Below are 72,089 nucleotides of genomic sequence, written 5' to 3'. Positions count from 1 at the left end.
TCACTGCCTGCCTCCAGGCTGAATGCTCATATGTCAAGGTTTCCCATCTGTTGAGGTCCATTCCTAAGGCCTTCAAATCCCGCTTGCAGATAACCTTGGACCACCGTTGTGGTCTCCCTCTGGGGCACTTTCCCTGCACTAATTCTCCATACAGGAGATTTTTTGGAATCCGACCGTCAGCCATTCTCATAACATGCCCGAGCCAACATAGGTGTCATTGTTTCAGTAATGAATACATGCTAAAAATTCCAGCTTGATCTAGGACTACTCTGTTTGGAACTTTGTCCTGCCACGTGAGGCCTATTGTACCTGGTAAGTACAACAAACTAATTTTCATATTTTATTCCTGGGTGTTCTTTAGCTGTTCTTTTAATTATTGCAATTCAGACTTTTTCCATTTATTGGAAGTGACTTACGAATCTAAACAGCCTTTTCCCTTTTGTAATGTGGCTTTTCTTTTCCTATTCTTAAATAAGACCAAAATTCTCCACTTTGGTGTTTGGTTGGGAGATGGTGTGATCTTAGATTCAATGCTTAACTGCTTGGATTTGGGTACCATCAGCTGAGTCTTGGTCTTCCTTGCAAAGCAGGTGTGAGTTTGGAAAGGGTTGCTAGACTTGTTGACCCCTGGCTGGGACAGCGACTGCTCATCAACTCAGGCTTCCAGTGCTTACCCAAGGCTGGCTAGGCATCTGTGGAGCTTTGGAAGAACCTGATGTGACCTTGTGTGTGTGTCACACACAGGGAAACCTACTGGTGGCAATTGCAGTTATTTTGGGCTACCACCACAGCTAGAAACAGCTGTACCTACTGAATTTGGACAGTACAGATGTCTGAAAACGTCATCTCAGTTCATTTTGGAAAACCAACATGTTTGGAATGAAAACAAACCTGAGGTTTTAAAAAATTTAGATGCTGGAGAAGTGAAACTGATTATCTCCCTACCAGTTAAAATTGATGCATGAAAGCTCTAGAGAACAGACATTAAGTGTGGATCTCTGCTGTGCTGTGGGGCTGACAATGCCCCCCCCCCCCCAGTAAGCCACTCAGTAATTAAGAGTTATTTAGATGTACATCATCAGGGCTTCTGGATTTTTTTGTTTGTTTGTTTGTTTTACTTATCCCATATCTTCTTGCCGTATTACAGATACGTCAGATGTGGTTGGATAATGCCTGTCCCCCTGAGGTCAGAGTGTCAGGATTGCTTCTAAGCAGAAGTGTCTGAAGAGTCGCTCTTTATATGCCCGAAGGGAAATCTGAGAGCCGAGAAACAAATTAACAGAGGAATGACTATTAGCACAAGTTCAGGAAATCAATTATTTAAGAACTTGTTGCCACAAGTGCAAAAATAAGGTACCAGCTTAGACTGCACAGCTGCAAGGTCATTTCTTGGCAGTGGCAAGGGATTTGAGCACTTCCTACGCCTGCATAACCCAAACAAAACTGACTAGAAAACACACACATTGCTTAATGAGCAAACCCCATTTCATCTGAAAAGCCCACCCTAAATGGCTTCTTTAATTATACATTACATAAATTCTCTTTATGCCCTGTCAACAGGATTCCTCTGCAGAACAGGGAAAAGGGAATATATGGGGAATAGCCATCGCACAGAAGGAATTGTTTCGGGATTTGAACTGTCGGAAGTAAACATTTCTTGTTAGGAAATTATCTTAAGGGCAATGCAGACCTTTATTCCTTCATAGGTCTGGAAAAACTGTCGTCTGCCAAAGATGGCATCGGGTGAAAATATTAAAATACTAACAACAGGGGCAGTAGCAATATCATAACATCCACTGTGAAGCTTCGCAAATGAGAAATGAGTAATACAAAAGATCAGTTGTCAAAGTAGAATTAAATCTGTATCTCGTTCCTAATATTTTAATCCAACTACAGCCTCAGGGGCTGAAAGGTGAGCTTATGCAGCCTGGTGCCACGTCACCATCAATTGATCCACACAGAGCATGGGGTGGGCAAAGTGCTCCCAGTCTCCTCAGAATCCTCTGCCCTCTGCTGCCACACGTATTTTCCCTTAGTGAAGGAAGGAAGGAAGGAAGGAAGGAAGGAAGGAAGGAAGGAAGGAAGGAAGGAAGGAAGGAAGGAAGAAAGAAAGAAAGAAAGAAAGAAAGAAAGAAAGAAAGAAAGAAAGAAAGAAAGAAAGAAAGAAAGAAAGAAAGAAAGAAAGAAGGGTGAGGGAACTGACAACCTCAGAAGACTCCAGAGGCAGTAATAAACCTTCCAAATAGGCCTCAGCACACCCATAATATTTTAAGCCAAAAGTACGAAGTTTTCAAAACTGGAACTTCTGTCCATGGTCTGAGTTCTTTGCTCTTCCCCATTCCATCCTCCTCTTGCCCTTCATTTTCTCCTCTGGAGGATCTCAGAGTGGGGAAATGGTCCTTGGACCTCCTGACGTTGCCCACTTGGATACAGAGGACATTTCTTTAACATTACTATCCTAAATGTGTCCACCTAGACTTCCAGGTAAGTGGGTTCAGGGTTGTATCTTGTACTGCAATCCTATACAACATGATTTAGAAGTTTTCTTTTTAAGTTTGAAATTCTAGGTATTGCCCAAGGTTGTGGTTCCCAGCCTTGAGTCGCCCAAGTGTTCTTGGACTGCAGTTCCCAGAAACCCTGGCCAGCACAGCTAGTGGTGAAGGCTCCTGGGAACTGCAGTCCAAAGCTGGGCTTGGAAGTGGCTGAGATGCTCCACATTACCCAAAGTTGGGAACCACTGCCCTAAGGTATGTGCACAGAAGATGACAGTGTTAATGGCTTTGGCATGTGTTCGTCAACTATGCTTTGCTTAAGGGAGCCATGCCTATTATTCTACTTCTGAGTAAGCTTTCTCAGCTACAGAGCCCTCTTTGAAAGTCTCTGTGTGAGGTCAATATATCTGGGAATGCCTGGCCTGTGCATCACCTTGCTTTATGGCTAGGGAAAGATCTGTTTCACTTCCTGTTTGATCAGAGTGTGCTCCTTTACCAGTGTTTTGTTCTGAAAACACACACACATCGAATCAGATAGGGCTCTCAGCCAAAAAATGGCTTCAGCAGCCGCCTCTGGCATGCTTATCGATCAAAATTTTAAAATCACTCTTCTTAATTTAGAAAAAAGAATGTCAGAGCACAAAGTAGCTAAGACTGCCAGATCAAAATTGTAAAAATATACACAATATATTATTTGTCTCAATGGCCCGTAATGGGAGTAGCGGACAGACCATGACTTGTGTCCTGCCTCAGTGGCTTAGAAATGATGAACTACACTGATGTATACATCAATTATCTTGTTATAGTTTGAAAGATTTTTTTCAAGGCAATAAAAAAAACACCAAAGAGCTTAGTGTAAGCAACAAATCCAGTATGGAGTAGATGATAAGGTTTGGATGAAGGTTTGCTAAAGCTCAACCAGCTCCCACAGCTGAACATCAGGGTGATGATCAGGGATTAGATTAAAGATAAACCAACTTCCTGAATAATTCCTGTAGGTCATAAAACACCTTATGCTCCATCTTTCCTGCTTTTGGAAGATAAGCAAGATCAGACCTGGTCAGAACTTCGATGAGAGACCACTTGTATACTGTCAAACAATCCCGCCTGAAATCACCACAGAATCAATACCATTTGCTATTTGGACTAATAGGCCGATCCCTATATGTGTAAGTTGGTCTTTAAACCAAGGTATGCATCTCCTAAAAAAAGATTAGCATCTCCTAAAAAAGAGGAATTAGACCTAAAATAAAATAAAATCAAAGAGGATGGAAGGGCACAGACACCATTGAATATGGCAATGTATACACATAGCTGTACATTTAGAAATAATAATAATTGCTTGTCATCATATGGTGACCTTTTCCTGGGTACATCATCAGAGCTTCTGGATTTTTTTTGTTTTCTAGGTACAGAATACTCAGAAGTGGTTCACCGTTCCCTTCCTCCTGGGGGAACCCTGGTACTTTGCCCACGGTTATTCAGTCGGGCTCTTTTCCTCAGGAGGCATAATTTGGGATTGAACTCCTAACCTATGGCTCAATAACCAGATACTTAAGCCACTGAACTATCCTGCCAGCTGCATTTAGAGATGGCTCCTGTGGTAATATGTACATTTATATAGAAACAGAACCCATTACTGTATACTGAGGAAGACTACGATGTGGTGATCTGTGTGCTTCCTGACTAGGCTGTCCAGATGCTAACGGTAGAAGGGTAGCTCCAAAGTCCCTCTTCTCTCTTATTAACTATTCTCTATTTTTATTTCAGTCTTAGACTTGCTTATCTTTACGCAGCCTTTCAAGCAGAGAAACTCCATATCTACACGAGGGCACTCAGCAACGCTAATTAGAAACAGGGCAACTTCAGTTGGGAGTTGTGAGATCTGGATTCAATTTCTTAGCTGTTAAACAGGTGACTTTGTAAGAGACGGGATGTGTTTTCTTCTTCCTTCATTTTCGAAGAAGGCAATTTCTATCAGAGTTAACATTTAGGAAAAAAGAGAGGAGCAGTTAAGGTTGAACAGAACCATGGCGAGGAACCCACAGGTGACGAGCCCAAAAAGAGCCAGGAAGATATGGGAACAATGGGGGCTGGTTAGCTCATCCTGAGCCCATTGGGCTGTTACATCCTTGCTTTTTAATGTTGCTCTTCTATTGTGAACCCTTGATTCTTTTTATTTCAAAATGTTCAGCCCCTGTCCTTTTTTGACAGCCATTCACCAGGCATTCCAGCCTTGAATGAGAGCTTCCCAACTGAACTGGTCAATATTAAATCCTTCCAATGTTGTCTTCAGCGTATCTTCAAATCATTTCTTTTGTTCATTGTGCAATCAGGTATCTGCAATAAGCTCTCCATAAAAAAAATACATTTTGGGAGATAGTAATTCGACATTCTGCCGACATGAGCAGCTCACTGAAGTTGCCATTGTTTCAGGATTGTAAAAACTCTGGTCCTCTGTGTTTGTTCCAAGGCCTCTGTGTCAGGGACTTTGGAGAGGGGCTTAGCAGCAACAGAGTACATGCCTGGCATGGTAAAGGGCTGGTGTTCAACCCCATCCCTTTGTTTAATCCATGGTATCTCCAAGTAGTGCTAAGAAAGATTTTTCTCTGAAACTCTGGCGAGCCCAGCTAGTCAGTCTTGGCTTCATTGTTTATGAGGCAGCTTCCTGTGTTTTCCTATCATAACAAAACTGACACAGACCAGGGGAAGGCAGGAGGTAAAATGGGGCCTAGTGGTGTATCCCTAAATGATATGCAGCATTGAAAACATTTCTGATTCCCAGTTTTTTCTAAAAAAGAATAAGAAAATCACTTCTACCACCCCCCCGCCACAAAAAAAAAAGGTACTGCTGAAATGAAGAAACCTAGGACTTGATCATAAATGACAACATGCAGACAATATCCGGCTCTATCTTCTTTTTCATCTGATGCCAAGGCGTCTGTGGAAGTCATTAATTAGTATATGGATGCTGTAAGATACAGGATGTGAGTAAACAAAGTCATACAGACAATACAGATGTCCTCCTAATCAGCAGAAAAACCAAAGTGAGATTGGATTACCATCTCCTCTGGATGAACTACACTTCCCTTGAAGGACCAGGCTTATAAGTGGAGTTCTGTTGGGACTAGCACTGTTGTTGGGTGATCACGCCAATGGTCAACATGTAGCCAAGATTTGGCTGGTGCATTCACCGCTCTCCTTTGTAGAGAAGGATTGTTCACAGGGATCATGCCCCCCTCCACTTCCCCTCAACGCTTTGTTTTGCTTTAGCAAAATGGGATCCCTGCCCCTGCCCCATCGCCTCCCAACCTTGTCTTGAAACCCTTGCCTGCTCCTACAACACACACACACACGCACACACCGAGAGACAACAGGCCCAGATCCTTTTATGGAAGCCAGACCTGCTGCCGGTGCGCATGCACCCATCTGTCAACGGAGCAGTGGGCACATGCGCATAGGCAGCAGACCTGGCCTACTGCCTCTCAGGATGACAGCACCAAAGGAAGTGGCAGGGGCAGTGGCAATGGGAGCGGGGAGGGCAGGGGGTTGTCTCTCCCAGCATGAACCCAAAAAACAAACCACAAACCAGTTCATCTGGGGGAGGGCTGTGATAGTTTGTGGTTTGTGGTTCATGGGTAGCCACAAACCATGAACCATCATGAACCACCATTTTAATGGTTCATGCCCATCTCCAGTTCTGATGCTCAAAACAAAATCTTGGGTCCAAGATACTTTAATTTTAAGAGTACAGTGCTGTCTCGCAAGACGAACGCCTCGATGGACGAAAAACCCACAAGACGAAAGCATTTTGCGATCATGTTGGTGACTCACAAGACAGTTTCTTCTATGGTTGTGCTTCGCAGGATGCTTTTTCCCCCCACAAGACTGATGCCTCAGAAGATGAAAATCTGTGAGGTTTCCCATAGGAATGCATTGCAATGCATTTTTATGGGAAACCGCTTCTCACGAGACGAACATTTCTCAAGACAGTGCTACTCACTGAACAAATTACTTTCGTCTTGCAAGGCACCACTGTATTTCTTTTGCAACACATTCTGACTGGTGTGGGTTATATAAAACAAAACAAAAACAAAACCCATATTTTCTCTGTTCTTGGCCTAGACTACCTCTCAGTCTTATTATCAAAGTAAATAGAGAAAATGACATCTTATACATACTACCCTGGTTCCTTAGTTGCTCTTCTCTGAAGAGTTAGACTCTTCCCATTCACAGATTGGTCTCTGATCCAGCACAGCCCACCTTATAAGAATAAGAAGAGGTAGGTGGAATGGCCCAGTAATAATTATTCCTTCAGTTCACAGAAGTAAATCTTTTGCTCCAATAACTGTACTGTCTGGGTGAAGACACTGATGATCATCCTGTTTATTAAGAGAATAACGCTTTCTAAATAGAGTGGGTGAAAAATAATGCTTCACAATCAATAGGTGCTGGAGAAAGGACAGTGACATCTACTGAAGTTTCTGTGCAGCACTTCTGTGCAGACCTGTGTGCCCTTTAAATTCATCCTTGTTAAAGTCTGTGCAGGATTCTGACCCGAAATCACTATTGGAATCTCTAACCTGTAGACTGCTGGGTTAATGAAGTGAAAACCCTATATGAGGGGCATTGGCTTGAGTGTAAATTGAATTCTACCCTGCTGTTCTCTCCTGGAATGTTGAGACAGCTCCAAATCTATTTGCTCCAGCATTGTAAAAATGGGAATGATAATGAAATACAGCCCAGGGTAATCTTGAAGATGAGTGCATGAGATAAGAATTGTAAAGTACTTTGCATAACAATGCAGTTGCCTTGGAGAAGCATGCCAGCCGACTCTTGCGCTGTTTATTTATTTTTTTAAAACAAAGAAATATCCCAGTGGTGTACAATTTTTTTATCTGCAGGGCAAAAGCAAATTTCATCAGGATCTGGTTACTCATGATCAGCATTGCATTTTTCACCTGCAGGCTGTGATAAGCTCAATAAAACAGAGAAAAGAAGAGAGGGTTTATCTATAGTTACTGTTCTTATGGCTCACTTGTTTTCATTTTCATTGATACTATAATCCCACGGTTTATATTATTTTTCAATCAGGCCAGTCACCAGGACCTGCCAAGCCTATCATGGTTTATGAAACTTTGTATGAGATCCATTTCATATGGGTAAAGCGACTGAAGAGTGTCAGTCAGGAACCTTGAAAGCATGGAAGATTATTGCAGCAAAATGTGCCTCATGAGGGCATTCTCTGTGTGTGTGTGTGTGTGTGTGTGTGTGTGTGTGTACCTGCATCACACACACACACACACACACACACGTGTACATATATTCAAAGGCAGTTGGTTTCAGGGGAAAGCCACTTCTCCCAGGCCACCCTACTCTATTTCCTGCCCCCTAGGCTTCAAAAAAAGTAGCAGTACTACATATTACAGAGCTGTGCAGAAATGCTGCCTAGGGAATTCCAGGAGCTGTACTTAAAAAAAAACAACAACCACACAATTCTGCATAACTCTAATGATTAGAGATTAAATCAGGCATGTAGAAGAACTTTTGCTGAGACCAGGATAAGTGAGTGTCTGAGGAATAGTGGAGTCCACTGCTTTGCTACCCTCATGAAACGACAACCAAGAAAGTGCCAGAACTGGTAGGCATCTGCAGTGGGGGTGGGAGAATTTATTTATTTTTTATTTATTTGATTTATACCCCACCCATCTGGTCTAAAAGAAGAACATGGTAGCTGTAGGCCAAGGCTGTGATTCCAAGTCCTGCAAAAGGGTGAATGATGGTGTGTGTGCCCAGTGGGGACTTGAAAACCATTGCCAGCACCTTCATTGCGTGGTGCAGGGGGTTAGCTAGGTTAGGCATCCTTCAGTCTCGAAAGACTATGGTAACGTTCTCTGTATGGAGGACTTGGAGCAGCGTCTAGTGTGGCTGAGGAGGCCAATTTGAGAGTGACAATCCCTTCCGTACGGAAGACAAATACAATCTGTCCCCTGTCCACCTCCCTGATTTTGCTGCTTTTGTGACTTCCTCTTTGCCTCGGCCTGCTGGATAAGGGTCTCTTCAAATTGGGAGAGGCCATGATGCACCGCCTGCCTCCAGGCTGAACGCTCAGATGTGAAGGTTTTCAATCTGTTGAGGTCCATTCCTAAGGTCTTCAGATCCTGCTTGCAGATATCCTTGTATCGCAGCAGTGGTCTCCCTCTGGGGCGATTTCCCTGCACTAATTCTCCATACAGGAGATCTTTTGGAATCCGACCATCAGCCATTCTCACGATGTGCCTGAGCCAACATAGAGGGTAATTCTCAAGCTGACACCCTACAGCATTGCTATGATGTGGTTCAGGGGGATAGCTCTATTTCATTCCTGCAGACTGACTGAAGTCAATTTCAATGTCTGCCATCTAATTCAAAAGTCTACGAGGCATGTGTTGAGTGATGTGCCCAGAGAATAGTGTGGAGAACTGTGAGGCAGTAATTTAACGCCTTTCCTTATACATTTTTCTTCATTCTCGGGCCAGCCTTTGAGAGAGCTAGAACAGCTTAAATATGGTTATGGTGGCTTGGGAAACGTTAATGACAGCAAAAGAACTGGGTCATGGCCCTTATGACTAACCTCAAGACCCTTTCCCTGACTGTGAAAGAAATTTGGAAATCCTTCTTTACTATTTAAAAAATATACAGAGTGGTGAATGGGGTCATAGTAAACCATAGAAGAAGGAAGGAAAGAAAGATGCTGGATAACAACCTCAGGTGATACTGCCTCCTTATCAGTTTTGGGATACTGTCCTATGACTTTGCGGTTATAGCAAATCAATCCATCAATCCTCAGCTCGGAAATCAAAAGCCAGAGTGCCTCAGTGCTATTAAGGTTGTGTAATCCAGTACCTTCAGTGAGATGGGCAACACTTCAAAAGGCCAACAATGGTTTGTGGCCTCCTAGTGAAACTTTTGTTTATTGACTGGCTCTATTTATATTTTAGGCCTGTCATTTACTGGTTTGTTACATTTTGCCCAATGAGATCAGGATCACACACAGATCAATCCCCCCCCCCCCCCGTGCTTGCAATTCTGCAAGGTGGATAATGCTGAAAGGGAGTGATCAACCTAAGATCATCCATTGATATCAGGGCTCAGTGGAGAATCTCTCGAGATGCAATCCAACACCATCTAAGCTCTACAGCAGACCTGGGCAAAGTGCGGCCCGAGGGCCACATACGGCCCACGAGCCACTCCTGTCCGGCCTACGGACAGTTTTGGACATCAAAACCATTTATAGCTTTTTGTCTAAAGTTGATCAGTTGCTTATCTTTAGCATACTGCAAAAACCTCTTTAGTATTTGTGAAGATTAACAAGTTTAAAGTAAAAACAATCATAACATCACTGTTTCATTTTATTTTTAAGTAAAGTTGGTTCGGCCCCCAAACACAGTTCAGATTTTTCATGTGCCCCCCCATAGAAATTAATTGCCCACCCCTGCTCTACAGTATGCTGGTTCTCTCTCTCTCTCTCTCTCTCTCTCTCAATCCCTCCCTCCCTCTCACCCTCCTCAAACACAAAAAATCACTGGCAACAATACCCCTTTTCTTCCAAAAATTAAAGAAGTGTAGCCTACTTCGGTGATGTGACTCAATGACTACTACCATGGAATTAAGGAGTGGGGCAACAACCTGTGAATCATCACCTAGTGCTATTGCTGTGCGATAGCCGGAAGTGGCTTGAGATTTAAGCAAAGAGGGACCTGGCACGCAGCTAGAGTTGTCTTCCTCCTTCTCGCACTTACTTAGAACATCCGCAGTAGAGGCTTCACAACCCCTACAATATTAAAATTCATAGCTGTCACCTCCTCTGAAGCCCACACACATCACATGAAAGAGTCTGGGTTTAGCCCTGGAGTTTTAAACAAGCTTGGGAAGATAAGCAGAATTCAGTGGATTGACTGGAGCAGGGCTTAAGGGTAGAGAAGGTGAATTAATGCATATTACCATCTGAAGAGCCCTCTGTCCTATAAAGCCCGTGCAGTCTCGGGATGAAAATTATCTAAGTGCACCACTGCTACTCTTTGAACTATCGACAGAGACTGGTACAAGCGCAGTGCAGCTTCTGGGTGTCAAATGGGCTGAATAAGCATGTTGATCATAGCTTCACCCTGCCCCCGCCAATCCTCTCTCTGAAAATCTGCTAAGTTGAGAAGCACCTCCAGAACCAAGTGACTCACTCTGTGATACTTCTGAAATTTCATATGCCAAGCATGAGGGAAATGCTTTTGAATGACAAGCAAATTATGAAACATGATAATTATACATCATCTGCATGTCATCATGCATACAATTGCAAGTTCAGCTTAAATTTCAAGATAAACCTCAGAAGAGATGTCAGAAAAATGCTTTGATACATGGAGATGGATGCGAGCTGGAATTGTTTAAAATTCATACCTCCTTGCTCAAGGATAAAAGAATAAAATATAAGATATTGTTAAGGATCATTGTGCAACAATATACTACAAAAATATTTACATAACCAGTTGAAAATAATGGTTTTTCCTTGGTGCTTAGGACCAATTTAGAATTCCATAAGACAACTCAAAAGCTAGGTGTGCCCCAAACAAAAGAGTTATAACTTTGAAACTGGACTTTAGATCAGCACCAAATTTGGCACAGGTGTAGCAGTTTGCTTTTGTTCTCTGCCAATTTTGGGGACATCAAGGCAAACAGGTTTTGAGTTATGATTTTTTTTAAAACAGTAACACTGTTTTACCCAGTGCAGACATCAATGACTTTCTCTGTCTGCAGATTTAAAACAGTTCAAATACATTGAAAAGACCAAACTTGCTTGCCTTGAAAGAGAAGGGTTTCTTCGAGCCCTGTTCTTTTTCATTTGGAAATAATTCAGGCATCCATGGCTCTAATACAGACTTTTAAAATAGCCATTTTAAAGGGAGAAAAGGTCTGAGTTTCTGAATGTTCTTATAAACTGCCAACATTCTAAATAAAACATAAAACTTAAAAGCCCAAGAAGAACTGAAATTTTTACCTTGCCAATCAGGACCACATTCAATGACTGCGGAGGAAATCATTTAATTCCTTCTTGACCAAACATTTAACTCCTTACTGTACAGATATTTTAAAAAGTATTTTTTTAAAAAAATAGAGAATAAATATTCAGAAACTCACTTGTTTAACCTCTGAAATTACTGTTTTTTTTTTAATATTGTGGCTGGGGATGATCTCAAAGCAAGTTTTACCCATGTACTCACAAGTAAGGAGGCAGCAGCAACAGTAGCAGAGGACAACTGCAGCATAAGGGGGGGCATTGGGGTGAATCTCTCCCCCACCTTTCTCTCTTGTTGGGGCTCTACTGGGGCTGCACAGCTTTGTGTGGGCAGAGCCCATGGAGTCAACATAGCCCTCTTCCCTGCCTTTGTCCCAGACCTCGTTTAGGAGGCTGGGGGTGACTTTCCTTTTTTTTGTTGTTAAAAGAGTAAGTGGCATGGTTTTAGAATTTCACTGCATCAGCTAGGGAAATATTAAAAATAAAAGAAGATTAAATATAGGAGGCAATTTCTCTACCTTCCCTTTCAATGCTACAATCTACCTAACCCATCATGGGTTGTTAACTGAGTTAACGCTGCCCCCCCCCGTGTCACTTTGGTGAAAGTGTCCATCCACAAAGGCTAAATAAAGAGGTATTCTGCATCTTAAGGAATTGTGCCAAATAGATTGCACGCCCTAGTCCTGTGCCAGTTTGTTACGGGACCGCTTTTAAAGGAAGAAAGATGGGTTGTTCTAAGTAGAAACACAGCTGGATGAGGTTTTTTTCTTTGCGCCAAAGCCGGCCTGCCATCAGGGTTTCCATGTATCATAACTATATGCCACTGTGGACAGATTCTATATGAGTTACTGACTTTCAAAATGCCCTATCATTAGCAGCTCTGCTCAGATCTTGCAAGCCAACAGCATCTCATATTAGGTTGTTCTGTCTCCCTACTGCCCCCCCCCTTCCTGGCAATATTGTCTTTTCCAATACGTTCTCTCCTCAGATCTTGCAAACTCATGGCTGTTGCTTTCTCTATGGAGTCAATCCATGTCATGTATGTTCTTACTCTTTTCCTACTGCTCAACGGCACTTTCCCCAGAAGTATAGTCTATTCTTGACACTTCTGTGTTTCCACTTTCCTGCCTGACTGTGGTATCTGCGCAGTACTAACAAAAGTTAGCTTGGGTGTCACTGCCATTGCCTCCTCTGCCAGTGTCACCCTCAGCTACCGCTGTGATTGAAATGGTATTGATACAAAAAGAGGAGAAAAGAACCTGAAATATATTATTATGGAGCTGACAAAAAAGAGAAAATAAATACCTGAGCTATGAACAAATAAAATATTGAGTACAGAATGAAATTGAAAGGTGAGGGTTTTTTTTTTAAAAAAAGAGAAGATAAACTATTGAACTTCATAGTTTATGAGGTTTTCCAAAGAAAAAACCAACAGAGGGATTCATGCAAGATGTAACGGGGCATATTTAATGGGGCTTCATGTTAGAAGACAATGCTGAAATATCTTTATATAAACTTTTCCCCCCTGCATATTATCATTGCTGCTGCTATTACTATTACTATTTTTATTTACATTTATACTCCACTTTTTCTTTACTAAGCACTGCTCAACGTGGCTTATAATCAAAGAACAGTGGTGCCTCGCATTACGATGTTAATTTGTTCCAGCGAAATCACTGTAGAACAAAAACGTCGTAAAGCAAAATTAAAAAGCCCATTGAAATGCATTGAAACCCCTTCAATGCGTTCCAATGGGCTGGAAACTCATCGTCCAGCGAAGATCCTCCATAGGGCGGCCATTTTCGGTGCCTGTCTTGCGAGGAATCCGCCCCAGAAAACAGCGGGGAGCCATTTTAATTACCCGGTGGCCATTTTGGAACCACCGATCAGTTGCTTGAAAATGTTGTTTTGCGAAGAATCGGTTCCCGAAGCAGGGAACCGATCATCGCAAAGCGAAACAAGCCCATTTAGATCATCGCTTTGCGATCACAAAAGCGATCGCAAAAACATCATTGTGAAGCGGATTCATCATAATGCGGGGCAATCGTAAAGCAGGGCATGACTGAACACTGAAAAACACATAGTAAAATAGTATGAGATCAAATTATGGAGTCACAAGTAAAAATATAAGGGTATCTTCCTTCAGAGAAAGAGGTAAAATATGTTATTATTTAAAAGATTCTAGATTATCTTTCTTTGTCCAATTTCACTTCCATCACAATGAGTGAATCTGCTCACATACACTACACATCTAGGATACTACCTAACCAATCTTCCTTTATGGCTGCATTTAAGGGAATGACAGGCGTTTATACTTGTTGTATTTCCACACTTGGTCACCTCACTAGCTACACCTTCCTAACCATACATGTATCGTAACATGAGGCAATGCTCTGATGCATGTGGGCTGCTGTCAGTCGAGGAAAGTTTAGGACAAATTGAACTTGTCGAGAGAGACAGATCCAATTCAGTGTCAATCCAATGTTGCGGGAGTGTCCCCATTCCTAACAATACCCTGTCATGTTGAGATTCTACTTTTTCTGAGTATACTGTAAATCCTTTCCAAACCCAGACAGTACCTGTCTTCCTCCATTTCAAGACCAATCTATCAGCCCACAGCCTGAGCAGGGGGGAAGTTTACTCATCGTGCCCCTCGCCTGCTGAAACTACAGACTGCCAAGGCCCCAAAGTCAGCTTTCCAAGTATTTTTGTGCATCTCATTCTGTACAGTAAGGTAACCCGCAGCAGCAAATGTATCTGGTTTCCATTGGGAGAAAAACTTATTTTATGCTTTTCTTTTAGGTACCATGGTTTATTTTGTCAGGAGCCAGATGTGAAGGCAGGTTGACTATGAAACAACTGTATGTATATTTCCATAAAATACAAGTGATCAACGTAACAAGACACCTTAATCAGGATGGCCTGAACTCTCCGCAGAATGTTCAGGTATGTGGTCTGAGCCTCTTTACTGCAAGTTATTGGGGAGTTGGCTTCAGCATGACGACACCATTATGTTTAAAGAACCGACTACTCTAGGCTTCCCCATTTTTATATAGAACAGTTCTGAATTTATAGGTGATGCTTCCCTTTTCATATCCTACGATACCATGGAGGCATACGTCATTCTGGGCAGGACAGAATTTAGCTCCTGCTATTTTTCTACCACCAATTCTGTCTTCAGATAAGAAATGTCATCCTTGTGTGTGTGTGTGTGTGTGTGTGTGTGTGTGTGTGTGTGTAAAGCAATATTGATGGAAATCTTCGTCTATATTTACAAAACTAAAAACAAAACTTAATCTGAATGCAAATAAAAACAGAGTATTCTGAGTGTAAATAGAAACAGTATTTTTCTATGATGATTAAGATGAGACTAACCACAGGATACTTTAATAGAGCTAAGAGGCATTTTGAAAAAGAATTGAAAATATGAGAATTCTGTTAGGGTGTGCCTTGCTAGGAAAGCATCTTCCTATTATAAGGAGAGACTTAAAATATACCGTATTTTTCTTTGTATAAAACAACACTTTTTCCTAAAAACATTAGAGGAAAAATTGAGGGTCATTTTGTACATGGAATGAGGCGGAGGGGGAGGCAGGGAGCAGCCGTGCTCGGCCACCTCTCACAGCTGCTCATTGATTGCTTCTACTGCCATCCGATCGCCTCCTCCAGTGCAACTGCCAGGGCTCACCTCCAGCTTATGTCGCCACCTTGTCCCCTGCCCGAAGGGAGCCTGTGAATGGCACTGGAGGAGGTGATCTGGCAGCAGCAGTCAATGGGCAGCAGCAAGAGGCGGCCGACTACGGCTCCCCCTTTGCCAGAGCCCCTTGCAGGCTCCCTTCAGGCAGGGGACAAGATGGCGATGTGAGCTAGAAGTGAGCCCCGGCAGTCGCACTGGAGCAAGCGATCGGGCAGCGGAGGCAGCAGCAGCAGCAGCAGACGGAGGTAGAGGAGCAACTGTGCTGGGCCACCCCTCACGGCAGCTCATTGACTGCTCCTCCACCTCCGGCAAGGGACAAAATTAGGGGGTAATTGTATACATTGGGGGTCATATACACGGAAAAATATGGTACATCCTGCCCTTCTTCTTGCTGCCATCCGCCGCCCCCCCACATGTGGCATCAATTCTGTTGCTGTTGTGATTGTGTGTCCCTTGGCTTTTCCTCATCACCCTCATGGAGACCCTGAATGCTCCCCATTAAGGCAGGAAGAAGGACCAGGGCCTGTCAGGTTCTTGGCCAGAACTGACAGACTGCTTCCCTCCAGCCCTAGCTGTATGTTTCACCAAATCAGTCTCTGAAGCACTAGCTCTGAGGTCTTACCTCTTCTATTCTATCTCCCATTCTGAAGATAACTGTCATTTCTCAGTCAGTCCTAATTCTGGTTCCCCATGCAGCCACCTACTGAGCTATGCCACTGTAACTTCTTAATGAAGAATCTTCCACATTCTTTCTGTCCATGGTGGCTCTTGGCTTCTCCGGAGTATAAGATGGCTTCTCATCTCAACTTTGCTTACACACATGAGCCCCACTGGGTCATTATCAAAGCATGTGGATAGCACACACACTAACAAGGACGACACCCACCTCCATAGTTTTTCCTCACAGAAAGTGATTGCCTCAAGAACGGGAGACCGCCCTATCTGTGTAGGCTCTCACTCCTCACAAAGTTACTTTCATGATGAAATTGGCAATGGAGGGAGTGCAGAGTCTGCTTGTATCTTGGTAGGCCCTGTGTTATTGTGTGTTATTGAACTTTAGAATTACTGTAATAGGCTTTATCTGGAGCTCCTGCGGAAAATGCTTGGGCACTTTAACTGCTCACAGATGCTGAAGACTGGCTATTGGCAGATGGCCTGTTATCTGTAGCGTGTGAAAACATTTTATTACAAGAGCTTCACTGGCTCCCAGTCATTGGCTGAAGTCTAGTAGTATGTAGCAACCGGAGTAGGTCAATTGAATCAGTGGTAACTTGATGAGTCAACTCTTTTGGAAGTTCTTTTGATTCAATGGGCCTATTCTAGTGGCAACTGATTTCTGGATTTCAGCAATTGTATGCCAACAAGTCAACTCCACCTTATGGCAACCCTTCCCAGGATTTTCTAGGGAGAGAGCACTCAAAACTGGTTCTTTTGCGGGCACATTGGGACTGTGCAACTTGCCCAAGACTGTCTTCTCTTCTGGGAAGACTTTGTGGTTTCTTCCTGAACTAAAAATGCATATTTATTTGAGCATTTATGCATTTTACCTAATTTATGCAACTTTTTCAATGTGTGCATTGTTTTGTGCATACTTTGTGTCTGCAAAGTACCCTGTCAACCTTGCACTTAAGTGAATTCTTAAGGGGAAACTCTGGGCTTCAAAAACATATTGCCATATTGCCTACCCCTGACCCAGTGTCTTCAGATGCAGCAGATGTCCTTATGCTGATGCTCATCTCTCTACCACTCCTCAAGGCTCAGTGCAATGTTCCCTTGACCTGAAGTCTTGGTGGAAAGGTGGTAGATCCTGTAGTTTTTATAACCTTGCATGCAGTCTGTAGGAGATGTAACTGGGAAGGCCCTGGAGTGATTTTCATTCTATCCAGCACTAACCAAGTGTTCCTTCTTGCCTCTGAATTCAAAGAGAGCCTCCTCCTCTCTACTGAATACTTCCTTTCTCTCTCTTTAGTCTGTTGAAAGCAGTGTGATTGTTTGTATGCTGTTCATCTGTTTACAACTGTAAGTAATGAAACGTTTTTATTCTTTCTACTACTAATATCTCAGACTGAGTTATTGAAACTGCAAGTGTCACTTAATAAGAAAGGGGTGAATCCTCTGGTGAACTTGTAGCTATTCTCCTCTGTGAGTCTCTGTACTTCTATTTATTAGCAAAGGGTATTTTAACTAGGAATTCAGAATTCTCCAACTGTGCAGCAACACTTCATTTTTATCTCCCCGGTCCCCTTCCCATGACTCTAAATGTGTTCTGATTACTTTTTGCTTTGTGCTTTTATATTTTTAAGCTGCTTTGAGAAGCTTGGTTTTTTGGGAAGGAAAGAAAATGTGAGGTATTACTTTTAAAAATAAACAATACATATCGCTCAGAAAAAAATTGCAATGTGGGAGAAGATAAGCTTCATTGTGATACCATTTTTTCATCATTGGGAAAAATGTAGACAGTAGTCTTATCATCTGCCATTCTTGCTGTTTTGGGAGGCTGGTAGGCTTACTTAATTGGAAAAAGAATGCAGTCAGTTGAAAGTCTAGCCAAACAAATAAATGAACAAAAATCCTGGTACCCAAAAATTTCCAGAAATTCTGAATTATTAAAAAAGAAAAAAAAAAGGTAGCAACAACCCAGACACAAGTACAGTATGCAATTTTTAAAATGGATCTGGTTTTTCTTTTTTCTTCTTCTTTTTTTAAAAGGTAGTAAAAGAAGAGATCACAAATAACTTACATAAAGATTACTCTTTTGCCACTAAAAAAAAATTTGGGTACGAAATCTAAAGCAAAGTCTTTAACTGCACATAATTCATTTAATTTTATTTTGCTCCAAACAGTTCTACTTGCTCAGATTAAAATGTGGTTCAATATTTTTTTCATATGGCTACCAACTGATCAGAAAAAAAAACCTTAGGCTGCAATTTTTTTTTCTTAGACAACCAGTTGACTTGCATAAACAAATAATGATAGCAAATAGATAAAATAATTATTCTGCCAATAGATAGACAGAATTCCATTGAATGCAAAGCAACGGAAGTTGGTGGAAGGATGCAAACCATGTTAGCAACATTAAGTAAATTCTGGACCAATAAACCAGAATTTTAACTTTCTGGTTTATTAATTTGCAACATGCTAACTTTTAACATATTTCATGTTAAATCTGTGTCTCAGAAATGGCACCACAGTTAACAGCAATGTTCCAGATATTAGTAAGTAAGAAATACTTCTGGCTAGCCTAAAATCATACTTAGGTTGCAAAACTACATATATTTTAGTTTTACTTGTCTAAGGAGCATGGTTGAAAAACCAATCTTAAGGTTGACAAACACTTGATTGAAGGCCAGTTGTTTGTTGGCTTTTATACCACTCAACTTAGTGCAAACTCACTTATCTGGGCAGTGTACAAAGAATATAAATCCATAACAACATTGTCACCCTGGACAGCAAGATAAAGTGACAAAATAATACAAAAAAGAACATAAAAGAGCAAGAAATTTCAACAAAATAGAAGAGTTAACAAAATCAAGTAAAGTCAAAGGGTGACAGAAAATTATGTTTATATTTATCCAAAATATGCAGCTGGAAAGGGACATTTAAGTGAACTGGCCACATTTAGAACTGCTGGATGATGATGATGATGATGATGATGATGATGATGATGATGATGATGATGTAAGTTCCATGTTGTAACAAATTTACAGTATGATCCTGGGTATAGTTAAGCAATCTCAGAAATAGTGTGTCTTGTTTAAAAACGTTAACATTTTATTTAAAATATTTTTATCCCACCTTTCTCCTTAAAAAGGATCTTTTAAGGGTGTGGATCTTTGCAAGGTAAAGAAAGGCTTAGGGGGTGTGTCAAACGCCTGTTGACAAAACGTGTAAGGGCAGCAACGTTCTTTTATTACTAATATGTTAAAGATGACCAGAGAGAGCAGGTATATTAGAAATGGTTTCCTGTCTCATTTTCAATGTGGATTTCTCTTCCACAGCATTCATGATGATCTCCAGCTTTGTGTCAAACACATGTGGAATTATCCACAGAAGAGAGTTGCACATACAGTTCTGCATGCACCAGATGTCTTCCACATTTCCATAACCTTTCTTCCATTCCTTTTTTAGCTCTTATCAACGAGTTAGTAGGTTTGTTTTAAACGGTTAAAATTATTTCCTAGATCACATCTGGAAGCTTTTCTAAGACATAGAACCCTCCTGTGTAACTGTACACTACATACTCTTTCAAATGGCATAGGGATGTTGGGGGCCACATGAGCAGCTATGTATATTTCTCAGTGTGTTGTGGGTGCTGTGACATTGCCAGGGATTAAGGATCACACAGTCCTCTACAGACACACTTAAAATCTTTTATCAGTCCAAGCAGTTTCATGAATTTGATCACACAGGGATGATTCCATTAAAATTGTGTAGTAAAGCATAACTGCTAAGACAAACCATGCCTTTGTTTAATGCAACAAAGCAGGGTTCTCTTTGTTTTTGCCACATGCTCAGTGGTCTGTTACCTGTGCAGTCATTCTTGCCTCCTTTGCCCTAGGGGGTAGTCACTATGGCACAGCAAAAGCCCTGTTCCTTTCAACAGGACAATCTCCAGCTTATGCAACTGAAAGCTGGAAATCACAAGGAACCCTGCACTGATGGCGTGTTATAGTCTGCATGTTCTCAGCAGGCTTCAGCCTTGCATGTGTCGGCTAGAAGAATCCCATTTCTGAGAAAAGGGTGAGGAAAAAGGGACTGTTTAAAAAGAAAAGCAAGTACCATTCCTAACGAAAGCAACTTCACGGAACCATAGGGATGCACAGAGTGAGATTGAACCAGCTGAACTGGGAAAGGTTTTCAGGGATTTATGTATCTCTGAAAGTCTCTGAGGCCTATTAAAGGCCTCATAGGCCTATTGAAATAATGCACTAGCCTGATGTCTGGGCTTGACTCCTTTGGATAGTTGACCTCCCCTTACAGTGACAGCCTCTGGGCTCTGCCAGCTCCGCCTGGTTCAGTGGGCATCCTTCCTGCATCCTCTGCTCCATAACTTCTAGACAAGAAGATCTCTGATTTTATTATATCTGATCTGGTGGGTTTATTAGAGCAGCGAGAGGGTGATCAAGCAAAGGACTCAAACAGTGCTATGAGTCCTCAGAACCCATCGAAGGCTCTGGCTGGCTAATTGGTTCTATGGTCCTTTGTCCCCCATTTTCTTTCACCGAGAGATCTATATTTCCCTCAGTTCTCATCAATGGGGAAGTGGGAGGTCAAATACAGTAGTTCGCATCCCAGTCCTGAGGCTTTGTTGATACTGACCTGCTTTTAGCCATGAGGGTCGGAATGCCTGTCATGAAGGCCTTAACATGGAGAGTCTCTCTCTAGATGTCCCTGGCTCTCCCAGTTCAATAGCCCAGTTCCTTCCTTCTCCCAGTACTAGTGTTCTCTTTGGGGTCTTCTCCAACAACATCAGAGCTGGGTGGCTGTTGGTCCTCTGGGATTTAGCACTGTTTTCCTCTAGATCTCCTGACCCTTCAGTATTCCCCTCGGGTAGCTCAGTCTGGACTCTGGGCCCTCAGTGGGAGGGCAATGGCCTGCTGATAAGGGCATCCTCATCAATGTGCTATCCACACAGACTCAGAGTAGTTAGATTTTTAAACAACACGTGAAACACTATTCAGCACTTTCCTACTCCTATTAGAGTTCTATTGACACTGAATGATCCTTTCTGGGGCTGCTGGGATTGAATTTTGATCCACCCCCTCCTGCTACCTCCCTGATTCTATACTTTTTTTTCCTACACCAAATGAAAGCAAAGACCTCAGCTCTCCCTAGAATGCTTGTCTTTTCCCAGTGTGTTGCACTGGATCTCAGTTGTCCTGTGGGTTATCAGAACCACTGGCTACACACAAATGCCCTCAGGTCTGAAGTAAGAGTCAAGAATGCCCACATGGCAACTTTTGAGTCCCATGGTATACCAAATGGGGAAGCACAGCAGGCTAGAGAATGGGAACATTTTTCAGGATGGGGGAAAATACTGGAACATAATCCAGACAAATCAGGGGTACTGTGGGTGGAATAATCACCTGACCTTGATTTGGATGATCAGCCTTTTCTGGTGGGATCACGTTCCTCCCAAGATAGGAAGTCCATAATTTGAGGCATTTCTCAACATAGCACATCACTTAGATGCACACAGGCAAAATGTGTTTTCTTTTACTTTGGCTGTTCTGCCAACTAGGACCCCTCCTAATGAAATTGGACCTGATCAAGTTTATGATGTGATACCCAGTGTGGTATAGTGTGTAGAGTGATGGACTAGGACTCAGGAAGTCTGGATTCAAATCACAGGTTAGCCATGGAAATGCACCCGGGGATGTGGCACTAGTAAAACCACTCCTTAAATATCCCACTTACTTTGAAGACTGTATTAGAGTTGCTATGAATTCCAACTTGATGGCACAGAATGGCAACTCCAGTTTATGAGGACACATAATTGTAAGGATTTTTAAAAGGCTTCTTACTACTTAATAATGCCATTATTGTTAGAACTGTGGGTCTTTGCAGCATTATTCAATATTTAATATTCAACTTATTGACCAGAACTCTGTTCCTTAGCACAGAGTAGGCCTGTTGAATCAAAGGAGATTGGTAAGCCAACTCTTCCATAAGTTCCATTGATACACTTTAACTGTGACTTACAATGCTAAAATAGCTCACAGTGCAAATAGACACATTTGAGTCAATGGAATTTACAGAGAAGTAAACTCACAAAGTCCCCATGATTCAATAGGCTACTCTCATGTGATTTAATACACTACGCAACAACAGAATAAAAACAACACAAAAACAGACATTAAAAAGTAAGACATCTCCCATTAAGACGCCTTTCTGGGCAGTCAAACATTCTCCAAAAGCTTGCCTGAACAGAAAGCTCTTTCTGGACAACACCAGCAATCATTACGTCAGACTGCACAGGGAAGCCATTGAAATCCACAAGCACCAGCAGAGCTTCAACAAAAAAGAGGAAAGTTTGAAACTCAACAAAACTTGGCTCCCAGCTCTGAAAAATACAACGTGCAAAAGGTCAATGACCTCTACCCAGCCACAAGGACCAGGGATCACTAAACACAAAAGACCAGCTAATGACACCCATCAATCACAGTGACAGATAATCTCTCCTCCTCATCACAACAATACACCCACAACAAGACACACTAATCACCCATCTCCTGAACAGGACAAAAGCCTATCTCACAGCCATAAATACTCCACTCCCAAGCAAACCACACCAGAGCACAGAGTGCTGTCCTCTGAAGATGCCAGCCACAGAGACTGGCGAAATGTTAGGAAGAACAACCTTCAGAACATGGCCAAGGAGCCCAAAAAACCCACAACGACCAGAAAGCTCTTTGGACAGACAGTGAGGGCACCAGCTTGACATTCTTTCTGATGCTCTCACCAGAAGTGCCTGGGAAGGTGGCATGACCAAGATAAGAGCTTAAAACCCTGAGTAACAAAAGACAGGAGAGAAAAACATGAACAACTTAAAAGGAAAAAAAGAGTCCCAAAGACTTGGGAGTGTGTGGGGAAACAATATCGCAAAATAACTTGGTAAGGAGCTAGAGGACTTCATGGAGGACAGCAGTTTGCCAGTACGTGTTCTTTTTTAATGAGAAAGTAGAACCTTGGTCCCAGGAACACGTCTCATGCTGCACTAGACCATCCATGACAAATGTATGAATTTGCAATACATTCCCAGTTTCCAGCTCTGTCCACATTACTTGTCTTAGTCTAGGTTATTTTTTACCTGTTGATCCTAAATGTACTTCCAGCCTTGACAACAGATGGAAAAGTTCATCCTAAGCATGAGAACCCATGGGTATTTGTTTTCTCCTTATTGATTGTGTTTCTCGTGCCTTTTCACTCTCCCAGCGACAAGGAAGCATGCTATGCTTTTCACAGGTTTTAGTTTTGCTTCTGAAGTTCTCACCAAGCTCCCTAAGAGACTTCAATTTGGGCCTATTCCTCACTTTTGTTGAATAAGAGAATTGTCAGCCCCCACCTTTATCTAGTTTGGCAAAATAGTAATAACCCAGGAAGAGATGACAGCAAGGTGTCACTTCAGGTTTTGACTTAGCTAGTAAGGATTTTTCAGCACATGTGTATCTGTGTTATCAGATTTCAGTTTTCATTAGGTTATCTTTCTTGGGAAATAAAATTAAAGTTGAGTAGTTGTTAGCAATAGCTTTGGGCAGGTTTTGTCCAATTCGTCCTGCAGCAAACGACAAAATGGTGATGCCTTCCCCTACCCATTTTCATGTGTGGAAACTGACCAGAGAGGATCTTGACTCTCTGTGGAAAGGAAGCAGCTTGTATAGCCATGTTAGGTGGTAAATTATCCTAGGGAGCCCAGGCAAAACCACACTGTGCAGTTAGCTTCATTTATTCTCTGTCTCTCAGCCTCTCCCATCGGAGGAGGAGGCTGCCTCAATCTGAAAAATAGTAGGATCAGGCTTCCACTTCCAGAAAAGCATTAGAAAAGCTTTATGCTTGTTCTCCTGACAGGAGGCCCAATTGATTTGACCTTCCTCAATCATTGCCCAGTGACACTGATATTGATACTGTATAATGTGTAAATTGGCCCACAGTCAATATCTTGGTTGGAACTAATACATTAATAGCTTTCTCATGTTCTTCTCATACTTGGTGCTCAAGCTATGAGTTCTTCTTGGGTTTACTTCCTCATCCAAAGATTTCCCTCTGAGGCCTTCCTACCTCTCCCACATTTATATTCCAACTTTGCTCTAATGAGATGAAGATATCATGTATGGTTCTCTTCCTTTCCACTTGATTGTCAATCAATAGTGTGCTATCAAACTGGAAGAAAGCAATAGACCCAAGTTCACCCACTGACTCTTCTGGCTCAGTGGGAGATTTAAATCGGGATGTCTCAGATTGCAGTCCACAGCTCTAATGTTATATCTCACCACCTCTGTTTTGCATTTTTGACTAACTGTATCTTTGTAACTAACCTGATGAATAGCTCAGCAGATTAGGTCTCTAGCTTCGGAGCCAGAGGTCAGGAGACGGGCCAACCTGGGTGGCCTTGGGCAAGCTGCACAGTCCCAGGGCACCTCACGAAGAAGGGAATGGTCAACCACTTCTAAGTATTCTCTACCTGGAAAACCCTGAAAAGAGTCATCGTAAGTCAGAATTGACTAGACGACACATAATTATTATCTTTGCAAATGATTGTGCTATCAATTTGTATCCTGCTTATAGTGACCATAATAGGGTTTCCAAGATATATTTAAGGACTAGCTGCCACTGCTTTGTGGATTTCCATGGCCAAATGGGGATTCAAACCCACATTTCCTGAATCCTAGGCCTTCACTTTATCTCTTACACCAGTGGTCCCCAACCTTTTCCAAACCGTGGACCGGTTGGGGAGCGGGGTCTGTGAGTTGGGGGGCACCCCCCTCTGCACTCATGGGTGGGTGCTCACAGATAGGGGCGCACACGTGGATGGGGGGCACATGTGCAGGTGGGTAGGGCATGCTCACGGCAGGGTGGGGCTTGTGCTCGCGCATGCATGGGTGGGCGGGTCACCCAGGTGGGTGGGCCGTCCATGTGGGGGCCATGCATGTATGTGGGAGATCTGTCTCTGGGCCCGGTCCTGCCAAGACCACGGACTGGCACTGGGCTACGGACCAGGGTTTGGGGACCCCTGCCTTACACCACACTGGGTAACATAACCGAATAGGCTTGGAAAGTATCATTCATATGGTTATTTTTACTTCCTTAAATTTGGGTGTCTTGAGATATTTTTGCCTGAGACAGAGCAATGTATGCCCCCATCCCACCAACCACAGAGTACTAAAATGGCAGTCAAGTCATTTTCATACTGTTGCCAGAAAACGTTGCCCTCCCACAAATAAAGAAGACCATTGTAATACTTTCTACATACCCTAAATCAGATCCTGGGGACAACCATCTTACTTTATGGACTGATTTGTCATGGCAACTCCAAGTACTTTTTTTTCATGCTTATGTGATCATTAGTGCTAGTAAAATTATTCAGTATTTCCCATGTGAATAATTTTCTACAGTCTTTTTTCATATTTAATGTCACTACTATAATTCATAATGTATTTAATAATGTAATTCTGACTGAAACATTCTCTCTGGTTAAAAATAATTGAAAATACAATTGGGACCTTTTTGGGAATTGTCTTAATTAAAAATTCAGATATAACAGTGTTTTTCTGTTCAGTTACTCCATATGCTGGATTATGAAAGTCACTTGGTATTCAGCTTGATAATAACACCTTAAGCTTCAAACAAATTAACAGGAATGCATATATCATGGGTAGTGTATAATAAAAATAACTTTGCATTTATATTCACTGTCATTCTCATTTTTCGCACCTATGTTCATCCTCATGTCAGAATAACAAATAATGAATTTTCTCATCCTTTGTGAAAAAAACATCTCTCACCAGATCAAGACGCCATTTAAAAAAATGGTTGCCATATTTTATGCTCCTGTGTGAGAATGAATAGATCAACATTTCCTTTGTCCATTAGAGCATCTGCAAAAAAGAAAAAAACTTCAGCCAAAATCCTGTTGTGATTTTATATGCCTCATGTAAGTTGCCATAGCTAATTGCAGCTAATTGAGAAGGTGCTTGGTGTGTAGCCAGTACATGTTGGTCACCGCTGCAGCCCAGCTGCAGTTCCCATCATGTCCTTGTCCCCTACCAGGTATGTTCTTAATTAACTGCAATTAGCTGCAGCAACTTACATGATGCCAACAGGTTCCCAGTCAGTGGATGTTTGCATAAAAATCTTGTATTCTGTGTTGGAAAACTTGTACGGAACTAAATGCAACATTTTCGGTAGAAAATACAAGGCTTTTGGACAAAACTAGTTTCATGATTTTCCTTCCTTCCTTCCTTCCTTCCTTCCTTCCTTCCTTCCTTCCTTCCTTCCTTCCTTCCTTCCTTCCTTCCTTCCTTCCTTCCTTCCTTCCTTCCTTCCTTTTTCTTTTCTTTTTTGCAAAAAGTGCCAAAGTGAGGAAAATGCACAAAAATGGTCATCATCTCACCCAACAAGGAGAAAACATTTACAAATATTTTATTGTTGCCTGAAAGAACATCATTGAAAATGTACATACGTGCTTTCAAAAGCTATGCAGAGGAAGTTGTGGAAGGCATCTGTGCATCAGGTTTTTTAATCCTTCCCCCCCCCATGAAATGAGTCAGCCAACAGGTACAGCAGCTGTTGGCCAGGGCACAGGGGGCACAATTGACATTTCAAGCAGCCAGGGTGCAGAACATGCCTATCTGTCTCCAAGAGGACTCTGATGGGAGGTGGAGGCATCAGACATAAGATAGCACACAAGGGTTGGATCTAAGCAGGCCCTGTTGAAGGTGGCTGCGATGGAGGTCAACCACACAGCTCACAACATTCAAGAGGCTCTGGGGAACATGCCGCAAGCAGTGGCGTCCAGCTACAGAAAGGCAAGGTCTACTTGTCACAGAGAACAGGGCAAACAAACATGGTGGCAGCACTGCAGGCTGGAAAGAGGAAAGGGGTGTGCTGCATGGCCTGCACTCTCACCTTAGTAGTTAAGGTTGCTTTGCATGACATGGTAGACTCATGCATACCCTAATATAACTCAGTGGGCCAGCAAGGTGGCACGACAATTTTTTACCATAGCGTTTGGGGCAGTGATCTGCAAAGGCCAGGGAGGGAAAACAGGGATTGCCACTGCACCACCTAATCTGGGATGTGGGAACTCAATGGAACTCTACTTTCTATTTGCTTGAAAGAATGCTGGACCAGCAAAGGGCACTCCGTGGTTTTATTGGGCGAAGAATGTGGACATGCTGGTTTAAAATGGAAAACACACTTCCACAGCTAAGCAGTGGTACAGAGAGAGACTCACAGAAGTGAGCAGATTCATAATTTTGATCTACAAGTCTTCAATCAGTCACACCACCCCTTAGTATAGTCAGTTTTTGGTCAGATTTACATCATAGTTTAACTGGCATTAGATTAGATTAGGCATCCTTCAGTCTTGAGAGACTATGGTAACGTGCTCTGTATGGAGGACTTGGAACAGTGTCTAATGTGGCTGAGAAGGCCAATTCGAGAGTGACAATCCCTTCCGCACTGAGGGCAAATACAATCTGTCCCCTGTCCAACTCCTTGATTTTGCTGGTTTTGGGACTGCCTCTTTGCCTTGGCCTGCTGGACAAGTGTCTCTTCAAAATGGGAGAGGCCATGATGCACCGCCTGCCTCGAGGCTGAACTTTCAGATGTCAAGGTTTCCCATCTGTTGAGGTCCATTCCTAAGGTCTTCAGATCCCGCTTGCAAATATCCTTGTACCGCAGCTGTGGTCTCCCTCTGGGGCAATTTCCCTGCACTAATTCTCCATACAGAAGATCCTTTGGAATCTGACCATCAGCCATTCTCACAACATGCCCGAGCCAACACAGACGTCGCTGTTTCAGTAATGTATACATGGTAAAAATTCCAGCTCGATCTAAGACTACTCTGTTTGGAACTTTGTCCTGCCGGGTGATTACCTTATCTTAACTGGCATACAATCTCAATATAAATAGTCAGAGACTGGTTTAGAAAGGTTAAAAAATGTATCTCTTCACTTACAAAACTTCTTGTCAGAATAAAAAATAAAACATGTTCTTGTTATGGTATCTTAACTTGCAGGCTTCATTAGCTGGGTTCACTTTACTTGCTGGTTACATGAATAGACAAACATGGAGATTACCTAACCTGTTTTTAACATTGCTAAGCACTAACATACTCACAGACTCATTTCTAAAACAGATTCTGAATCCTGACAGACTGACTGAGGTAAAAGGCAGGAAATAGAAACTGAGGTAGAGGGGGAAATCATGTTTTCCTCTAAATGCTTGACATTCACCCAAAGTCCCTCCTTTCAAAGCCTCTTAAAGCTTCTTGGGAGGAAAGCAATAAGAAATCTAGACAGCATCTTAAAAAGCAGAGACATCACCTTGCCGACAAAGGTCCACATAGTCAAAGCTATGGTTTTTCCAGTAGCAATGTATGGAAGTGAGAGCTGTCCCATAAAGAAGCTACCAATATGAATTTGACCAAACTTTGGGAGGCAGTGGAAGACAGGAGGGCCTGGCATGCTCTGGTCCATGGGGTCACGAAGAGTCGGACAAGACTTAATGACTAAACAACAACAACATTCTAGAACTACTAGCCATAGGAATACACAAAAGAGAGATACCACCTCATACTTGCAGCTAATAAATCCTGCCTGGTCTTTTCAGAAGACCACTAAATCCATGCCCATCCTGGTGTTCTACCACTTCTATTCTTCCACTGCCAAACCCTTTGCCTCTCACTCATACATACATATACACAGCAATAGAGCTCCATGTTTAGAAAGAACAACATGCGTCCAAATGTTTTTGGAAGTGTTTTAAATTGCGTTTTTAAATATTGTAATGTGCTCACTTTTTAAAGAATGTTAGATCTTACACTGTTTTAAGTTGTGACTTTCGTGTTCTTTTAACTGACAGTAAGCCCCCTTGAGTCCTCTATGGGGAGGAAGGTGCCATTTTAACAAACAAACCAACAAACAAATGATCACTCGATCTTGTTGTACCACCCAGATCAGCAGATTTATTGTGGCATGTCTTCTTACGGACTAGGCCACTGGTTCTTAACCTTGGGTTACTCAGGAGTTTTGGACTGCAACTCCCAGAAGCCTTCACCACAAGCTGTGCTGATTAGGGTTTCTGGGAGTTGCAGTTCAAAAGCATCTGAGTAACAAAGGTTAAGAACCACTGGACTAGGCCATACATATTAATGTACTCCAGAACATGTCATCCTCCGCTGGGGCACATTACATATATGAAGAGTTTAGAGATTATTTGTTAATTCAACTTCAGCAGAGAAGTGTGGTTATTCACCTGAAAACTGTACACTCAGGAACTTTGCACACACAGAAGGAACTCTTCATGTGATGTGTTGTGGGAAACTCAAAACACTGCTACACATGGTTGCCATCACACTAGGGGATATAGAAGGAGCCTCCCCAAAGACTGGGAACACATTGTGAGCACACTCAGGCATCCCCTAGGCCAGTGGTCCCCAACCTTGGCCTCCAGATGTTCTTGTACTTCAGCTCCCAGAAATCCTGGCCATCAGAGGTGATGGTGAGGGCTTCTGGGAGTTGTGGCCCGGGGGCATCTGGAGGCCCAAGGTTGGGGACCACTGCCCTAGGCCATGGGATGCAGCTGGCAGACCCTTCACCTCTGGAAGCATTGTGCTGGAATAGCTCAAAGTGAATTCACTTCATGGACACGGCAGCTAAAATGGCGGAAAAGCTTCAACACACATCTCAAGCTCTGACCGCTTGTGGTCAAAAATTATCTGAACATTTTAATTTGTTTTTTTTTTTTTTTTTTTACTTATATTTCTTACACATATATCATTTTTAAATGTGCAACACTCTGATATGGAGAAAGGAAGGAAGCAAAGCAAGGCACCAAAAGTGAAATTTGGAAAGTATGTGAAGGTTCCTCTGCAGTCAGGAATCCTGAGAAAGGAAATGAAAAATCATTTTAATAGCCCTAGCATAGCAGGGGGTGGAGAGGCTGCATAGTCACAGAAGAGAAGATAAACATGGTATGACCCCTTGCTCTGTATATAAATTTCGTTGTGCCATTGCATGAGTTATAGAAGAATTATTATTAGTTGAAGGGAGACTGAAAGCAGCTTCAGAACAAATATTCAAAGCCAAATTAGACACTTGACAGCTAGAACAGCCTCACAAATTAACGTTAGATAAGAATCACATCAAGTCATAGTATTGGAAAACAAGGAGTCTCATAATGAAACCTTTCAGCTATTATGGGGATGACAATAAAAAAGGACGACTGTGTGAAACCGTTTTTCTTTCATGGATTTCCTCTGCCCTCCAAAAAGAAAAATAGAGGGGAAAATGGAAAAAGAAAATGTTATAATATATTCAGAGAATTTGCATGTGAATACGGTTATGCTATTATTTATCAGTGAGTCATGAGAATTCCGTCTCTGAAACATGATCTTTCAATCTAAAGCATACATATAATAAAAATGATTTCTTTGTATGAAACCATTGTGATGTATGGGAAGGAAAGTTGGTATTTTGGTAGTGATGGCCAAAATCTTCCTGGTGTTCACAAAAGGTTTGTGTAACTTCCCATAGTCAACTATGGCTAATTCATAAGCTATGGAAACATGTGTCAGTCTCATACGTGGTCATGTACCTAATAAAATAACTACAAGGTGCACCAGCACCTTGCCAATTAGCTGCAATTAGCCATGGAGACTTGTACTAACCTCCCATGAACACTGAGAGGATTCTTGCCAATGTCCACAATCATGTAAACTGTTAACATGAAATCATATTTTCACATTCAAGAATCTCTTACTTTGCTAACACAGATGGCTTTATTACAATGAAAGGAGTCCAAGAGACTGCATCATATTTCGCATTTCATCCCTAAAACTAAAAATACTACATATTTTCTGCAGTTTCCAGAGAGTTAATCATGTTAGACTGCTTCAACAAAAATCGCTTTTTCTGACGAATGTAGCCGATTTGTTAAATATTCGTCAATCTGTATTTGTGGGTTCCAGAGACCCCCACAAATATGAAGGGATGAATATTTACCCATTTTAATTCATCCTTCATATTAAAAACAAAAAAAACAAAACACCATTCTGCCTACCGGCCTCCGATCAGCTGATCAGAAGCCCACAGGCAGCCACCACCCCACACAGCCACCCAATACCACAGCCTACCCACTCACCCCCTTCCTTTCCCTACCTTAGGCCCCACACCACCCATACCAACACCCTCTTACCTTAGTCGCTGCTGTTGAGGTCTTCTGGCCTTGGAGCCATGCATGTAAAAATGGAGACTGGCTGCCCTTTGCAAAGATGTTGGCTGCAGCTTCATTTAGGGTAGGGAAGCTGCAGCTGCCATCTTTGCAAAGGGCAGCCTGGATTCCCTTAGTCTGCCTTAATTCACTCACATAATAAAGTATAACTATTGGCCTACTGTGTGTGCACGCGTGTATTTTAATCAAAGCATTTGCGACTTATTTTGGCTCTCTTCTCCATGTGCCCTCCAGTGTAAAGGAGATTGACAAGGGTGAATTATCCTTTTCCACCGAGGGTTATTGCAACGCCAAGCAGTCTTTTATTCTGACATTATATTTTCTTCTCCCCGCCCCATCTTAAGGGCTTTGGTCTGTTTGCCTGCCCTTTATTAGTCTAACCTTTGGTCCCTCCAATCTCTCATTATTCTGCCTGTACTTTGATGTAATGCAGTGTTTGATTAGTGAATGTTCATTCTAAGCTTATGATGATTTTTTTTAAAAAAAGACCCTCATTCCCAGTGTCATTCTTAAACAGCTAATAGGATATTAGGGAAATGAGAACCAGTGTTCACATGTTGAGGCCGCTGATTATGCTCGTTGCCCACTAAGTTGAAGTGACAACCTTTACTGACACGAGCAAAGCTTCTTAAAATGAAAGGCTAAGCCTCCTTAGTGCTAGCTTTGGAAACTTGGGGCTAAAGGGATGGCATGACAGATAGCGGTACTGCTTGGAAAAGTTATTTTTGAGGGAAGGAACAAGTTTCAAACCCAGCCAGACTACCACCCATGATCTCTGGGGCATCCTTCAAGTCATAGTCCCCAAAGTAAGTTCTCCAAGCTCTTTGCAGCTTTCTGAATAAAGAGGCACGCTCTGCAGCTTCAGCTTAGTCACGAAGGCTAGAAGACGTGAAGGGCCCTTTCAGGATGAACTAGGAATTGGCCTAGAATAGTGGTTCCCAGCCTTGGGTAACCCAGGTCTTCTTGGACTACAACTCCCAGAAATCCCAGCCAGTTCAACTAGTGCTAAAGCCTTCTGGGAATTTTAGTTTAAGAAACATCTGGAGTCCACAGGTTTGGAACCACTGGCCTAGAACTTCTCTTGCCTTTTTGGCCAGTAAGTTCAAAAAGGATTGGGAAGGAGTGTGTGGAATTAAAGGTGCACAGGAAAGCATCTCTGATATTGCGTGACCAGTCAAAGCAGCAATTCGAAAAGCGCGCGCGCGCACGCACGCACACGCACGCACGCACGCACACACACACACACACACACACACACACACACACACACACACACACACTACACTTGACCTTAGCCAAAATTATTGATAGGAAGGGACATTCCAAAGAAAAAGTTATAACTGGGGTTTGATCCCGGGATGCACTGGATCAAAGTGTGTATTGTGTTGTTAGTACACACCATCAAGTTGCTTTTGATTTATGGCAGACCTATGAATTAATTATTTACAAAAGGTCGTATCAAACCTGCTCACAGCTCGCAACTATAGTCAATGGCTTCTCTATGAAGTCAATCTATGTTATATTTGGGCTTCCTCTTCCTTAACAGTTTTGTTTTTTTCCAGTGACTCTTGTCTTCACTGGACTGATATGTCCAAAAATTCCAGTGAGAGTTTAGGTTTGATCCAGCACTTATTTGTCTTTGTGGTGATCTACAGTATCCTGAAATCTCTCCTCCAGTGCCACATATTGATGAGTTGATTATTTTTCCTGTTAACCCTCTCCTTTGTTTGCTTCCACATCTCACATATGTACACAGTGATCAGGAATACTGTAGCATGGATTGTCTTGCCTTAGTCTCCAGTGACATATCTTCACTCTTGAGGATATTTTCATAGCTGCCATTCCAGATTTTAGTCGTCTTCTCCCTACTTGTTTACTGTTTCCATCTGGATTGCTGATTACACTGAAGTACAGGATGTCCTTAACAAATTTGATTCCTTTATTATCAACCTTAAAGCTATATAACTCGGCTTAGATATTATTCTTGCCTTGTTAATGTTCAGCTGTAATCCTGCTTTTGCACTTTTTTCTTTAACCTCCATCAGATATAAGTCATTCTTTTTTTTCCCTCTCCCAATAATATGATGTCTTACTGATATTTCTTTCAACAGCTTTCACTCCCTCTCGATTTGAATCTTAATCCAGCTTTCAATATTGTGTGCTGTGTACATTGCCCCCCAAACCACTCTGCGCCGAAATAAGGGGCAGAATGATTTATTTGGACAAAGCTCTTGTCTGGGCCCATGCAAACATTTGTGGTCTTTCAGTTCTCCTGGAAAACTGAATTTCCACCCATGTGGAATTGCAAACTCCAAGGTCAGCTTCACAGACTGAATGGTCGCAGCTGTCTTGATTAAATTATTTTAATACCCACCCCTCTTCCCCCCCCCCCAGCTGCTAGGAGAAAGCTCCAAACAGCTTCCTGGAGCAGCCACTGGAAAAGGAGCGAGTGAAGGTATTCAAAAGACCTTCTCTACACTTGCTGTTCTTTCTCTCCCCTGCCCCACCAGCCTTCCTCTTTCCCAATTCTGAAGCTAGGGATGCTGTGGCCACAGAATAGACCTTGGCAATTCATTCACTGATTTTGCAGCAGGAAAAGGAAGGTGGATTTCTAAAGTGAAGAACGTGCTGCCCTCCTCCCTTCTCACCAGTTCAGTATTTGCCTATGTTTTTCTTTCCCCAATTCTAATCAAGACACATGAGTGCTGGATTGAACAGGAGGGATCCATGACTATGCAACTCTGCCCCTTTGGGCACTTTGATTTTTGTTTTTCATGAGAACAGTTAAGGATATAAAAAGCATCTCCGTCTGACACCTTTGCCAGTTGGCAACTCTTCTGGTTTTCTGTGTTTTGTCATAACAGTGGCCTCCTATCCAGAGACTAAGATGTGTGCTCTTCCACTGAGCTACAATCCCAAGGGGGCACAAGGGGTCTGCAGGCAAAGAGAGGGGTTTGCTTGAACACAGGGAGAACCAGCGTGGCTTTGGCCGGTTGTGGAAAGCTTCTCTACTATGGCTGCTCAGACAGTGGCAAAGGCAAACTGGGGGCATGTGCTAGGGGCACGTCGAAGCAGACTGGAGGAAGCTTTGCATCTGGTGAATGCAAAGCCTCTCATTCTGTGAATACACTTCTGAAAAGGTCTGGGGACTGCGCCAGCTCTTGGGCTGATATGTTTATTTCCTCTCCTGTTGGAATCAATTGAGAAAAATGGGAAGCAAATATATATATAAAATGATACTGGCAGCAAAAATGAAAAATGAAAAAAGCAGTCGCTCAACTCCATTGCCCCATACATTCCTTCTGCCTGAGATAGCCCGAGTCTAGCAAGATTGAGAAGTGGCAGTTTCTTCACAGGGTCTCTTCCCCTTCTCTGTTGGATTGTTCTGCCCATTTGATGGCATGCATGAGAAGCGCTTTGAGCATTCTTAAGCCTTACAGCAATGATTATTAATAGCACTATTTTGTTTTCCGTTTGTGAAGTTGAAGAAATCCTTTTGTGGCGGAGACTTAGACTTGATGAACCATGCAGTGCTTTTCAGAAACTGGCTGGAAGTTCTCCTTTTTGCATAATGATGTGAAAATAATTTTTGAAATCAAAACCCGCAAGAGCTCTAGAGGAGGTCAGGGAAGTGTAGAATCAAATATTCTGAAAGATTTAGCCACACACAGCGGGAGGAACAGTGACGGGTAGAATACAATATTACTTCATCTCAAAGAAACCTCTTCAGTGTACACACAAAGAAGAATCCACTGCTTATCAAATTGCCTTCCCTATAAAAATCCCTCTGCCGGTGATGTCCCACTTGTAGCAGCTGCCTCTATGACTGAGGCCAGGCCTGCATGTTCAATCCCAGGTTCAGATCCTACCGTTTTCATTTAAAGAAGGGACAGGGAAGATGTGGCCCTCTAGATACTGATAAACTGTAGTTCCCGTCATGTTTCACCTTTAGCTATATTGGCTAGGGATGATGAATGTTGTAATCCAATAGTATCTGGGTGGCCGTACTTCCCCACTTCTCATTTAATTGGAAAACCGGTCTGGGACACAAGATGCGTTCAGTGCCATCAAGCCGGAACTTACTTACAGCGACCCTAACAGGGTTTTCAAGGCACATGAGATATTTAAGGAGATTTACCATTTCTGTTCCCCAAGTGAGTTTTTATGACTGAATAGGAATTCAAACCCTGTTCTCTACAGTCCTAGTCCATTGCTCTATCCACGAGACCATACTGGGATGCCAGGGTACAAGATAATTACAGCTAATTATATTTAAAGCAGTGTCATCTGCTTTTTGATGGGACCGGAAGACCATTTTTATTCCAGTCCCTGGTCCAAGCTGGGCCACGCTGGTAATGGGGACTGAGAAATGCAAAGACAGTCCAGGAAGAAATTCCCATAGTAATTAAACTCTATCCTGTCCCTTGCAATTAAGCTGATCAACTACGAAGAGAAGAATATCAAGACAACTGGAGATTATTCTGAAACACACATATTGGCACAGGCTTGCTGAGTGAAGAGCTGCTTTTCTTCTCTCCCAGGAATACAACCGTGATCCAAAACAAGCAGAGGAGTTATTAAAGCTTTAGATAATGAGCTTGAAACGGTGACCTTACATTCTACACCAAGGATTTTCTCGTCCCCTTTATCCTTTGGCAAAATTTCACAGTATTATTCCACAGAGCAAACTCAAATCCAGTCAGTGTCCATGGTTAAAGTCCTGCTCACATAATAACGGGTAAAGTAATCCTGAAAAAGTCATTCCTTACATGGATGATACTAAATGTACAGTCAAAGCCATGGAACACTTATCCTTGTCTGCCATGTTTTCCTCCCCTCCCGTGTACTCAGAACAGTGCTACATTGCAATATGTGCCATTTGGACATTTTGTGAAGGTTGAAGAGGAGGAGGAGGAGGAGGGGAATGGCTTTTCTCAGTGCAGGGCACTCCACTTTGTAAAATTCAATTGCAGACTGCATTACTTTCTCCTTGTTGGACAATTGTGCAATGAGGTTCACAATCACAGACTTAGTTGTGAACAGAGTCTAATTCATCTCCATGATTACTTTCCTACAGAAGTCACCTCTCTTGCTCATCTTTTTATTAACTACTGAAATTCTGCCCCATCGATGCCTCTTTGCCTATACAATGGACTGAAACCATCACTCGTTTCTGCTGGCAGTAGCATCTCACAACCAGAGCTGCACTTAGAGTCCTCTCACTGGTCAACAGGAGATCCTTCCCAATTTCTCCAGCCTCTAGTAGTCTCCAGAGCTACCGCCTTCCTCATTGTCCAGGGTGGTGGTGGTTGTCTTCCAAGTCTCTGGAGCAGTGATATAAAATCAACTCACAGGGTAGAATAAAAATGTGAAAAAATGTGGCATGCTAGATCTCTACCCACAGAGCACAACTAACTGAAGGTGAGAGCCTCTTTTGTCCACGGAAGCGCCCCTCCAGGATTTGGAAGGGAATCTCCCCCCAATACTAGTGTTGCAAATTACTGTGAGCCTCCAAGGAGAAAGAGGTGTTTGCCTTCAGAATGCTGCTCCTGCCCCCCATGTGTGGAGGCCGAGAATAACAGAAGTGGCAATGAAGGGGACTGGTTTAGTGCACCCTTCCCCACTGGTTTTTTTTAATTTACTTCACCTATTATTTAAATATGGAAATAATATAAGGATTACTGGTGTTTAGACTTGCAGGTTGCAATGGCCTGATGCTGAGCTTCTGAATTTCGTTTTCCCAGGAGAAAAACCACTCTAATAACTAGAATTAAGTCAAAGATGGTAGAATGGAATTATTTCAAGGGAATCCAATTTGGCAATAGTGCAGGAGGCAAGGATCACTCCACTTTAAAAAACAAAACCCCATGGAGACAGATGCCATTTGTGCAAGTCCAAACAGGCAAGCACTACAGAGAAGCCATTCATTGGCAGCTCACTACAACTGAAGGGCAGCATGCATAAAGTAACTCAGAGGAAGGACAAGGAAGTACCGGTAAGTCTAAAAGCAGTGATCTGTATGTACGTACATGCAGGCAAGAAGAGGGGAGGGGAACCACTGGGCTATCTGCCGTCTTATCATCCTCCCACTGGTTCAGATGACTTCACATATGCAGTGATGTTTTGTCCCAACAAACAGGGTTACAAGGTACTGCAGGAGAACAGGAGAAATAATTGAAAATAATCACTTTCATGTTTGATCCAACCAATTGCTGTTTCAATGTAAGATTTTGTTTATTGTGACTCCTAAACATTAGAATACAAATAATTATCTGATTGTATAACGCAGCTGCGGTGCCAAGAGGATCATGACGAAAATAGCGGCAAACATACAATATTTAATATCAATTTGAGATTCAAAACTGCTGACATGTTTAATATGAAATATCAAAGACAAGAGATCAATTACAGCCAAATGCTCTTGTCCTTATAAAACATTATAAATATATATATCTTGATTCTGTAATCATTTTAATTAGCCCATACTGAATCCTGTTATTTTAGATTTTTGAAATAACTAATGATGGTCATTCCACAGTCATGTTTATGACTATGCAAAAAAAGACTATTAAAATCCTATTTTACAACTGTGGTACATTTGCTGTAGTTATTTGATTAAATGTATCTTTTAAAAAAAATCTTCTGAGATTAAGCTACTTGACTCTGGTTTTAAAGAATTAAGGAGTGGCACGACCTCTAAAAACACATTTGCAAATTACAAATTGAGACTCACTATGTAGCAACGGTAACAAGTGTAAGTGAAGAAAAGCTGTCTTGTGAAATAAAGCGATGCAGACAGTACAAACTCAGTGTGGTAGTAGATACGGTGATGGAGTAGCACTCAGAAGGTCTGGGTTCGAATCTCCATTCAGCCATGGAAACTCCTGGTGGGGATGTGGCACTGGTAAAATCACATGGAACAGACAATACACACACCATACTGACCAATTCAACAACAATTCTTCGACACTTCCACATTCAGGTAACGTAAAGTGAGTTCATATGTTAATCTCTATTTTTCTCATCAATCGTTCGGACTGGTTTCCATCATTAAATCATTGTCTAAAACTGTCATGGTCGTTTTCAGGTGTGGGGGAGGTGAGGTTAGGCTCCCCACATGTATTTATGATTTTCATGTCAGCAGACAGACCTATTGTGTTGTAGGTGACATGTGCTAAGCACAAAAAATTATCTTTTATGAAGATAAAAATGAGAAAACTTTCTTGCTGAGACCTCAGTTTACCTTGAGTTGAACCTGATGGGGCCTCTATTCCAGCACAGCTCAAAGTACAGGCATGACTCTTCCCTTTGTTCAGCCACACACCAAAAAGACATTTAGAGCCAGGCATTCTCCTTCCCCAGCTTGTTCTAGGGCTCTTCCATCCACTTGATGGTCATCCACAAATAAGTCAAGTCAGTAATCTGGAACCAGCTACTGAGGGGCATGGCCTGATGTGAAGACTGAGAAAACCCAAGATTAACATTTGGGCCTCCAGATGAGAGGCTCTCTATCCATGGCCTAAGGGTTTAAGAGGAAGTGATCCATTGAGGACCATAACTTGAGATTCACCCAGTGATGAAGAAAGGAAAGAACATTGCTCGTCCTAATGTTTTGCCCTTCAGATGTCAGAAAGTTTCAGCAGCATGCCAATAGTTTACAGACGTTGTAGTACAAAATGTAGGAATTCCAATGAGGTGATCTTCCATCACAAATTTCTTGATGAAATGCTTATATGAAAGTACACTCACATGGCAAGACTGCAAGTTCTGTCTCATTAAAAGCAGTTAGTTTCCTTTATATGACTGTTGTGGGGCCTTTTTTCCGTACAAAGGGGCTATGTTTTATTCAGGCTTATATCAAACAGATATTCTAATTCTTAGTGACAAAACATAGGTGTATCCCCAGCTTCATACTTCACTTAAGCCTTGCCGTCTGACACTGAACAGATCAGAGGAATTGTATTTAAGAGTCAAACAGCCAAGTCATAGATTATATTGAAGGTTGGGAACTCTTGTGTTGGAGCACGCAGGAGAATGCTCTGATGTTTTGGCTGTCAATAGTCCTTAGGCACTTTCTTGTTATTTCATGTTATTGTAAGCCCTGGGGGATACTGGGCCATGTGAGTGGGTTGACACTCAAAGGAAATGTCAGGAGCATCAATTGCATGGCATCCTTTGGTTGTTGAAATATATTAAATCAGACAGGCTACTAAAGCAGTTGATTTCTACCCAATTAGACCAGGATCAGTTTTCAGTTGTAGAAGTGAGAACAAGAGAAACCCCCAGCCTTCACACATTTATAGCTCTCTGAAGATCTTTCTTTCCATCGCACAAACATACATGAAACACAAATGGCAAATGTGAATCAAATCTGAGTTGCAAACTGGCAAGAACTGCAGATTTGCAGCCTGCAATCCCCTGCTATGTTTTAGATTCCAGATGATGAGCCTTAGGAACTGGCCATCCATCCCTCTGACCCATATAGGGACGTGGTGGCGCTGAGAGTTAAACCACAGAAGCCTCTGGGCTGCAAGGTCTAAAGATCAGCAGTTTGAATCCATGTGTCGGAGTGAGCTCCCGTCGCTTGTACCTTCTTCCTGCCAACCTAGCAGTTCTAAAGCATGTAAAAAATGTGAGTATATACAGTAAATAGGTACCACCACGGTGGGAAGGTAACAGTGTTCTATGTCTAGTCGCACTGGCCATGTGGCCACGGAAGATTGTCTTCGGACAAACACGCTGACTCTACGGCTTGGAGATGGAAATGAGCACCGCGCCCTAGAGTCGCACATGACTGGACTAATTGTCAAGGGGAACCTTTACCTTTACTGACCTATATGCTGATCCCACACGCTGATCCAGAGCTTGGAAACATCCATTTTGGGGACTATACATACTGTATATCCATGTAACTGAGGGATTCTGAGAGTTGGAGGCAAAAAAGTAACCTTTCCAGACTCTGCTCTGGTTGGAACTTTCTCTCCACCCTTGAAAGGACTGAAATTAGCTCTAGGCCACCTTAGAATTTTTCAAAAGGGGGATGTGATGATCTTCATGTGGAAATGATTTGTTTCCTTGTAAAACAGTGGGAGCATCCTGAGGAAAAGCTGGCATAATGCAGTGACTGAAATCCTGCTGTTTTATATAGTAAGTCACAACTAGAATAAAGGTAAAGGTAAAGGTTCCCCTTGACAATTTTTGTCCAGTCGTATTCGACTCTAGGGGGCGGTGCTCATCCCCATTTCCAAGCCATAGAGCCAGCGTTTGTCCGAAGACAATCTTCCGTGGTCACATGGCCAGTGCGACTTAGACATGGAACGCTGTTACCTTCCCACCGAGGTGGTCCCTATTTATCTACTTGCATTTGCATGCTTTCGAACTGCTAGGTTGGCGGGAGCTGGGAGAAGCGACGGGAGCTCACTCCGTCGCGTGGATTCGATCTTACGACTGCTTGGTCTTCTGACCCTGCAGCACAGGCTTCTGCGGTTTAGCCCGCAGCGCCACCACGTCCCGACTAGAATAAGCCCATGGAATCAGCAGGGATTTAGTGACTCAATCCCTCCATAGGTTCCATTGATTCGATGGACTTTCCCAGTTGGAATTTACTTACTTACTTACTTACTTACTTACTTACTTACTTACTTACTTACTTACTTACTTACTTACTTACTTACTTACTTACTTACTTACTTACTTACTTACTTACTTACTTACTTGATTTTTATACCACCCATCTGGCAGCCAAGGCCACTCTGGGCCATTTACAACAAGATAAACAGCTAGAATGACATAACAACAAGATTTAGAAGAGCTACCAAATAAGATGTAAGAAATACACAACAAATAACAATAAGGAACACCATAAAACGCCATAAAATAAAGTAAAATGAAGATAAAACAGAATGAAAAGAAAAACATCTTAATCTGATAACTTAATATAAACTTAAAATGATAAGCAATAGGATCTCAGTCAATGATACTTAGTTCCGTTTGAAGTGTAAACACATTTGGTGGGCTGCAAAACACCCCCTCCCACACACACACTCAAAAGAAGTATCCATAGAGCAGTATCCCAGAGATGAAGGTTTAGTAATGACACCAGTACGGCTTCTTTCTTTTTCGCCTAAGTTGCCATTGTTGTTTTTGGACACCTGAGAACCACCAGTAGTAGCAACAGCAACTATACTAATAAGCTGCCCATCTTTTTTTATTCCATTTCCACCTCCCCCCCAACAAACTCAAGGCTATAGATCTATTTCTTCCCACTCTTACCTTCGCAATAACCCTGTGAGACATACTGGGGTTTGAGTTTATAATTAACACATTAGATTTAACATATTAATGGCAAATTGTTACATTTTGTGTTAAATAGGACAAGCAAATTCGTGCAGCTTGCCACTAAAGATAATGTTGTGAAAGTGCCATCAAAATACTTTTTTCCAAACATTTATTTTAAAGATGGTCCAATTGAACTCAGAAGTAATGTCTTCGTTGTCCATGTGTTAAATCTAAGGCATTATTTCCAAGCTCTGGTTGGACTTAGAGTGGGTGACTGTGCCAATGTCACCCAAGGAGTTTAATGGCTCAACAGCAAATCTATAACGGTTATACCATGATTCACTCTCACTGGTTTGTTGAGCTGCTGGGGGAGACTTGCAAGGCATAAGAGGACTAAAACATCACACACATGGAATGGGAGAGAGAAAATCATATGAATAAATGGGACCCAAATAAGGAATTACCTGTACTTAAAAGGAGCCACAGTGTGCTGAGTTAATGGGACGGCAATCCCTTTGCCTCCTCCCTTAGTAAAAACAGGCAGGACGCAGAATGTATGGTTTGTATAAAACAACAGGTTTCATTTCCATTCACACTTGTTGAAAACCAGCCCCGACCTTGTTTTGTGTTTGGGTGAAAAAATGGATAATTGATGAAAAAATGAATCACTTGTGTGATTTTCCCTTACTTGGTGTTGCTTTGTGAATGTCTTGAGAACAAGACAGGATCCTGTACACCGTCTCGACTGCTGCCCTTGGTGGCATCAACATTCAGCCTGCCCTTTGCTAAGTAAAGTTTGCATCCTTTTTCCTGCTGGCAACACGGGCACAATATTGTGCAGCAATATTGGCCCATTTCCTGGCTTCTTGTTTTGTGACTACAGAAGCACAATACTTTTCATTCATAAACTGGAGGATTTTTGAAGACCTGAACTAGTTTTTAAGATGATGAAATACTTCTTGGCTTTTGCTGCTGCAGACTAAGATATAAAGCCCCCTAGAAATTGAATTGTTAATTTCCTTGTGTTGTGAAACTTAAATCAAGTAATAATACTCCTTCAAGTCCTTAAATTTTCAAACAAAACATATCTACATAAATTCTAAATATAAGCTTAATCAATACCTCAATTCTCCTGTCAGACATGAGTGCTATGTATTACTTCCACGACAGAAAGTATTTAAAGCGTTTAGAGCACACCTAATTGAGTTAATTGCATACTCATCCAGCGGAAACAAAGATGCCTTTATGAATTGCTTCTGTAGTGTTATCAAAGGAAGAGTGCACTATGTCTACCTTACAGACTTTACTAACATGGCTTGAGAAGGAGGAGATCAACGCTAGGGAATGTACAGATAAGCCACACTTCAGGTGTGCTTTGCTGTTTCTTTTGCTGCAGAGACAGTCTCACCCAATAACCGTAATTATGGTTCTGTTTCTATTTTTTACTATACTTCAATGTGTCCCATAGGATACATTAGACCTAAGTTTCTGAAATGGGGGGGGGGGGGAAGAGGCCAGAGGATTTTGCATAATTTTCAAATGCAAAATGAGTGCACAACGAATCATACAAGACACAAAGTAAACATGTTTCTGTTCCACTGGTGATTTTACATCTCTCCTGTTGAAACTGATTGTGACACTGGTTGGATTGTGCCTTTAAGGTTCCACAAGTCACTAAGCTTTAGAAGCTTGAAATCTTCTAGCATAATTGCCATGAAATGATTGGGTGGTACAGTCGGGTCCACTGATGTGCCCGCCAGATACTAATCAGGCAACGAAGCAGAGCTCTTCCTCTTATGAACTGATGAAGCCATAATGATGAGACGCCCCCTCCTTCTCTACCTGGTTGGCACTGTATGTGCCAGACGGGCTTTTGGTTCTGTTGGAATCATGAAGGATGTTGCCCATTAAACACGCATAAGATTGTTCTGTTAAGGTTCCCTCTCTACTTACTTAATTACTTTCATTCAAGGAGTCCTCCTAGAAAGTTGAGAAGATTTCTCCTTAAAAGCACCTGCATCTCTGAAGTCAAACACTTCCAGCTGTCATACCAATATAGTGGAATTAATCAGCATAAAAATGAGCTATACATGTCTGTTGTGTCACTTAGTGTTTGCACATAAAGGCACATGTTGAAAGCCTTTTACTGTAGCCATGACTGAAGCACAAGGTGGCACACAGCATATACACATTCTCTGGTGCCCTGATGAGAGTGATCTTGGCAAGCATCTATTCTGTGTTAAAAAAGTGGAGGGGGAGAGCTTCCCTTGGCATTTTTCCTGCTCTCACTTCCTGCTGCGGGGCATTGCTTACTTAGTTTCCAGCAGAAACTTAGTCAAAGAAGTCTACAAAAGTGTTGGTAATCTTTTTGGACACTGATCCTCTGCTCAGACAAGGAGCTAAATGCTATCTAGGAAGAGTTTGCCTCTTGGGACAATGTTGGAACCTCTGGGAAATCCAGGTATCCAGAAAGTACATGTTGTACATGGTTCTGCTTGATTGAATTATTTTTCTCTACCACCAATGAACATCCGTATTTTCAATAAACCTTTTGTTCTTGCAAATCATGAACGTGGCTTTATTTCTTCCTTAATAAACCTGAAACGTTGATTATGAAATTCTGTTTGGCCCAAATCTCAAAATTAGCATGTCCACTTTTAGGAAACATCCTTCTGGTGTAAACCTGTATCAAGGTAGTGTGCATCTTGGTATAGGCACTCAGTGTAAAACCTGCTTCCCAAGCTGTGGTAGTGCATGCCGACTGGAACAGAGGGTGAAGTCCTTAGAGGCAGAAACAATGCGATACAAGGAGCAGAAGGAGCAACATTCCACTACTTTCTTTTTTTGCAAACTCTAAGTGTACGTAGGCAATAACTGACAAATAACATATTAGCTTGAGTGGGAAAGGTTGGATGCTATCACAATTCTGTGCGTAGGGGGGGAAAAAATCTCTGTGGCCTCCAGCAACTTGTAGAACACCCTCCAGACCCTTATTAGTTGTCCAGGCAAAAAAGAAAATGGTTAAAAGCTAACTGGCAAAACGTTTGTTCACCTTACACAACAGCCTGCATTTATGACTGCATGTCTTCATATATTCTCGCAATGCGATAGGCTTCATGCTTGGCATAACTAAAGTGTGGACAGCAAAAACCAAGAGAAACATGGTGAATATTATGTTTAGCATTCTATGTACTCTATGGAAGGCCAATGTCCATACCTACGTATGTGGGTTTTTTCTCTTATCATTTTTCTTTTTAAGATAGAAACTTAACATCATAATGAAAGAAGAGATTAATTTGATATTGTAACGCATGTTAAGCGTGCTGAAGGAGGCAAAAAATCTATGTTTCATATCATCTATCAAAGCTAACCCTGAAATATAGCTAACAAATAGCTGTGATATACTGTAGGTGGCATTGGGGAAAGGACCTTTAAATTAGGTTTTTAAATTTTTTTTTTCAGGAATCTGGGTTTGCTTAGCCTCTTCTTCTCTCTCTCTCTTGACATTTGATCATCAAACAAACCTTGCCATTTGAAGTCTATATCCTGCTTTGACTGGATGAAAGAAAACTCTGGCTGGCAGAACATCCATGCATGTACATATGTATGCTTTATTGAAAAGTTTGAGGCCAACATAAGGAACTTATACAGCATCACCTGTAAACATAGCAGTTTATAAAGAGCCATTGTGGCAGATCTCTACACCAAGAAGCTTACAGTCTAAAAACCGGACTGAAAGAAATAACAGCAGGCCATGGGGGTGGGGGTGGAGGAGGAATAAAACTGAGGTCAGAGTGAAAGTGATTATTTCAATTACAATTACTTCCACTTAGTTAAATCAAGTGATTGGTTTTTCCGATGGCTTCCTGGAAAAGATGAGTTTTAATGTGAAGTCACTGAATAAGGAGTCTGAATGCGGGTTTGAGACGAAAAACAGAAACTCTTCTGTCTTGGGTTTATTGACCAAGCTTGAGATGATAAAGAAGTATCAAGAGGAGTTATCAGTGAGCTTTTGCAAATGCAAGAATGGTTGAGTGGTCAAGCTGCTTGTCACAAGTGTATGGGTGTGGTACTCTAAATGGTGGTGTGTAATAAAGTTATCTCTCAAGGCTGTATATTGTCCCCCGGCTTATTTAACTTATATTGTCCCCCGGCTTATTTAACTTATATGCAGAATACATCATGCGGAAGGCTGGACTGGAGGAATCACAAACCAGAATTAAGATTGCCGGAAGAAATATCAACAACCTCCGATATGCAGATGATACCACTCTGATGGCGGAAAGTGAGGAGGAATTAAGGAACCTTGTAATGAGGGTGAAAGAGGAGAGTTCAAAAAACGGTCTGAAACTCAACATCAAAAAAAACTAAGATCATGGCTACTGGTCCCATCACCTCCTGGGAAATAGAAGGGGAAGATATGGAGGCAGTGACAGATTTTACTTTCTTGGGCTCCATGATCACTGCAGATGGAGACAGCAGCCATGAAATTAAAAGACGCCTGCTTCTTGGGAGGAAAGCAATGATAAACCTTGACAGCATCTTAAAAAGCAGAGACATCACCTTGCCAACAAAAGTCCGAATAGTCAAAGCTATGGTTTTTCCTGTAGTGATGTATGGAAGTGAGAGCTGGACCATAAAGAAAACAGACCGCCGAAGAATTGATGCCTTTGAATTGTGGTGCTGGAGGAGGCTCTTGAGAGTCCCCTGGACTGCAAGGAGAACAAACCTATCAATTCTAAAGGAAATCAACCCTGAGTGCTCACTGGAAGGACAGATCCTGAAGCTGAAGCTCCAATACTTTGGCCATCTCATGAGAAGAGAAGACTCCTTGGAAAAGACCTTGATGTTAGGAAAGTGTGACGGCAATAGAAGGGGACGACAGAGGATGAGATGGCTGGACGGTGTCTGAGAAGCAACCAACATGAAATTGACACAACTACGGGAAGCAGTGGAAGATAGGAGGGCCTGGCGTGCTCTGGTCCATGGGGTCACGAAGAGTCGGACACGACTAAACGACTAAACGAACGAACGAACGAACGAATAAAGTTATCTGGGGACAGAGAGAATAGCTGGAGGCCAACTATAGATAACCGAGGGACCCCAAGTAATGAGGGAGAAAGAAGAGGGAAATCTTCCCTCTTAGAAAACACTGAATGTTCCATTAAGCAGGAAGAGAACTGAATGAGAGAACAGGATCATGAAAACCTTCAACATAAAGGGAATCAACCCAGAGAAAGTGATCAGATATACAAAAATCAGGAAGAAGGCAAAGGAGAAAGAGGAGCTCATTAGTAATTTTGACAAATCAGGGCACCTTTCCTGTTCTTATGCATGTTTTACTCTTCACCTTAACTCCAGCCAACTGTTGTCCAACATTTAGAATAAATCAGTCTCCTCTTATTAATGTTCAAAGTATTGTCACAAAATCTTTGTCCCTGTAGAATGTTCTACACATACTACACACACCTTTGTTGGAGCTGAGCAAATTAACCAATTATTGAATCTGCCACTTAATTGACATTAGAATGATGCACAGGAGGAAAATGAGCACACTAGGCCTGCCAGGCTGTTTGGAGGTTGGGTTTCTTAAAATAGAAGACAATAATGTGGTGAAGAAGAGGTTTTCCTTGATGTCCACACTGCACAAGTCACCACTAATGTGGACTGGATAAGCCCAGCTACTGCTCCACAGAACTCCTTTCTATGATCACACAGCAGCAAAACGGGGCAAAAACAAAACAAATAGAAAAACAAAAAACCCTGTAAGCAGAAACATTACCAAAAAGCAGACAAATAAACAGAACTGCCTGCTGGCCAAACAAATTATAAACACATCCTGGAGACAAAACATTGGATCCACTCCCTATTAGTAATAACATCATGTACTCAGCAGACTAAATATCTGAAATGAACAAATGAAATCAATATTGAGGAACTCAACACAAATACTGTAGTGAGATGAAAGCCAGTGTGGCTGCACCTGCAAAAGTTAGACTTTTGTCCACCAAATGTGGATTAAATGGAGTAGGCTAGTAAAGGTAATTGTGGACACGTCTCTACTGCACATCCATCATTTGTATATGCTAACAATGTCAAAGACAATGTTTCATTTGAGATCTTCCACACCATTAGTGGAGCTGGCTGGCTAGCTCAGTGGTTTACGTATCTGGCTGTGGAGGTTGGCGAGCTCAGTTCTCCTCTGTGCATCTGAGAAGAGCCAGCCTGGGTGGCCTTGGGCAAGCTGTACAGTCCCAGGGTGCCCCCACAAGAAGGGTAAACCGCTTCTGAGTACTGTATACCTAGAAAACCCTGAAAGAGTCACTATAATTGACGGCACATGATTATTAAGATTCTCAGTGTGGTTTAGTGGATAGAGAGATGGACTAGGACTCTGGAGAACAGGGTTTGAATCCCTACTTGGCCATGAAAACCTACTTTGAAGAGTGGAAGCGGTGGAACTCCTTAAATGTCTCACTTCTCTTCCAAGCCCTATTAGGGCCACTATAAATCAGTTCTGACTTGATGGCACACAGCACACACAGACCCCCATTAGTGACATGCTATGTAGGGAATGCAGTAGAAAGTCTGATTGTGTTTCAGTGTTTACTTGGGGTGGAAGTTCAGGTAGCAAAAGTGCCCATAAATATGGTTGTGCTTGAGTGAGGGAGTTGATTTGTGGCCTAAATGTTTTTGCTTTTGGAGGAGTATAACTTCAACCATCATGTTCTGGTTTAGGCTGAAGTTTTCTTTCTCTTTGGGAATGTTTCTAAATCTATAGCTTTTGTGAACTTTATTTACAATTTCCATTTGGTGAACCTTTATGTTAATATCTCACATTAGGAAAATGTCCAGAATGATTCGTACAACTTTATAGTCCATTGCTCATCTGTTCTTTCTGAATATAAAACGTTTTGCTTCCTATAATTTTTGATCATGTATAATACAAGCAATTACTCCTCCTTATTGTTCAGATGTGCTTGTAACAGATCTCACTTCCAGACTTCCCAGTCCAGATCTCTACTACTTAGCAGTTCAGAAAAACTAAATGAAACAGCAAGTATGAGAGAAGTATGCAATATGCTTTCATTATTGTTTCTTAGCATCCTTTTTTGATTTCTTCTACATTAAAAATAATGAGTCTACAGGGAAATGAGAAACCCGTTGTCAGCACATGAATAAATTATGTTATTATCAAATGTACCTGTTGAGAACGGATTGAACTAAACTCCGGAGGGCGAAGGGACAAAGTTTTTACAGTGTGTACAGTAGGTCTACATGTAGACTGGAAAGGGAGAAACTGGAAGATGATCGAAGAGGCAGATCGAAAGACATCTGGGTGGAAATTGTATTTTCACACCCTAGATACCATTCAAAATTTACAAATGAATGGCAATTTTATGTGGAAAGGATGCATTTCCACTTGCAGAATTTAATATAATAATCATGTTTCGTCAAGTCAGTTCTTACTTACTGTGACACTTTCCTGGGTTTTCTAGATTCAGAATACGCAGAAGTGGTTCACCATTCCCTTTCTTCTAAGGGTGCCCTGGGACTCTGCAGCTTGTCCAAAGCCACACAGTCTGGCTCTAGTCATAGGAGGTATAGTGGGGAACAGAACTCCCGACTTCTGGCTGAGTAGCCAGGTGCCTAACCCACTGACCTCGCATTTACAGCGCAGCATTCCAAAGTCTATGAAAAGGAGATCTGCACCTCAAAACACATGGCACCCCAGATTTAATGTAATGTAAACCAGCTGCCTAACCCTGAAGTCATGTATAATCTTCATGAAATATGCTCCATTATGCTTTACTACAAGTCAGATGATCCAATTCATATGTCTTGATTGCCAGATACATGATTACTTCTTTCAACTAAAAACGCATATTCAGTCTGGATATAGATATATCATGTTCATAAATTAGTCCATATTCACGCTGTAGACAGAGAAACAAAACGTGAGGCTAAATAAATTTCAAATGAAAGCAGTCTTGTAAAATGAAGGCAATCTTGTAAAAACAACCACCATCACTTTTCTCAAGACGTCCACCGACGAGTCTTTCTCGTTTTAAGCTTTAGGATTCTCTCCTCTTCCTCCACAAACAACATCATCGATAGTTTGCTAACATAGCAACATAAATGCCTCTCTTGGGCCTAGCATCTGAAAAAAGAACAACAAAACAATGAACCATTTGAGCCCAGAATCAGAATTAAAAAACGTTTCAGCTGGGCTTGTTTAGACCTTTCTACCAACAGAGAACAGAAAAGAAAATATTGGTCACTTGGGATTGGTAATTGATTCTGCTTTGAAACATTTATTGTTTGAACATATTTATGTTATTAGATCTGTTAATATCCCTTTATAGCTAGAACAACGACTTTTTCCATTTTTTTCTTAGGGACCTCTTCTTGAGACTTTGGCTAGGCCATCATATCACTTAGGTTTGCTTAAGTGTGCAATGCTGGCTTGTCAGGGGCCCATTCCAAGCATGATGAGTAGAATGAAATGAGCTGGGGATGATCAGAACCCCTCTGAATGTTCCACCCCAAACATGAGAAATGTCCCATCCAAAGTTGGCCATGCTGCCTGAGAGATTCTTATGAGTTGTAGACCAAAAAAAGAGGTCACTTTTCCAAGCTCTGGATACACCCACCTACATCATCATCATCATTATGACCTTAGAACTACAGAGCTGGAAGGGACACCCTATGGATCATGGAGTCCAGTCCCTGTCAAGGAGGCACAGGGGGGAACTGAACTCTCAAACTCTGGCTCCACAGCCAGAAACCTAAAGCTCTGAGCTATGTACAGTACTCACAAAATCATCTGTTTGAATATTACTGGTGGTTTTTGAAAAGAAGCTTGGGAAGTAGTCATTTGCTTTGAATTAGTTAATCTAAAGCCTGGAGTAATGCTATTTTCAGTTCTGTTACTATCTGTGTAGAGTTTATTGTCTCCTCCTTTGTCTTCTTCTCTTTTCTTTTAATCTGTATATTAAACAATAGAATTTATAGAAACAGCACTGGATGCCTTAATCTCTGTGTTTTATGTATCCGATAGCATGCTGGCAAATGAATGATACGACTGGAATGCAACAGCCTTAGTCGAACTACCATTTTCTTTTTCAGTAGCATCATTAAAACTTGATCTTTTACATCATTACCTTTTAATTGTTTGACTTCATTTGGTTTGGGTTTAAGAGGTCTTTATAACGGGGCATGAAGAATTGTTTTCAATTTTACTATTTTGTTGCGATAAATATTTAATTTTCTTTTCTTTTTCTTGTCTTTCTTCTAGCAGAACATGCAAGTTCGTTAAATTACCAAATATATATCATTAAGCCAAGCCACATACATAATTAATATTTATTTAACAAACACACTAATAAGTATGTTTCCTCATCTTTCAAAAGAAATACACTCTTGAGAAAATATTGGGATTATATTAAGCCCATAAATTGTTTCTAAATGAGCATACACCCTGGTACCTCAATATTTCAGATGACACTAGTAGTTCATGCTACTGTAAAGATAGGATGAGATCATACTACATCTTTCTGCATTGTGGGAAGATTTGTTACCCTCTAGAAATACCTCTACATTGGCCATACAGACTGGGAATGGCGGGAATGTCTTCAGACACATCTGAATGCTGCCAGATTGGGATATGATGGACTAAATCCATCCATCTTTTAATGGAGGAAGTCCAGTTGTTGAGTTGTTCGAACTGAACAGCTTTAGCAAAGGAATGGAGATTCCAAGAAGCAGTGGCATGCCCATGTCCGTGCAGGTGTTTCAAAGAAGGAAATTACCCCCCCCCTGCAGTGACTGTCAGAACACGGCTGTCCTGGTAGGTACAGCTGGAGTACATAATCCCATAGAAAAAGGAATCAGGGCAACCCTAGTGTCAGATTGTGCCACCTAACCTGGTCCCTTATATGCACGTCTTCCTGATGAACAACACAAGTGTGTAATGCTTATGTATGGAGCCTCTGCATGTTTTCTACCAGAGAGAACAGTTGCATGACTAATTTCCCTGTGTTTGTGAAGAATACATATACATACACTTTGTATATCTTGCATTTCCTTCATTAGTACTGGATGCCAGTTCTCAGGTGAACACTACTTAAAGGATAGAAATATTTACCACACAACCACTTGAAAAGTTAATTGGTTTATAAGGACAATGAAATTTGTTGAAATTTGTGCATTGTGTACAATGGAGTCCTTGCACTTACACTGGACCTGCTCTCATTGTTTTTTCCCCCTGGGTCAGAATGTCAGCAGCACCTGCAACATTATGAAGATTGTTGGGGAAAGATGGTCTTTCATGTGTTTGATGTGTGTGCAGAAGCTCTTCCTGTCTCCTCAGTTCCTGATGAAGATCTTCAAATATAGAGTTACTGACTGATGGAAGTTCCAAACAACCTGGTTGCCATATGGAAACTGCAGTCGTAATGAGATTAACACAAATACATTTGTCTGCTAAGTTCAGATATGGCTTTTATATATATTCAGTATTAGGGACTGTATCCGGTGGTAGCTTTGTACTGGCAGGAAGTGCTCATGCAAGATAGGACACCCTATTTTTCTTAATTGCATGTTGTGCGGTTTTTGCTCATAGAATGTGCCATTATCACATATTGTCTGGCTCTTAAAAGCAGTTTGCCAAGAGAGGTTGCAGGAGACCTTTAGGAGATCAAGAATTAAAACAATGATGAATATAAGTCATCTGTGTTATCTCAAAGCTACCTCTCAACATCACCATCCTTATAATCTTAAAGAGGCGAAAATGTATATTCCATGTAGAGATAACAGTGGAGAATAAAAACTACACTAACAGATCTTGCTGAACTCATGATGGGAATTCATTGATTAGCTGTTTATGGATTGGCTCATTTTAGTTGAAACAATATACTAGCGTTGGCAGTATTACAGCCTTTCCCCTTCCATTGTCCTCTAATTGAAAGAATAGGTGGGAAACATTTACCTATTATCTCCCTTGTGAATAATAACCTTGAATGCAAAAATCATTAATGGGGTTGTAGTCAGCTGGGAGGAATAAGTTAGGTTACCACGACATCATAAATTTTACCTCACAATGAAGACAAGTTTCCACAAAATGCTAGAAAACATCATTTATATTTGTTCCTGGTTTTGAGAGAAGAATGGGTCCTATGTGTTGACCTATGTGTTGTATCCTAAAAGTAAATAATTTAGGGACATTTCTGGAAAATATGTTTCCTCTGTACTCCTGACTTTGTGCCCCCTGAAAACCCACCGGGTGTGTGTGTGTCAGAAGCCCATCTTAACACTCTGAACTGGGATGTGGTAGAGCTGCTATAGGGTAAAAAGAATGCAGGAAGATTTCTTTCCAAGGTCTGCCTTAAGTATACTTTTCCTATGATTCGCTTCACCTTCTCTGAAATTTCTTGATCAGATTCTTTGCCCTGTCTGGATTTTGGAGATTTTATGTAGGTTACTGTATGATGTCCCACATGTTTCTATTCTGTGCCCCATTGGATTTAATGTCTACATAAAACTGCTGAGTGAGTTTGCTCTGGAGTTGAATGCCATCAGTATGGGAATAATATCTAACTATTCATCACAATCCCAGTAACCTATGTCTGGAGGAGGACTGGCACTTAGTCCAGAAATGATAAGAAAAACCTTCTCTTTCATCAGGGGTCCATTCAAACCTTAATTAGTAGAACAAAATGCACTGAAGCCTAACAGAACCCCTCTGAATGTTACACCTTAAGCATGAGCAGTGTCCCATTGAAAGCCAGTCATGCTGTCTGAGGGATTCTGTAAGCCGCAGTTTTTTAAAAAGTCATTTTCCCCCAAGCTTTGGTTACACCCACCTGCATCATCATCATCATCTTAGAACTGCAGAGCTGGAAGGGACCCTAGGGATCATCAAGCCCACTCCTCTGTCAAGGAAGGCCCAGTGGGGAATTGAACTCCCAACCTATGGTTCTCCAGGTGTGGAGATCCCCCTCATTGTAATTTTGAAATATAACCATATATACTAGGATTTAGCAATTATATAAAGATAGCCAATGAATTTCATCTGTATAGCAAAGTCCCGTATATGGTGTCCCTCAATGAACCATGGGAAAAACAACCACTATCTGAGAAGCATAGAGAGACACACGTAGACATCTTGGCAAAGGTATGATAAAACAATAAAATACTCAGGCTTCAACCTGAAGAAATGTCAAAGGGAAAGCCTGAGAAAGGAATTTCAAAGAAACATCCTGAAAAAGGAATATCAAAGGCATTTCCTGGGAAAGAAAGTTCAAAGGAATACCAACTTAAATTCCTCATTTTATGGCCCTTTCTGTATTTCCTACATAGCTATGTACTATCTGTGGTGCTGTAGACTGTCTTTACATGCATGGCTGTTACATATATGGCTGTCTGTACTGGGGAGGATTAATAAATGTTTTCCTAAACCTTCAGTATGCCTCCTTATAAATTCTTAAGTGGAAAGTTCTCCACATAGCCAGATACTACATACTCACAAAATCATCTGTTTGAATATTACTGGTGGTTTCTGAAGAGAAATCTGGGGAACAGTCATTTGCTTTGACTTGGTTAACCTACAGCCTGGAGCAATGCTGTTTTTCAGTTCTGTTACTATCTGGTTACAGTCTGTTGTGTCCTCTCTCTCTCTCTCTCTCTCTCTCTCTCTCTCTCACTCACTCTTTGTTTTTGCATCTAAGACAAAATTGGGGTGGAAACTGATCACATATAGGTTTAGGTGCAGTTGTAAATGATAAAATCAGCTTCATAGTATTTTGAGGCAGTTTGCATATTACAGATATTTTGCCCTTGGGCAAACTGTCAGCAAAATGACATCCTTCTGTCCTTAGTTAACGTGACACGCAGGGCTGTTCGTACATCAGTTTGAAAGAGGGGAATGCTTCTGGTGAGTGACATTTCAGGAGACATAGTCTGGAGCAGATTTCACACTCTCCTGAGTTCTGCTGCTGAAGAGGTGACCAGTGGAATTTCAGCACATGCTATGTTATAATGTTCAGGTAAGCTGATATATATTTAGGAACCTGGTCTGAAAATGTGCAAATTTTAATATATCAAACCTGGTTTTCTATAGTGGTGTAGACAGGGAGTGCAAACGGCAATGTTCAGAGCAGGAACTTGGCCATGTTGTTTGGATTTTCATCAGAATATAACAGAGCCATGATTCCGCTTGCTCCATAAACCAAAGCTATTAACCTGTGGCCTTACAGTGGTGCCTCGCTAGACAGTTACCCCGCATGACAGTTTTTTCGCTGGACTTTTTGTGATCGCTATAGTGATTCGCAAAACAGTGATTCCTATGAGGGAATTTTGCTGGACAATCTTTGGTCCCTGCTTTGCAAACCAATTTTTGCTAGACAACGATTTTGACAGCTCCCTCTGTGCTCGCAAAACAGGTGTTTTCGGGACCTAAGCTGTGCAAGACAGCGATTTAAACAGCTGATCGGCGGTTTGGAAAGCGGCTTTCCTATGGCCGATCTTCGCTTGACAACGACGATTCTTCTCCATTGGAACACATTAAACAGGTTTCAATGCATTCCAATTGGGAAATGCTTTTCGCTAGACAATGATTTCACTAAACAACAATTTCAGTGGAACAGATTATCATCGTCTAGCGAGGCACCACTGTATTTTAATTATTTAGGATCAGCACAATGGTTAGAGCACTGGAGCAAAACCAGGACTAGGAAAAATCAGGTTAAAATAATTTCTCTGCCATAAACCATATTAGATAACTTTGGGCCATCAGCCTGCTTTCTTCCTCATGCTTAACATTATCTGCCTTGTAAGCTAAAATCAGGAGGGGGAAAATTGTATATCACCCAAAATGTCCAGAGACAGTTATTAAATAGATTGAAATATGCAATGTAAACGCAAGCCCTATTGAATTCAACTTGACTTACTTCTGGAAAAATTTGTAAGAATGAGTAGGAGGTTGGACTTTGTGGCCTTATAAGCCCCTTCCTACTATTCTATAATTCTGTGAAATCAAACAGATAAGAATATAGCTTTACAACATGTGTACATGTACAAACATTTTCCTAATGATGCTTGATTTGCCAGTATATGAAGAATAGCAATGGAAATCACATAGTTGGTTTTGAGTATGAGGGAACATGTATAAATGATCCTGTGAATTATCTGTCTTAAACACATTAGGTTTATCACAGTGGAAGAGTTTGCCTTATGCTAATATTTAATTGCTCTCAACTTTGCCTACTGTGTTAAACATTTGACACAGTTCAAAATTGAATTTTGGATTCTGCTGTGACTAATTTACTATTTGGTCATAGGAGTGAGACATGTGGTCTACCTATTAAGCAATGGTTTCCCCTACACTTATTGGTCTGAAATAATTTCCATTGTTAGCCCATGCAGGAAAGCATCAGTGCCAGATGCTGATAACCTGTTTGGGGCATAATTTGTCTCTGTGAAGGTATGAAAATGACCATCTTGATGGTCGCTGTCGTGACATGATTACTTAATACAGTAGCAGCATTATGACTTGGTTTCAACTGACCTGGAAAATGGTTGTACTTCTATTGAATCTTCATTTTAAACTGAAGAGATAGCCAAACATCCTGATCATATCTCCTGCATGGCATACCTCCCTATTACCGCAGAAAGGAAAACCACGGAACAAGTTCCAGTCTTCATTTTTGCTGTTCCCCACCTGGATATGTATGTGTGTGTGTGTTTTTAAAGGAACATTTTTCTAGTTCAGGTCAGAATAAAAGAAATTCTAGTATTTCCACATGTATTCTGTCAACTGTAGATGGTCCAGATTGTTGTCAAGGTTGGAAGATAGGATATTATTTCAAGAGTACTCTAGCAACTCTGAAATCCCGACATCTGAGACATATAGCTTTCCTGTCTCATTTAGAATATAATCTTAAGGCAAGCTTTGGTAGAAATTTCCCATTGTGGCAGAAAAAATAAAATAAACAATAGAATTTAATAATAACAATAAACAGAAATGGAATTACAAATAAAACCATCAGGCAGCAAATAAGCATACCATTCCCCTAAGAGATAACTAGGTTAAGTGAAGTAACTTCAGTCTCTCCTTTTTTATACCCAAAGTTCCAGTTTCCAAACTCTTTCAGAATATCTGCCAATTGGGCATTGAGTTTCCTCAAACTTTCATAGAGAAAAACTTGTTTTCCCTTCCTCTCACTCAACTGAAACCATTCTCCCAATGGTACTGTAATGAGCAGACATAACATCACATGTCCGTCACAGCTAGGCAGTGAGTCATCAGCCTATGGTGTGACGGAGGGTGGAACTTAAGGGGAGGAGCTAGTATAAAAAGGGGGGTGAAGAGTGTGTGAGGAGAGATTGGAGATGAGAGTTTGAGATGAGAGCTTGTGCTGAGGGTTTAAAGTGATTGTTAGATATAGTGAGTGAGAGAGCCTGTCAGTGTAAAATAGTCTGTGAGAGCCAGTGATTTATTTACAGTGATTGACTTATTGATTCTTTACCAGTGATTTACTATTTTTATTTCCTGTAATCAATAAACCAGATTTTGTTTGGAAAAGTTACACTTGTCCTTTTATGATTCTTTAAGGATAAGTTGGTGGCAGCAGAGATTTTACATAAAGTAGCAACCACTCTCTGAGGTTTGAGGGTGGCTGTTACAGGTACAAAAAAAATTGGGGCATAAGTGAGACAGGCAGCAGAGGGTCCAGAGACCTTAGTCTGGGTCTCAAGGTACTGCTTTCAGGGCAGAATCATACGAATGCATTCTCCTAATTAACTCAGTACCAAAGAGGGAGCTTATCCTAGCCTTAATTCTTCTCACAGAAATAAACCACGAGTGCTACTTCCCTCCAATTACCAGTGGGCACTTTCTCCTTTTCTCCTGGTCAGCTTGTCCTAGTCAAGAACTACAAAGCCTGATTTTTCAGGAAAGCAACAGAGTCCATGATCCCTCATTTTCCCAATCTCTTGACACAACACATCTGGCTTTAACAACTGAGGGTGTGGTGGACTCATCCTCCGCATGAAGTAAATTTGTTGTTTGGAGGCTGAGTTGTCTCCAACCAAAGTGTTTCTAACAATTGGGATGCCATTTCTGTATTGTAGGGTGTGCACATAGCGACTTAACTCCCTTTTCTTAGCCCAATAAGCCACAACTAGAGTAGACCCATTGAATCAGTGGAGATTCATTAAGTCATCTCCTACAATGTTCAGTGATTCTTCTCTAATTACAACTGACTACACTAAGCAACTGAATTTAAACCTATGAGTTCAGGCAGACAGTGCAGACTTTTGTCTTCTCCACATCATATCTGAACTGACACATTAGTTACTTTTCTCTATCTGGACTAACATTTGAGAACACAATATGTATTGAGCTTAAAACCCGGTTCTGTCTTCTCTTTTTTAAAACCCCTGTTTCTTACGCAGGTCTTCCATGCCTCCCAGCTTCACCTGTTCATTTTCCCCTTCCTCCTGCTCTTTCAGCTACAGACTCATCACTGACCTCCACCTGTCTCCCATATTCAGTCTTTCTATTTCCTTAACAAAAGGTCTGCACTTGACTATTTTCTTCTGACAACATATAGAAGAAGCCTTTATTTGGATATAACAAATTAGAGCAGTCCAGCCCCCACCTTTGCTTGAGAACTTTACAAAAGAAGTGTAAAAACGAGTTCATTTCCTGAGGAAACCACATCTCTCTCTCTCTCTCTCTCTCTCTCTCTCTCTCTCTCTCACACACACACACACACACACACACACACACACACACACACACACACACACACACACAAAAATCCCCTTTGGCAGGAAAGTTTCTCTTTATATGGTAATTGTCTAGGTTCAAAGAATAGCTCAGTTGCTCAAAATGTGACAAAGTCAGAAAGGAAGAAGAGAGGATTAAAAGGAAGATTTCATGGTATGAAACAGTGAAAAAAAGGAAGCAGTAGGAGGGAGGCAGAAAATACCCAACCATCATTTGGCTGTTCAGTCACCTCCATAATCCTTCTCAGTCGGAGGGGAGAGCATGCGGTGACAGAAAGCTAGATTATATTTTGGTCACCTCAGGGATCATGCCTGACAGACAAGTTTGTCAAGTAAAGGGAGAATAGCAAATGTATTTTAAAGCGTATAAACAATACATAAAATGTTGTCACTGATAATTGGGGGTAATTTTCTCTTATGATTTTCTGTTGTTACTTCCACTCAGTGTATTACATACATTTAAAATGTGTATATGTTAAGAAATAATAAGCAAGCACAACTCAATTTAACATAAGAACATCAGAAGAGCCCTGCTGGATCAGGCCAAGGGCCCATCTAGTCCAGCATCCTATATCTCACAGTGGCCCCACCAGGTGCCTCTGGGAGCACAGGTCCCCAGCATGGCTTGTAACCTGCAATGGAACTTTTCCTCCAGGAATCTGTCCAGTCCCCTTTTAAAGGCATCACCATATCCTGTGGCAAGGAGTTTCACAGACTAACAACACCCTGGGTAAAACATTGTTATTGTTTTTTGTCTGTTCTCACTCTTCCACCACTCAACTGGGGTGGATGTCCCCCGGTTCTGGTATTGCATGAGAGGGGAAAGAGTTTCCCTCTACCACTTTATCCATTCCCTGAATAATTTTATACGTCTCAATCATGTCCCCCCTCAGGCGCATTTTCTCTAAACTAAAGAACCCCTGTAGCCTTTCCTCATAAGTTGTCCCCCCTTCCCAATTAAATAGGGTTAGAAATAGTTCTCATGACCCTTGGTATCGTTTAGTTCTCTTACTTTTGAAATAAGGTGACAATCTATGCCAAAAATTTATCAGAACACTCTTTCTGGTCAGGGGCCTGAAGTGTTGTCAGGGAAATTATATTTCATGACCACAGCCCAACTGACATGAATCTGAGCCTCTGGTTTAAAATTAGCTACTATTAGGGAACACATTTGGCCTGGAGTTTTCAGAACATGTGTAGTTTTGATGATAATGGCGATGAAACTAGGAATATGTTGAACATTTGATACAGATTGAACTGCAGAGATATTAGAAATTGGAGAACTGTGCAACTGGGTTTCCAGAGCTTAGCTAGTTGCCTCCAGAGGCCAGTAGGAGCCGAGACAAATAAGGTTCTCTGTTGTACTCTGCTTTTCCTCCTGTACAGATGCATATTTGACATCCCTTCCTCCCATATTACTCCTACTCCTCATCTTAGTCTTGTAGCCCAGTGGTTGCAGACCTCACCTTTTTCTTCCTCAAATATACAGATTAATTTTATTTAATCTTCACCGAATGCTTTCTTTCAAACATAAGCTTTCACAGAGGCTAAGAGGAAAAACCTCTGCTGGAACTGCCATGAGCAAAGCAGGTCCTATGCCCTGAGTATTTTGGTGCTAGCCCAGTATCCTCTGTCAGCCATTTCTCTTCCTACCTTCCTTAACCAAAAAATAAATTTAAAAACTCTCACCTTATCCTGAGGGAAGTAGAATCCACAGCAGCAGAGGAGGCTGCTTGCACTGTTACAATATGCACACCTGGCTTTTGGTCCAGCAGAAAATGGCACCCTCCCTGCATCTTTTCTTTTCCCACAGGGGGGCAATCCCTATCCTGCAGAAAATGAATATTATTTCTGGCCAATGAAAGGCCTACTTAGATCTCCCATTACTACTGAGTTCTACCCTCTCCCCCACCCCTTGAGGTGAATTTTTCTATCCTCAATGGAAGTTTCTTGTTCTCTCTCTTTTCCCCCCTATTCTTAATATTCTTTGAAATGTACCACCCTTCCCAGGCAGTCACTCCCATGTCTTTTCCCTCCCCCTCCCCTCTCTTTTTTTTTCTTAAAGCCAGAAGAACCCAAATTTCTGGCACAATCAAACCAAGTTTAAGAAAAGAACAATTGTGCTATCTATGACACTATGGTATTATTGATCTTGTAGTGAGGATAAATTTAATTTTCAAACTTTTTCCTCAATAATAGTAGCAAATTTAAAAACCTACAACTTGTACAATTTTTTTTTTTAAGGAAAGATCAAATGCATGCAATGGCATCCTCCAGTCTCGAGAGACTATGGTAACGTGCTCTGTATGGAGGACTTGAAACACCATCTAGTGTGGCTGAGAAGGCCAATTCGAGAGTGACCATCCCTTCCACCATGAGGACAAATACAATCTGTCCTTTGTCCATCTCCCTGATTTTGCTTGCTTCGGGACTGCCTCTCCGCCTTGGCCTGATGAACAAGTGTCTCTTCAAAATGGGAGAGGCCATGATGCACCACCTGCCTCCAGGCTGAATGCTCAGATGTCAAGGTTTCCCATCTGTTGACGTCCATTCCTAAGGCCTGCAGATATCCTTGGATCAGATCTGTGGTCTCCCTCTGGGGCGCTTTCCCTGCACTAATTCTCCATACAGGAGATTTTTTTGGAATCCAGCTGTCAGCCATTCTCATGACATGCCCAAGCCAACGTAGACGTCACTGTTACAGTAATGTATACATGCTAAAAATTCCAGCTTGTTCTAGGACAGTGGTCAGGGAACAGGAGTAAATTACCCCTAATGGGGTAAAAATGAAAACCTGGGGTAATGAGGAAGCAACCCTAACCCCCTTCCCTGCTCCTTCTGCTCCTCCTCCTGCTCCTTCTCCTCTGCCCGGAGGGAGGGTCCCTGGCTTCCTGATCACCCCCTTCCCACCCCGTTCTCCGGCCCAGCTGTAACCGAGCCACGGCGGATGGCAGCCAGTGACGGGCCACAGCCGGCAGTGTATGGCAGCCAAGCCGGTGGCGGCGGGACCGGCCATGGTGGAGGGTGAGGCCAGGGTGAGTGGCTGGAGCACCCCAGCCAGGAGGAGCCTCTCCTTCCAGTGCACGGACAGGTGGATCGTGGCGGAGGGGGGTGGGCATGGCCATGACGACAGCCTGGGCCAGGCTCAGTCTCCTGGCGCTAGGATGATGGCGATGTTCCATGCCCCGTCCCCACTCCCGGAGGAGCCCGTCAGGCAGCAGCAGTGCTCGCCCAGCTGCGTGGCTTCCTTCAGCAGTGCCTCCGTGCTAGCCAGCTGGGCCTGGCGGAGCCTCTCGCCCTCCATGCAGCAGCTGTTGCAACGCTTCGGTGGCAAGGCCCGCAGGAGCCCTGACGCCGAGGCCCAACGCGGCCACCCCAGCGAGCAGCCACCGGTGCCAGAGCAGGAGGCGGCCCCGCCAGCGGAGGGGGAGGAGGCCCAGGCATGGGCAGAGAGGCTTCGGTGGTGGCGCCCGACTGGCCACACAAGACCAAGACGCATGTGACTGAGATCCTTCCTTTCAAATCAAGGGGGTAATGTCAGCATATATCAATTTTTTAGGGGGTAAAAGGTAAAAAAGTTCCCTGACCCCTGTTCTAGGACTACTACATTTGGAACTTTATCCTGCCAGGTGATACCAAAAATGTGTCAGCGACAACGCATATGAAACATGTTCAGCTTCCTCTCCTGCCATGCACAAAGGGTCCAGGGCTCACTGAAGTACAGGAGTGTGCTCAGGACACAGGCTCTATAGACCTGGATCTTGGTATATGCCATCAGCTTCTTATTAAGCCATACTCTCTTTGAGAGTCTAGAGAACATGGTAGTTGCTTTGCCAAAGTGTTTATCCAGCTCGACATCTATAGAGAGGGTGTCAGAGATGGTTGAGTCAAGGTACACAAAATGCATGAACAGTTAGGAAACAGAACCCAGGATAGGACAGGACTACCAAGACACAAGTGAGCAAACTATGTTGAGGATTACCAGGGACAGGGATGAGATTTAATTTCTCCTGCAAGTGCCTTTCGTTTATGTACTTCTTTCCCTTTCCTCTCCTCAATATGTGAGTTAATTATTGGCTACTTTTTATATGCATTAAAAGGAAATTGATGCCCTCATTTTGTAATGAGATCAGAAAAATGTACCCTTCCCCCAACACTGAGTTGCCTAGCCCTCATCCACTGAGTGAGTGGGTGGGAACTAGGCATAGGAACTTTGTATTCACATCCCAGGGGATAGAAATATGAAGCTCGGCACTGCATGTGCCACAGAGGTCCATTCCCTCCTCTCAGAACCAGCCCAGTCCACTCCCCGGGTTCTGCATGGCATGTATATCCACCGTTGTTGTCGTGCCAATTGCAGAAGTAGCCTGACTGGCTCTGCCGTGCCTTCCTGCACAGCTGACCACTCAGTAGCTGAGCGGGGAGACTCCTCTAGCTACAGAGGTTGGCTGTGGGGAAGCGCTGGCCAGGCTACTACTTCTGCAATTGGCATAACAATGATGATGATGATGGACTCACATACCGTGCAATGCCCAGTGAGTGGACCAGGGTGGTTTGGGGGGGAGGGGAGGGACCTCCATGGCACCTATGGTGCCCATTTCTAGCGGGAAGCATATCACTCTGTGTACAGACTGAACAATGACACACCAGAGCCCCTTGGAGATTTGTGCAGTATGCCCTGCCTTTGAGAACCAACATCACTTCTTCTCTAGCAAGGCTGGTCAGTCATACCCAGCTTTTTAGGCATTCATGTCTGAGTTCAATATCAGCTGTATTAATCCTGCATATCAAAATGTATTGAATTGTTTAAATCTCACATACATTCCATCCCATGATTTCAGAAATTCTTTTAAAAACAAATCAATTATCCTACATCTGTACTAGAACATTCAATTAGTGCAAGTATTCTCAACACAAAGAGAACCATGACCATTTTGTACCTCCCTGCCATACATGTTAAGGAAGACAAGTCTCTCCGAAAAAGGGGTTGCAACCCTTATTCACTGTTTACACAGGTGAACACACACAAACACAGAAACCCAGTGCGACCAACCCCAGCCCAGGCCTGTTGCCTTTTAAAACATCTTTCCGGTAGCGTGTCTCATCAGCGATTAACCACACCAGACCCAGTGGCTAAAGAGTGAAAACGATAACTTTTAATTATAAAGAAACATTAGACTGGGAACAAATCTGAGCTTGAGTTTTTCTTCAACTACAACAACCAATTAAGATAATGCATACCCACAAATTCCTTATCTTTCTCCCTAGCGTTAACATTTGCTCAATTCTATATTCCCCCTTTTCATCAAGCCCTTTATATTTCCTTTTTCTTTTTTTTTCTCCCTCAAGACCTCCAGGCTCCTCTCTCTTTCATTACTCCAGCCCTCTTGCCCCCTCCCCGCTTAAGGCTCCAGGATAGGCTGACTACATACACCACCCAGCCAATCACAATGCTACCCTGTTAACAAGTGGATCAGCCAGGATTCCCTTCATAACCAGACTTTAGGTCATTCAGTGGTCTGGGAAGATTATAATAATAATCTTAGAACGGCAGTCCTGGAAGGAACCCTCTGGATCATCAAGTCCACCCCCTGTCAAGGAGGCACAGTGAGGAACTGAACTCCCAACCACTGACTTTGCAGCCAGATACCTAAACAATCTGTGGGGATTTGGTGAGTCAACACCTTCATATGTTTCCATTGATTCCATTGCTCTAATGATGACTTTTGTTGTAATATGCCTTCAAGTCGGAACCAACTTACAGCAACTCTAACGGGGTTTTCAAGGTAAGTGAGGTATTTAAGGAGTCGTTTTACCTGTTCCACACCACCAGCTAGTTCCCACGGCTGAGCTGGAATTCAAACCTAGTCCATTACTTTATCCACTACACCACTCTGGGTATCCCAATGGTGACTTAATCTACCACAGTAATACTCAAGTGTGACTTACCCAGAGACCTCTGGGTAGAGTGGACGGCATATAAATTAAATAAATAAATAATAAATAAATAAGGAACAGGATTTCAGCCACAGTTACTATGTAGCACAGTTCTTTAATAACAAGCCATTAAAGACTGCTGCCTTTCACTTGGTGACACAAGAATATATCAATAAGGATATTTTAGTATGATGCTGATTTGTAACTGCTGGAAGGCTATCCATCGCTAAAGGTAGGAAACTTGTTTTTGCATTTGGGAAATAATAAATGTCAACACACAAGATAACATGGCTGCTATATTTAATATCCTGTTGACAGTGATTGGCAAGAATGGTGGCAGCTTTTAAATCCATAATGACCTGAAGGTTCATCCTAGGAAGCATCCTTTTCAAAGACTCGATAATTGTCACTTCAAATTATAACGCAAGCAACACTGAAAAGGCCTCGGAAACAAGACAAAGTAAGCACGAGCTCCATGACTCAGGAGAACTTTATCCCTTTGGTAAAAGGTAATTGCAGCTGTGCCATTGAATCACTACAACTTGTTCTCCTCACATCTCCTCAGGGCATTGTCTGCCCTCTACCCTTCAATAAAAGGAACTTTGGCTCAAAAAGCATTGATCATTTTGACATCTCCCCCTTTGCTGCTACTCACAACTTCAGTTAATTAATTTCTCATAGCTGAAAGGTCATCTAGAGAAACAAAAGTAAGGACACGGATTAACTCCAGTTTCCAGTGTTTTCTGAACCATTGACTTTTAGTCCTATGAGTAGTCACAACGCCAGCAGAATTTGGTCACTATTACAGAGATGAGGGTTCACTGTTTTCCTCATAGATGTCTGGCACTGCTTCCCCCATTGGGATCCTTGTCATCCAAAATGAGAGCTTAACCTAAAGCTCCTGGCTCTCTGTGCCCTGTTAAAGAGCAGCAGCCACCTCCTTCCTTTAGGGTTAAATCTACTGTTAATTCCAACTAGAAGAGATCTGCTGAAGTCAACCCATTTGAGATTAGTTGCAACTACCAGGTCCCCTATTTCACAGAGTTTGTTCTCCTGTGGAGTAGCATTGGCTCTCAGCCTTTGGGTTTGCCTTCCTGCTGTTTATTTTATTTTATTTTATTTGCTGGTCTCTTCCCTCTTTTGCTGAGTCCTGCCATTGCTGTCTTAACATTTCCCTGATCAGTTTCTGTATTATTACATTTACACTAGAATCACAGGATTGTGGAGCTGGAAGGCACCCTGGAAAGCAGCCCAAGCAGGAAATGGTTAGCTAGAGCATCCCTGACAGAGAGCCATCCAGCCTCTCTTTAAAAATCTTTGATGAATTCCATTGCCAACCAGCAGTTATTGTCAGGAAGTTCTTCCTAATGTTTAGGCAAAATCCCCTTCCCTGCAACTGGAATATGTTGTTTTCGGTCCTATCCTCTGGAACAACAGTAAACAAGCTTATTCAGTCTTCCACTGCAGCTCCCAGAAGCCCTTTGCCAATACTGCTAGTGGTGAAGCCTTCTGGGAATTGCAGTCCAAGGACATCCAGGAACCCACAATTGGAAACCACTGCTTTAGAGCATTAGGCAACGTGCATGGGATTTCCCAAGTACTTTGCAGTCCAGGGGTTTGACCCAACCCAGGTCAGCTTAATATCAGCAACCTAGAAAAGTCCCAAGTTCACTATCATTTCTTGATAGGCCTCGAGAAGATGCCTGCCACTCAGGTATCGGTAATACTGAGCTCTGAAGGCTGATGAGTTGATTCGTTATAGCTCAGCTTCCTATATTCCTGCCCTGCTGGAAAGCCTATAAATATTCTATGAAACCGCTAGGGATGTCAAAATCTGCTCAGAGCCTACAAAAGAGGTCTGTGATCTCCCCTAAGGCTACTGGCAGATTTGCAGGCAGGGGGGAAAGCTAGCTTTTTGTCTGCAGAGAGAGGAGAGCTTGCAAATTGGTATCTTCATCACTTCTGTCTCATGTAGTATCTAAAACTCCATTTCACCTTTCTGGCAATCCTACTGCATGAGACATGGGCATCAAATCAGGCCCAGGATTTTGCTTGAACTCCACATTTTACACCATCTTTTACTGTTGAAGAGTTCTTGAATAGACAAAAACTTCCTTTATATGTAACTTTTTAGTTGCCCCAGAACACTTATTCATTAATTTATGATTTCAACTTGTATACCATCTCATTAGTGCAAACAGTCTCTGAGCAGTTTACAACATGACAAATCACATTAAAATCAACAGTACAAAATACAATCCGTATTTATTTATTTAATTTGTATACTGCCCCATGATGCATAAAATTTTCTGAGCAGTTTACAACAGAAAATTCAGTGAAATAATACCCAACACATTGCCAACATACAATTTATATCAACAAATAATAAGCAAACCTGATATTAAATAAAAAATAAACAGTCAGCCTAAAATCCCAGGCCAACATTAATAAAATCTCAGGTCAACGTCGATAAATAAATACAATAAACACCATCAAATAAATAATCTGATCAGTTAAGGGCTTTATAGGTCATCATGACCAAACTGAGCTCAGAAACTAATATGGAGCCAATGCCAAGACTAGGGATATGGACTGATATGTGCTAGTACCTATGACCAGTCCGGCAGCTGCGTTTTGGATGTGCTACAGTTTCTGTACTGTCTTCAAGGGCAGCCCTATGTAGATAGCATTAAAGCAGTCTATTTTAGAGATTACTAACACATGAGCCACTGTTGTTCAGCAGGTTGAACCAATATCTCTCAAGAGTTTTTTCTTTGTGTTTCCCACTTGCACTGTATTTCCACCTTTGGGTTACAAGACTATTTTTCCAACTTACTTGGAAATTGATGTGCATTTTGGCTCACATTTTCTCCACTTGACTCTATTGTTAATGCACATTTTTCAAGGACAGGCATTTTTAGTGGTGTGCGTTTGTTTGTGTGTAATTTGAAATGGAAAGAGGAGGAGGTGGTGGTGGAGGTGGTGGTGGAGGTGGTGGTGGAGAAGGAGTTTTAGCATTTTCTCCTAGTGGCAGAAAATCAAAGAGCTGTCCATATATGTATATGCCCATAGCCTAAGAGACCATGGATACATCTGTAAGGTTTTTTGTTACATGCAGATTTATTATGGCCTTTATCCATTGAGGTGCTTTGGCATGTATCAGCTGATGCCTGCTAGGATTCAAAGAGCTATTCATCTGGTTACATGCATTAACAGATATTTGTGGTTTTGGACAATGGTTGGTAATTTGTTTTTAGATAGGAGTCTCTCGTGTCGTATGAAAAGAACATTTGGAACCTTAGAGGCCTTCTAAAACAGTTTCTGATATTAATTGTAAGTCTGCTGCTCAATCTTTTAAGTACGCAGAAAGTATCTCTTTAGCTCGTCTCCTCAGTTTATGTTTTACACCTTATCTTCAGAAGAATTTAGTGTTTGTTAATGCTTAACTACAGTAGTTGAAATGGAATTACTACCTCTGTCTTGTCTGGGTTAAGTTTCAGTTTGTTAGCCCTCATCCACTCCATCACTGACAACAGATACTGATCTAAGCACAGAACAACATCCTTGGAATCAGGTGGGAAGGAGAGATAGAGTTGGGTGTCATCAGCATACTGATGCCAATGAACAATTGGACCATCTCCCCCAGTGGTATCATGTAAATTTTGAATAACATGGGAGATGAGACAGAGACCTAAGGGGCACTACAGATCAATGGCCAGGGTATCAAACAGAATCACCCCCTCTTCAAACACACACACGCTATCTTCTGAGTTCAGCCATCCAGGAAGAATTGGAGCTATTATAAAACCTCCATGACCTATCCCGGAAAAGTGCCCAAGAAGGGTACCATAGTTGATAGTCTTGAAAGCCACTGAGAAGTCCAGTAGAACCGACAGGGACAAACTCCCCCTGTCCAGTTTGCAGCATAAGTCATCCGCTAAGATAACCAAAGCCAATTGTTTCATAATCAGGATTGAAGCCAGACTGAAATGGCTCTAGATAATTTGTGTCTTCCGGGAAATTGGACGCCATCAAATGCTCTAAAACCTTGCCAAAAAAGGGCCAATTATTCGATACGGTGGGATTCAAGAACAGCTTTTTAAACAAAAGTATTACTCCTGCCTACTTTAGTCATGCTAGTACCCTGCCTTGTTGCAAGGAGGCATTCACTACTCCCTTAACCCACTCAGCCAGTCACCCTCTGACTCCTTTTCTAAGCCAGGAAGGGCAAGGATCCAGCATACATACAGTGGCTTTCATCTCTCTCAAGATCCCGTCCACATCTGCAGGCTGCACTAACGGCAATACATCCATTATAACAGCACAAGCAGGAACCAAAGTTACATCAACAGGACTTGTTGATGTAACTGCAACATCTAAGTCAAAGCAGATCTGAGTGATTTTTATCTGCAAAGTGCCACACAATATCTTAATAGCAGGCAATTGGTCATCACCCTTCTCTTGTGGCCATCTCTGCAACAGGCCTTGACCACACCAAAGAGCGCCATTGGGCAGGTTTGTGCAGATGCAGTGGGGTGGCAGAGAAGAACTGCTTCTTGCCTGCCACTGCTGCCACGGTGCAGGCTTTCCAATGGGCTCTAGTCCACGTCTGATCACATGTGTTCCACGTTTTCTACCATCATCACCCTAATCTCCATGCCCACTCATTTCATCTTCTCCAGCTCATTAGTCAGCCAAGGAGTAAGTTTGGCTATTTGCTTTATCCACATGAACGTGCAGTCTGCTGTGCCACAGAAACGGAATACCACGTTGTGACAGTTGCTTTTGGTTCAGAACACAGCTAGAATCACGTCACAGTTGTATCTGATTGAACTGAAAGGGCCTGGCTGAAGGTAACAGTGATTTGTGTTGTTATAAACGAATCAAGATAGCCCTGTGTTTCCATTAATAGAGGTCTAATCAAAGGACAGCTCTATTAATTAGTGCTCTGTATACCACGCTGAGCGCGAGGACATCTGACGTGACATCTAACTGGTAAGATTTAAAGCAGATCTGTTGCTTTGTTGCTTTGTTTATTGCTTTTGTTTCTCCCAACTGTAGTTGCTTGCTGAGAGATGCTCTCATTTGGAAATGCCTAGTGTTTTAGATAGCAGAGAAATAAGAACAACAGAAGCAACAGGTGATAAAACTGACAACTGAGCACTGATACTCTCGACATGGATTTATTCATCTTGCTGTATACATTTCAAATGTCAAGAGGTAAATTTGCTGGCTGACTGTTATTTGGTCCCAGGTGGCTTCCAGCCCTTTAAATCTATATGCTATCATTTGTCTTAGTCTGGATCTGCACCCGTAGCTTGGATCCTTAGTTACATTAACTTAAGGAAGCTAATGATATCAAACAAGACATCTCTCAAACAGAACAGCTTGCAGATATCCTGCTGTGGCTGAAATGCAATCAATTATTTGGTAACTTTCTTTTTCAGTGTGTGTGTGTGTGTGTGTGTGTGTGTGTGTGTGTGTGTGTGTGTGTGTGTGTGTGTGTGTGTGTGTGTGTGTGTGTGTGTGTGTGTGTGTGTGTGTGTGTGTGTGTGTGTGTGTGTGTGTGTGTGTGTGTGTGTGTGTGTGTGTGTGTGTGTGTAGATACTCATTTTAACTAGATGTGAGCCACGTTGCTTTAGTTAATTGCAACACATGCAGCTTTGGCCATTTATGCCAAAAGAGAAAAGAAGTTCATAGTGACAAGAAACCAAGAAACGTAAATATTTAGCACTCTATGAAAACTTTAAACCTATTTTTAAAAGGAATTTTTAAAGTTTCTTTTGAAAAAACTCTTTTGAAAAAACTCTTCAGCAAAAGAACTTAAATCTGTTTCCATTCTCTTTCATTCCAGTAATATATATATACGTCTAGGCACTCAAGCAGCAGATTTTGCAGTACCACTGCATTTTTGCCATCTATCCATGGCATGGATCCACATGAATTTTAATGTATGCTCATCTCGAAATCATTGCCCATCTCCATTTCCTCGGTTGTGGCACTGTCGTGAGAGGTTAGACTGGAAGCTTCTTTGAAGTGGCATATTTTCTCCCCATTTGTACTCTGCAAGGATCTGTCCATTGAGTGCTCATGGTGTTGATGATGAAGATGAGGCTTGCCAGGTCTCAGAGAATGAGCTGCTGTGCCAGCAAATGGCTGGGCTCCCCTGAATCTCCAGGCCAGGCAAACAAATATGAGGAGCAGTGGTGGAAGGGAAGGAGTGAGTCTCATTTATTCTTAAGGGTGGTGGCCATAGTGTTTGGGTACCCAACTCCAACCCCCTCTGAATGGCACCAGGGCTCATTGGCTTCCTGTTTCTGTCCAACACGACACATAATATACTTGCTTAGGAGCTCAGACAGGGAACCCACAATGCCTAGCTCACTCCCTCACACATGCATGGAGAAATATTATGTTCCCAATTCCTGTGACATCACAGGGCCCCAGTGTCCCACCCCAAGCTTTGGGCCCCAGAGATAATGAGGGAATGGGGAAGATAATCCCTTGACAGCCCCTGACAAACAAGACAACACTTCAAAACCATTCCAGAAAATTCTTTTATTGGTTTTGGAAAAGAGGCTAAACGGGTGTCCTCAGCGGAGACAACAGCCTGTTTCAGCTCCAGCAGGATGCCTGCCTTCTGGTCCCTCGCTTCCCCCTGGGGAAAAGGAAGCTTCCAGCCCTGCAAGAGAAAGAGATAGGGAAAAAAATACTAATGAGCGAGCACGTTTACTGCCATCAACCGGCTTCAACTCAGGTGTATCCACCCACCAATATTCTGGCAACTTCATCCCGAAGTTCTGCCTGCCAGGATCCACTGGCTTCCACCAGGAATATCCACCCGTTCATCTCTTCCACTCCACTTCTGAAGCCAGCCTCCACCAGCTCCCAAATGCTCACACACATGCCCTGGCGACATCCCCACAGAACACCAGCCAGCCCATTCACACACACATTCACACACACACCAGCCACCACCCTGACACACACACCTTCACCAGCCATTCACACACACGCCTGGGCTTCCACCGATATCCACCAAGCGTCTGCCAGCTGGTTTCGGGAGGCTAACGTCCCCCAGCTTCATCCACCAACCTCTGTAGGCCTCTAATAAAAATATATATTTTTTAAAAATCATGCAAAATGGAAGCTTTTGTGGGTGAATCACATGATCAGACGGACTGTTGACATCATCTTCAGGACTCAGCCAATCACGAGGGTGCTGGTGCTGCTGCCTTGGGAACCCAACCCCTTTTCTCCTGGGCCTTTGTGACCTCACAGGGGCCCCACCTCTCTGCTGGCAGATAAAAGGGGCTTGCTGGGCAGGGCAGGAGACCAGAAGGGAGGACAGTGGCCAGAGGGCAGTCTGGCAGAGAGAGCGGCAGGGGACCCTGCCCTTCTGCCCAAGGCAAGTTCTCTGGTGAAAGCAAAGGAACTTGCTAAGTGGGCTGGCGAGTTAACAGTTCAAGGCTGGCAGAGATCTGTGGCTTGAAGTTGGCTGATGTTGGCGATGGACCAGGGGGAAGTTGGCAGACAGAAGCTGGTGGAAACTTCCTGCAGAAGCTGGCTGAGGCCGCAAGGCGGAGGCCGGCAGAGGTTGGCATGAAACTGGGGGACGTTAGCCTCCTGAAACCAGATTAGGGAAGCTTGAATGGATGTCAGTGGATGGAAGCCTGGGCGTGTGTATGAATGGCTGGTGGAGTGAAGGTGTGTGTGTGTTGGGGGTTGGCGGCTGGTGTATGTGTGTATGTGTGTGTATGCGTGTGTGAATGGGGTGGCTGGCATTCTGTGGGGATGTCGCCGGGGCATGTGTCTGTGACCCAAGAATTCGGGAGCTGGCAGAGGCTGGCTTCAGAAATGGAGTGGAAGAGATGAACGGATGGATATTCCT

General features: G+C 42.3%; 2 long non-coding RNA genes across 2 annotated transcripts in view; both read right to left on the bottom strand.

The window, feature by feature from the left end:
• Positions 1–29,768: 29,768 nt before the first annotated feature.
• Positions 29,769–39,100, bottom strand: LOC144587738 (uncharacterized). The gene is made up of 2 exons (XR_013542872.1): positions 37,222–39,100; positions 29,769–29,844 (listed from the first exon to the last, which is right to left on the bottom strand). It is a non-coding gene; the product is annotated as an uncharacterized LOC144587738 (long non-coding RNA).
• Positions 39,101–70,806: 31,706 nt separating this feature from the next.
• Positions 70,807–72,089, bottom strand: part of LOC140707742 (uncharacterized) — a 12,341-nt gene continuing 11,058 nt past the window's right edge. Inside the window, exon 3 of the long non-coding RNA XR_012087951.2 lies at positions 70,807–70,880. This is a non-coding gene — a long non-coding RNA (uncharacterized LOC140707742). The remainder of the gene's footprint in view (positions 70,881–72,089) is intronic.

This window comes from Pogona vitticeps, chromosome 1, assembly GCF_051106095.1.
Source record: "Pogona vitticeps strain Pit_001003342236 chromosome 1, PviZW2.1, whole genome shotgun sequence".
Taxonomy (NCBI): domain Eukaryota; kingdom Metazoa; phylum Chordata; class Lepidosauria; order Squamata; family Agamidae; genus Pogona; species Pogona vitticeps.
The sequence above is the reverse complement of the archived record's forward strand: the minus strand, read 5'-3'. Positions and strand labels throughout refer to the sequence as shown.